This window comes from Lactuca saligna, chromosome 2 (genome assembly GCF_052625555.1).
Source record: "Lactuca saligna cultivar CGN05327 chromosome 2, ASM5262555v1, whole genome shotgun sequence".
NCBI lineage: Eukaryota > Viridiplantae > Streptophyta > Magnoliopsida > Asterales > Asteraceae > Lactuca > Lactuca saligna.
This window is the reverse complement of record NC_136418.1, coordinates 154457996-154530084: the sequence shown is the minus strand read 5'-3', so window position 1 is coordinate 154530084 and position 72089 is coordinate 154457996. Positions and strand designations below refer to the sequence as shown.

Sequence of the window (72089 nt, the reverse complement as noted above, 5' to 3'; positions counted from 1 at the left end):
GGATTAATCTGTTTTCCATCCATTCCATGAGCTCCAAAGATTAGATTTGATTCTTCCTAGTGTCTTGATGGATAAAGTTTCCAACTTTATCCATTAATATATCCTAATAAGCCAAGGTCTCTAAGCCTAGCTTCTTAATGGCAACTTGATACATGAAGTCAACCATTAAGCAGTTAATCTTTAGAGTCTCAAGTCCATAACTTCCAAAAAGGTTTCCTACTCCTAAACTACCATACAAATCAGTGCTTTATGGACATGCATGTCCAATGCATGTCCCTTCCAAACTAGGTCAAAATCAAGGACGAAGAGAGCTCAAACTTGTATAAGAGACCAAATACCCCAATGAACCATAGATCTGGAATATATAACACCAGTAGGACCTCAAAGATCCATGAAGTTGCCAAATTTATGTAATCCCTTCCATCAAACTCTTACAACATGAAGAATAAGGGACAAGGAACCAAGATCTAAGAGCATGCAACCTTAAGTTTGAATCTTAAACACGTATAAAGGTCCAAAAATGTACTTGTTGATGATGATGCGGCTGACTAGATGAAACAATGCACCAAATGAGCTTCCTTCTCCTTCAAGATGCCACGAACATCATAAAATTCTTCAAAAACTCAATAATGGAGGCTAGATCTAATTAGGATTAGAAAGGAAAGTGTTGGAAGTTGAGGGTGAGCTAACCCTAACTCACATTTTCCTTATATAGGGCCTAAAGCTCGAAATATTAGGGTTTTACCCTCAGACGAATGCTACGACATGATGGAAAAGATTTCACGTCGTGAGGCATAAAAATCATCTATGATCTTTCTTGGCCATGCTACGTCGTGAGGGGGGGGCATCCCATGTCGTGGAAAATAATACTTCATAAATAGTTTGAATTAATTATACCTGAAATTTCGGATGTTACAACTCTCCCTCACTTGAATCAGACTTCGTCCTCAAAGTCTGCTGCTACAAATAGCTCTGGGTAATACTCCTTCATCTTCTCATTGGGTTCCTATGTCCACTCTGAACCCTTCTAGTGTTGCGATTGCACCTTCACCAATCCTACCATCTTGTTGTGCAAGCTATTCATCTTCTTCTCAAGAACCACTGTCGGTCTCTCTACATAATTCAAGCACTCGTCAACCTGAATGTCGTCCAAAGAAACCACTACGAAATCATCAGTTAAACACTTCCGCAATTGAGAGACATGGAAAGTGTTATGAATTTGACTAAGCTCACTAGGTAAATGCAACTTATACGCAACTTACCCACCCGAGGTAATGATCCTTAAGGGACCAATATACACGGGGCTCAACTTGCTCCAATTCCGAAACTGGATGACACCTTTCCAAGGTGACACCTTCAGAAGCACAAAACTTCGACCTAAAACTCAAGGTTTGAACATCTTTGGTCAACATAGCTCGTCTGGCGACTCTGTGTCGTCTGCAACCGATCATGTACCTGTTGAATCAACTCAATGGTCCTGAGTACTACCTTAGTAACTCAATGACCTCGCCCCAAAAATTGGGGTTTGTCATTTTCTCCTGTAAAGCATCTCGAAGGAAGGTCGATCAATATTGACATGATAATTTTTGTTGTAGGAGAACTCGTCCAACGGAAGATAAGTATCCCAACTCCCACCAAAATCTAACATACATGCCCTGAGCATATCCTTGGGCGTATAAATAGTCCGATCAGTTTGTTCGTCAATCTGAAGGTGATATGTGGTGCCAAAAAGTAGTTGAGTACCCAACTCCTCATGAAATTTCCTCCAGAACTTAGAGGTGAAGCGAACATCACAATCTGAAACCACTGAAAATGGTACTCCATTCCAAACGACTACCTCTCTTATACATATCTAAGCCAACTTCTCAGCAAAAATGCTCTTAGCGATAGGGATGAAATGAACACTTTTGGTTAATCTGTCAACAATGACCCAGATAGAATCAACCCCACGGGCCATCCTCGACAAATTTGTGGTAAAATCTACAATAATCTCCTTCATTTCCACATGTGAATGGGTAACGACAACATCTTATCGTGGGTTCTCTAATGTTCGACCTTGACTTCTGGCAAGTCAAACACCGCTCCACAAACCATGCTATCTCCATCTTCATGTACATCCACCAGTAGCTCAATCTCATGTCTCTATACATGTTTGTGGCCCCGGATGGATTGAAAACTTCGACTTGTTAGCTTCTTCCAATAACAAATGGCTAACCTCATTAGCAACCGCAACCCATACTCTACCACACTTAGTCAAGAACCCATGACTATCCATGGCAAATAATGAAATTTGACCCTTAATCCTATCCTCCATCCAATTTTCCCTTCTCAACCCCTCTACTTGAGCTTTCTTGATCAAATCCAACAGTGGTGAGACAATAACCATCCTCAAACACATATCAATGATGGATGTATTATTTTCCTTGAGACTTAAGGCATCAGCTACAACATTGGCCTTCCCGGGATGGTACAAAATCTCGTAGTCATAATCTTTCACCGCATCCAACCGCGTACGTTGTCTCATGTTAAAGTTCAGTTGATTCATCAGATAAATCAGACTCTTGTGATCAGTATAAATAGTACACCTGACCCCATATAAATAATGTCTCTAAATCTTGAGGGCAATAACCACGACCCCCAACTGCAAATCATACGTAGGGTAATTTTCCTCGTGAGGCTTTAACTGCCTTGATGCGTACACAGTCACATGGCCCTCTACATAAGCACTGCACCCAATCCTAAAATTAACGTATCGTAATATACCACAAAGTCATTTATCCCCTTGGTAAGGGTCAAAAACCAAGCCTCACACAATTTCTACCTTAAGGTCTAAAAATTTTTCTGCACGCTCCCACCAGAAAGAAAAATTCCTATTCGTCAAACAAGTCAAGGGAACAACAATCTTGGAGAAATCCTGAATGAACTTCCGATAATAACCTGCTAGACCATGGAAACTCTGAATCTCATATGGCATCCTTGGAACCTCCCACCGCATCACTGCTCGATCTTGGCTGGATAGACCAATATACCATTTTGGTTAACGATGTACCCCAAAAACTGTACCTCACGCAGCTAGAGCTTACATTTGGAGAGCTTAGAATAAAGCCTTTCCTTCCTCAAGGTCTCCAAAAAATCCTATAGGTGCTCCTCATGCTATTCCTTGGTCTCAGAATAGACCAGTATATCATCAATAAACACAATCATAGATCGGTCCAACATCGGCTTACACACCCGGTTCATGGGATCCGTGAATGTTATTGGTGTGTGGGTGAGTATGAATGGCATCACCACAAAACTCGTAATGACCATAATGAGTCATAAAGGTTGTTTTCTGCACATCCTCAACTCTGACCCTTATCTGATGATAAACCGATCTCAAATCAATCTTAGAGAACCAAGACGCACCCTAAAGTTGATCAAATCATTCATAAATCCTCAGGAGTGGATAACAGTTCTTCACCATCATCTTGTTCAACTCTTGTTAGTAAATAACCATCATGTGTGAACAATGCTTCTTTTTCACAAACAGGATTGGTGCTCCCCACGATGAGCTGCTCGATTTGATTAACCTATTTTCTACCAGTTCATGCAATTATATAGACAGCTCTTGCATCTCCGGAGGTGCTAGGCAATAGGGATCCTTGGCTATCGGCACCGCACCCAGAATCAAATCAGTATGAAACTTAACCTGCCTCTTGGGAGGCACTCCCAGAAAATCCTCTAGAAACACATAAGGAAATTCATGAACAATGGGCATGTTATCTATAGACTTCTTACCCTCCACTCGTGTATCCACCATATAAGCTACGAATATGGAGAACCCTTGCTGAAGATACCTCCTAGCTCTCACCACTGAACAGAAAGTTGGTCCACGTTGAGCACCCTTGCCACGAATAACCAGTTCTCCCTCACTTGGGGTTCGAACTCTCACCAATTAGCGATCACAATCAATCATAACCCAATTGGGGCCCAACCAGTCCATACCCACAATAACCTTCGACCCTCATAGATGAATCAAAACCAAATCAATCAAATATCTCTCACTAAACATCTCCAAAACACATCCCTGATGAATTCTTGAAACACTCATCGAACGATCATCGTTAATTTCCACCTCCAACGAATAATCTAAAGTCCTTGGAGCATCGCTAAACTTCTTGTTAAGCGCAAGAGACATAAAGGATCAGGTAGCACCCGAATCAAACAGAAAATGAGTAGTCATACCATTAACTAAAAACATGTATATACATGACCAGACAAAATTTAAGCATAAATAAAGAAAGTAATAAAATGTTGGATTATGTGTCTAAGCCCATAACTATTATTGGTATATATTCGACCCAAGAGTAGCATGGTTCATTTGGGTTGCATATCATCAGGACAATTTGTTAGGATGGAATTTTGAGAGAAGGTTATTTATGATTTATTAATATATTATAAGTAATAATATATTAATATGAAATCATATTTTTTAATTAGTATTGATCAAGAATTAATTACGAATTAATTTAGTGGTCGAAAGAGACTAATTAAATATATGGGGACTAATTATGATAATTAGTTATATTTATATGTGTTGGGCTTATGATCCATGTTAGACCAAGTTTATGTATGGATACATAAAGAGTTGTGCCACATGAACCATGGATCATAAAACCCATGGGTATGGATTTGGGTTATATCCATGACCCTAGAAATCCCACATATAAATAGATACTTCATTGCCCAAAATCACCACTTGTATCTTTTTAGAGTTCATGGTGTCTTTTGTGTACATGGAATTCTCTCTCAAGTTCATCCTTTGTCCATGGTGTGTTGTGATTCCATTGGAGGCTAATTAAATATATGGGGACTAATTATGATAATTAGTTATATTTATATGTGTTGGGCTTATGATCCATGTTAGACCAAGTTTATGTATGGATACATAAAGAGTTGTGCCACATGAACCATGGATCATAAAACCCATGGGTATGGATTTGGGTTATATCCATGACCCTAGAAATCCCACATATAAATAGATACTTCATTGCCCAAAATCACCACTTGTATCTTTTTAGAGTTCATGGTGTCTTTTGTGTACATGGAATTCTCTCTCAAGTTCATCCTTTGTCCATGGTGTGTTGTGATTCCATTGGAGGCTTCCACGCTATTGGGGCTAAGCTCTTTAAGGCCAAATACACCAAGACTTCAAGCTCCATCAAAAGGTATGTCATGCTAACTAGTATATTATGTTTTTATGTTAAATGCATGCTAGTTGTAAGCTTAATACCTTGGAAACCATTTGCATGTATAATCAGTGAAAACATAGATCCAAGGTATTTAGGGTTGTATGTGCACCATATGATGTTGTATTATACCAAAACCCATCAGTGGTATCAGAGCCATGGGTTGTTTTCAATTATACTTGATGCAAGTTACTGGTCACGAAATTCAATACTATTTGTTCCAAAACCCATCAGAGCAAAATAACAATCATCAACACGAAAAATCATCAGGGTGAATGCTTGTGTAGTCAAGTTGGACTCTTCCCTTTGGAACTGGAATTACCTAAAAATGTTCAAACCATAAAACCTTAAGCACAAAGCTTAGTGAGTTCCCTAAAATACCACATGTCATGATGGCCAAGATGTTACGTCGTGAGGACTGGTTCTCAACAACTTAATGGATTAATCCATTTTCCATCCATTCCATGAGCTCCAAAGCTCAGATCTAATTCTTTCGAAGGTCTTGGTGGATAAAGTTTCCAACTTTATCCATTAATACATCCCAATAAGCCAAGGTCTTTAAACCTAGATTCTTAATGGAAACTTAAGTTATGAAGTCAACCATTAAGAACTTAATCCTTAAAGTCTCAAGTCTGTAACTTCCAGAAAGGTTTCCTACTCCTAAACCAACATAAAAATCAGCATTTAATGTGCACGCATATCCCTTCCAAACTAGGTCAAAATCAAGGAAAAAGAGAGCTCAAACTTGTGTATGAGACCAAATATCGTAAAGAACCATAGATCTGGAACATATACTACCAGAAGGACCTCAAGGATCCATAAAGTTGCAAAATTTATGGAATCCCTTCCTTCAAACTCTCACAACATGAATAATAAGGGACAAGGAACCACAATCTAAGAGCATTCAACCTAAAGTTTGAATCTTGAACGCTTACAAAGGTCCAAAAATGTGCTTGTTGATGATGATGAGGCTGGCTAGATGAAACAATGCACCAAATGAGCTTCCTTCTCCTTCAAGATGCCAAGAACACCACAAAATTCTTCAAAAACTCAACAATGGAGGCTAGATCTGATTAGGGTTAGAAAGGAAGGTGTTGGAGGCTAAGGGTGAGCAAACCCTAGCTCACACTTTCCTTATATAAGGCCTAAACCCGAAAAATTAGGGTTTTGCCCTCAGAAGACTGCCACGCCGTGACGAACAAGATGTCACGTTGTGAGGCACAAATTCATTTGCGATCTTTCTTAGCCATGTGACGTCGTGAGGACGTCTATCCCACGTTGTGGCCAATAAAACTTCATAAATAATTTGAATTAATTATACATGAAAGTTTGGATGTTACAAAACCATGTTCCCTCTTATATGCCGTATACGTTATACTAACAACGTCTTTCGAAAAGTTGTGTTGTGAAATCACAAACAAGCTTATGAGTTTAAAGACGATATGATACGACACGAAAAACAAAAAACTTTCATTTATATATAATGAAATACAATACGATATAAAGCATAAAAGCTAAATCTAACCAAAACGAAATACACTGCATTTTAAATATAAATCCTAAACCCTAAACTTCCAACTAATAGCTAGGCATTTTATAAGAGTCATTATTTGCACACATTTTACACTAAATCCTAGTAGAATAGTTATTAACCGGTGTGATGTAACTGTGTCATGTCTTCATTGGGGCACATTTTATACTAGGCTATCGCATCACCATAGGTTTCTTACTATGCTCACTAGGTCTAAAATTCAAGAAATTGTAAAAAGCACCATTAACAAATGACAATGAAATTTTTTTAGATTATTTTCCCGTATTCAGCGTCGCTTTTGTAGATTATTCTTCGACTATTACCGACATTTACAAACACAATGAAAGAATAGACAATAAAACATATGACTTTAAACCCCAAAATTAAAAATATGCAAGGCTTGTCCGAAAACGAAACTAGGAAATGCCACAATTCGGAAACATCTGGCTCAAGAATGAATTTTTTGTGTAACCCCATGAAATATAACTAGAAGAGAAACAAAACATTGTATAAATATTAAAAAGTAGATTCGGAAATCCAAAAAACATTTTCAAAACCAATTTTCCAAAATGCTACAATTTGGAGGCATCATACTAACGAATGACTTTTTTTGTAAGGTATAAACCCCATGAAATATATCAAACATTACAAATATATGATGTCATTTTTTGAGTAGAAATGTTACAACATAGCATTTCAGGCTCAACATCCTAAGAACATTCATAGAATGCGAGATTTACATCACAAAAACTCAAAAATTTACCAAAGCCGAAATAAATTATGATATAAAGGCATGAAAAAAAAAAGTGTCTTTTAGTTGAAAAATGACAATAATAAACATCTACGAGGCAATATCGATACAGATTTTTTTAAAGTGTAAGTTACAAATGAAATGAGACACACACACACACACATATATATATATATATATATATATATATATATATATATATATATATATATATAATATGAACATAGTTTGGACATCTAGTCATTTCAACAAATTTCAACAAATGCAAAAAAATGGATCAATTATCAATAGGAACTGATTCGTACACAACATTTTTTCTCCGTACACAACAATTTGTGTTTTAAAATGTTGTACTGTACAACTATATAATGTATAAATTGTTGTGTGTGGCAAAAAAAATATTACGTACAAATCATTTCCCATTATCTATATTACTCAAAAAAAACATGTGATCATTTTTATGATAGTGTATAACAAGATTATGATCCTTAAAATTGTTATTTTTTTTATGAGAAATTAAATTGATTCCTACTTTTTATACCTACAAATGTTCCTACCCAATAAAATTATGACAAGTATCATCTTTCCATATTTTTTAAACTAAATTATTAAGACTATATTAGAAATATATCAAATACAATTAAATTGAATGGTGATTTGTCATAATTTTAGTGGGTAGGAATAATTGTAGGAATAAAAGGTAGGAGGCAATTTAATTTCTCTTTTTTTATAATTAAAACGTACACTTGCTTAAAAAAATGTCACTTTAGTTTCAAACCCGTGTTGCTACTTGTGCCCATAAATCGCGTGGCATCACCTCTCACTCAAATCTTTAATTTTAACTTTCTTCATCAATTGGTTCTTTCCTTTGGTGTCACTGCCACCCTTTGGATCTTCCTTTGCTTCCCCAATATATAATGCATACCATACATTCACTTCTCTTTACGACTTTGCCAAATATATCATAAACCTTTCTGTCCTTTCTTTATCTCCTGTAATTTTTGTTATGTAAAAACCGGTTTTACTTCTCAAAGATTTCATAACTTCCCCTTAGAAGACATCTTCTTGTTAGGGGGCATTGATTTTGTTATTATGAATCATGTTCAACACAAAGTTCTTGGTAGATACCTCTTCTGCTTATTTATGAGGACGAAGTTTATATCTTTCTGGATTTTAGCTTAATATGAGTGGAGTTTTGATAGATTTTAGAGAAAAAAAAACATGGGTTCCTAAATCCTAACTCCTAAGCATACCCAAATAAAAAAAAATGTCTTGGTTTGAATACGAAATCTACAAGAAACATGGTCTCCTGGAATCCCATCAAACCATATCATCTTTTTCACCTCCATTTAGTGTTACTATTCATAAAACATCAAACCCTTCATCTTCTCCAGGTGTTAAGATCAGTCCAGTAATTCTTATCATCATCATAATTATGGCTGTCTTGTTTTTCATATCTGGTTTGCTCCATTTGTTAGTGAGATTCTTGACAAAATACCATTCTTCAACCTCAATCACTTCTCTTCGATCTAACAGATACCCATCTACCCCTGATCATACACTACAAAGACAGCTTCAACAGCTCTTTCATTTGCATGATTCAGGCTTAGAACAATCCTTCATCGACACCTTACCAGTTTTCATGTACAAGGAAATTGTAGGTGCTAATAACTCCTCATTCGATTGTGCCGTTTGTTTGTCTGAGTTTTCCGAGATGGACAAATTAAGATTGCTTCCAACTTGCAGTCATGCTTTTCATATAAGCTGCATCGATACATGGCTCCTATCGAATTCCACTTGTCCTCTTTGCAGAAACACACTTTTTAACCCTGGGTTCTCCATTGACAACCCGATTTTTGAATTTGATGAAATGAGGGAAGCAGATGAAACCGGTTTAGCGTCAGCCGCCGGTTCAAAAACAGTCCAAGAACATATCATCGCCGAAAAAGGGGTTTTTCTGGTGAGGCTTGGTAAGTTCAGGAAATTGATCGACGGAGGTGAGGTGGCCGGCGGCGAGACTAGTAGCAGTAATTTGGATGCGAGAAGATGTTATTCGATGGGTTCATATGAGTATGTTGTCGGTGATTCGAGCCTCCGGCTGGCTTTAAATCACAAAAAAGATCATCGAGATGAAAAAATCACGATTAGCGATGAAAGTGAAGGGAAGAAGATTAACGTTGGGGCAAAAACTGATAGTTATTCAGTTTCGAAGATCTGGTTATGGTCTAAAAAGGGGAAGTTTGTGAGTTCTTCAGAGAATCAAATGCATAACCCATCTTCAGTTGATATGGAATTACCTTGGATGAGCAGAATTCAAGGTACATGAAACGAAATGAGTTCTTGTTAATTAATCATATTTATAATTTATTATTATTACTAGTCTTTTTTATAATTTAAATATACTCTAAATGAGAAAATCCAGTCCTGTTTAGTGTTTAGTGTGTTTCTTGAAATTAGACACGATCTTAAAGATTCAAATCTTTTGTGTTTCTTGAAATTCAATCGGTTGGGCTTCTTTAACCGTTGGAGAACTGGTTATGTTGGGAATTTCTAGTGAGATAATCACAAATATGATCAAAGTTGGTGGCATCATTAACAAATTAATCATCTTTCTTTTTTTTAGTTTAGTTTATTTATTTTTAACAAAATCACCACTTATTTTGTAACTGGTCAACTAGGAAATTTTAGTAAATTGTAAAGTTACTTTTATCAACACAATGAGGCAAAAAAACTTAAACACACACACACAAAATAATAAATAAATAACCCTTACAAAAATGTTGCAAAGAAATTGATTTTTTTATTCTGAAACCATATCATCAAATCTCAAAATATGAACACTTTCATAATATTATTTTGACCTAATGCGAAAATGGTAGGTTATTTTGTTTAAAGAGTAAAAAGGAGACAACTTTGTTAAATAGACCCTATCATTTTTTTTTTATCATCCCATATTCTTATATATGGGTTTCAATCAAGAACATTAAAGTATTTTACTAGTGTCAAACATTGTAACTTTATAGTCAAATGGCTTGCATCTAATTGAAGTGAAATTAATCAAAGATCAAACTTTCTTGTTAAGTTTTCAAGAAAAAGAAGCATCTTAAAAAGGTGTAGTAACTTCAAGTTTAAGAATTTAAGATTATGAAGTCTTTAAAAGCATAATTTAAGAAGGGTGATGGAGGGGCAAACTATGCTTTTTCGCTTTTGCAAATTCTCTTTTACTTTATATCATCATGGCATTGCTTGTTTCTACTGCTGCTTTTTGAGCCATCCTTTTTACTCAACATGTATAGAGTTGTCATTGTGTGTGAAGTGATAATAGTAGAATCTATGGAAGCATGAAGAATCTTTCTTTCTGTGAATGTCTGTTTTATCCTTTTTACATGAATTCTAAAATTGGCTATGGTGTGGGGCATGTGGATTGTTCTTTCTATCCATGTGCCTTATGGTCATTTAACATTTGTATTTTGTTGGTGTCGTGTTTATGATGATATGATAAAAGAAGAACATAAGATATAATTATGAACTGTTTTCATAATTAAAATGAGATAAAAGGCTTGACACAATTTACTGATAGTGTGTAATGGTACAAACGTTCGACTAAGAAAATAGTAGTTTATTTTATTTCCTTTGCTTACCTTCCAAGTAAAGTTGGTCCTTTTAGTTTTTTTATGTTTGTTTGATTGAATATATAGCTTTTTGTCATTAAAATGAATTTAAAGGCACTTTATCTTTTTCTGTTTCCTACTCTTTATTTTATTTCAATAACTGGAAAACTGAAAACAGGATGTTTGGGATCAACTCAAATGCCAACTATGAATAGCTGTTTTTATCATTTAATCCTGTTAAAATTACTTAATGAATTAAGCTATAAAATGATGAATATTGTTAAAATTTATGAATATCCTTAAATATGTTTTTTTAGAATATAAGAACAAAATGTGGTTATTTAATCTCATTTATATATTGATTCGGATTTGAAAAAAAAGACAATTATTTTGTGTACAACATTTTATTCAAATATTATGTATATAACATTTTATCCAAACAAACATTATTTTTTCGTTCAATAATTTCATTTATACAAGTATTAATAAAAAAAATGAATTTATAGAAAGATTTTAATGGTATCATTAAGCTATTTTATTCAAATCTTATGTCCCGCAAACTCATAAGAGAAACAAATTTCTTATAAGATTACATAATAAAAACATAAAGAACTGGTTCTTTGAGTATTTTTAATAATTTATATTTTTGAAAGTATTTATTAAGTTTTCAAATTGGCAAAAACTCGGTGAAGCAACGTCGTTCAAAATTATCGATTTATTAGGTAAAATTTCTTTCGAGATCGAGAAACTGTGCATAGATTTCAAGTTCTCAAGCAAAATATGATTTTGGCTAGATTTAACGGAGTTGGGCCATCTAGCTTAAATTTAGTCAGGCTTGTATTTCCGAATTGACAAAATCTTATTGAAATGAAGTTGTTCAAATATATCAATTTATCAAGTAAAATTCATTTCATGATCAAGAAATGTGTCCGGATTTCGAGTTATCAAGCAAAATGTGATTTTGTCTTGGTTTCATTGGGATGGCCGATTGGGTGATCTGGTCTAGGCTTAGCCAAACTTATTAGGTAAAAAAATGATTGAGAAAATATGCTATGCTTTGAGTTATCTAGCAAGAGATGATTTTGGTTAGATTTTATCGGGTTAGGTGATCTAGTCACTTGGTGCTCTTAGTTGCAATCTGGTTTCATCGAGAAAATGCAAATAACGACTTGGATTTCATCAATGAACTTGGTCGCTAACATGTTGTTTTCATTGGTGAACCGTTTTATGATATTGGAAAAACTAAAACAATATTGAGAAAACTCTATGATAATCCGATTAGAAGCATCTCATGCCCGGTTTAGATGGGTATTGGCTCCAAGCTTGGGTTTTTAACAATTTTAGTTCATGACCTAAAAAATTCTGAAACTTTGGATTTTTGGCAATTTTGGTCCCTACTTGACATATTTTTAGTAAGATGGTCCGTAAGTAGTGTTTCTTAAATAATTATTTGTTCTTTGACTATTTTCACTTGAACCATTTTATCAACAACACAACTTTCTTGGTCTTCGAATATTTCAAGTTTTTGCATATTTCTGATTTCATGTATCCTGAAACGCCTGATAATATTTGTTAGACTATTTAAAGATATTTCATCTTATTCTGATGAATATCACAGATAAAAATATTTTTCAACAACCCGTGGCCTTATGTTAGCCGAGCCAAAAAAGCTTCAGTGTCGTTATTATACATATCTCGCTAAAATGAAATCGTATAGGCACAAATTTAACATAGATAAAGGGCCTTACTCGGTATCGTTATTATACATATCTCGCTAAAATGAAATCAAATAGGCACAAATTTAACATGGATAAAATGTCTTACAATTATAAAACCTGGGTTGTAATCCATAAACTATAGAGACATACATGATCAACAAGGCTGATGACTTATGCTTATAAGGAAAAATCCACCGATCATACTTTGGTTTCTCATAAGATGTCAATAGAGTCCTAAAACCAACATACTCATATCTACGGTTAATAGAGTCCTAAAACCAACATACTCATACTTATAAGGAAAAATCCACCGATCATACTTCAGTGTCGTTATTACAACAACTACCGACTTGCCCTCCAATACATCACTGATAATGGATCTAGAATATACTCAAGCCAATGACAATACAAACGGGTGTCGTTCATGGGTCAATCCCTTGTTCATTTGATCGTTTGGCTTGCATGTGTCGTTCATGAGTTAGGGCCTTGTTTCCTCAACCTTTTTGTTTTTATCGGGGGTGCTCATGGTTCGGTATGTGGGACGGGGCCTTGTCCTCTTAATCATTTGGCTTGACAGCGTGGGAAACAAAGTTGTTTAATAACATAACAAGTTTGTGGCGCCCTGTAGGTTTCAAAAATGATCCTTTGGTTGGCAACGACAACATGGACTACATGGTTAGTGTAGGTTTAAATAGTGATCATTTGCCCGCGATGGGGTCGTGTTCCCCTTTGATTGTTTGGATTGCAACGATGGGACTGACCTAAGACCGCTTATTTTGAGGTTTGGTGAAAGTCACAAGCGACGAATTATGAAAATGGACTTTGACCATGATGCATGATGCCCTCGATTACATATGCAAGATACAAAACTCATTCTTGAAATCATAATCTCGAGTGTGTGATAGACATAAATGATTAGGCTACATTATCCACAACAACATTATAAGATGAGAGACACCATGTCACCGGAAAAAGTCTTGTAAACACCTCTTCTTATCCTACACAAGGCATATTTTAAGCGTCTCAAAATCCTAGCACAAATGTACATCGAACACGGATCAACTTGCCATGTTGCCTCACAGAGATTGGAGGACAAAGAACACCATGTCAAAAGGCTTGTAGCCCAAAGCATCATGTGTTGATCGAAAGATGTCAACCATAGGTTGAGGGTTCAAATCTCATTTAAGGTAAATGAATAGTTTATGAGAAATGTAGGGAGTGTATGTTTACTAAAAATAAAATAAATTGTCGAGTTTAATGATTTTCAATACTTATTATATAAAAAGGGAATTCAATTGCATATGGCAGCATGTGGAGCAACGTAATCTTTAAAATATACATAATAAACTCGAATAAATTTCATTAATAAATGCCTACAACTTAACAATATCTATTTCTAGCACGATATTATACATGATTTAAGTGCAATGGCATCATTGAAGCAATAAATGTTGTAGAATTACCTGTGACTTAATACGCTTTATGACTTTGACAAAATTCGATCAATGGGGAACTCATGTCATGAAGTCAAACGACGACGCATTGACGCCCTGCGCATATTAAAATCGTCGCAGGCTTGGTACATCATTTCACCGGTATCTGAAGCCATGCGCCATCGATCGTCACGTGAACGTCGGCCTATGCTCGCCTAAATCCATCGAAGGTTTCCCGGAAACTACAGAGTACCTCGTTGAGAAATTATGATTCAACCAATCATCATCTTCCAGATGCCCCAGACCTTCATCAAAATTGAGCAAATAACTAGCCCGATCGTACTGGAATTTGGCGTGCGGACGTCGTTGCTTGTTAAACCGACGGATAAACATCTTCAATTTCGGAACGGCGACAAGCACCGACCACTCTTTAATCTTCTTAAATTGTGATAATCCCTTGGACCACCACCGATTGTCGTCAACTTTTCCGTCGTCTGCGGTCCCTAGCCACCAGTTCGGCTCTACGGAAAATGTAAATCGATCGCAATGAATACACGACATCCAGAAACAATATCTTTTCTCGGGGAATGAGACCTCATCAATTAATTCTTCATCGATACCGGAATAAATTGTGATTGACGCCATTAACGTACGAATGAGGAATTTGTTTTTGAATTTTTTTGCCTGAAATTGAAAAACAGGAATGGCGAAAACCCTAAGCCTAATTTTCCTCCCTATACAGCTTCTTGATCGCAGTTTCTGATTTGGTTAGATGTTGAATGAGAATTTCAAAGAAAAACATATTGATTTTGAAAAAATTTAAGTTTGGGGAAGATTTCTCCCCGTTAACGGAAATGTTCTAACTTCTAACGGCTCCTCTAGAACCCATGAATGAATGGAGAATATATAAAACTATTTAGCATCATCCAATATTTAAATTCTGTTTAATCTTTTAAATTCTTCAAAAAAATGTTGGAGAATAATCTCGTTATTATTTTATACTACAAGTAATTCCCGACCTATTTTTGAGAGTCCTGATTCCTGAATCTTGATGGTTGATTAAATACATTAAGAAAAAAATAATCTCATTTTTTTTATAAGTTGGGGAAATAATAGACTTAAAAAAAGTAATAATGTTTGAAGTTTATATCCGGATTCCGGAACAAATGAAACTATTAGATAGAGGTTTTCGTTTGGATCATCGGTTCGATCCGATCCAATCAAGTAATTCAAATTTATTTCCGTTTTCAAAACATGAATTCGAATAGTTCAAACTAAAGTTAAATCCGATCAAATTACAATTCGGTTGGATTGATTTTTATGATTCTGTTTTCAAAATTTGAAACATTTTAAAAAATGTATAATTATAATATTATCCAATTTTACAGAAGAAGTAAAAATAAATTATTTAGTTGTGATTTAAAATTTATAAACTGCTAAAAATGTATAATATAGTTTAATATTAAATAGATAAAAAAAACTTTTAAGAAAAAAAAAATCGTATTAATGTTTTTATTAGGTGAAACGTTTTGAATCTATTTGAAAAAATAAATTATAAAATTAATAAGTAGTTATAGATATATTATAAATAAATAAATAATAAATTGTTATTCGATTTTTCTGAACTATTCGATTTCTATTTTATAAACCAAAATCAATCCAAAATCCAAAATAACAATTCATTTTTGTTGAAAACCAATCCAAAAATCCAAATATCCGAACCGAATAATTTAATCCAAATTGTTCAATTGGATAATTCATTTTATCCAAATAATGAACAACCGTACTAATAGATTCTATTTATGATTAGCAAAATACTGTAAATAATCATTAGGCTAAAGAGTATGGTTACCACCAACCCACTAGAAAAGTGTAGTTATCTCAGTTCCACTACATGTTCACTACCAAGTTATTACCCTTTGAAAACGGTTACCACTTCACATTATTTATCATTTTATTTTTATTTTTTTTATTTTTTTGACATTATATTAAATAAAAAACTTAATTATTAAACATAAATATATATTTTAGTAATAAAAAATACAATAAATTAAATAAAAAAACATAATCTTAAAATTCAATAAATATTTAAAAGTATATTAGAAATTAATATATATATATATATATATATATATATATATATATATATATATATATATATATAAATTAAAATACATAAGTCAAGGGTCTAATTTGTAATTTTCAAAAATTAATTACGTATAAAAAATTTGACTTAAGATGGGAGTTGTAATCAGTCAAGACTTTAGGGGACCAAAATTTCCAAGTCTTCATATTATTGTCTTCTTCTTCACCTGCAAGTCCTTTTCTCCATTTTCTTCTCTATTTAACAAATCACCATTCTCGTCTTCTCTCGTAGCCGGAACCACGCCACAAGGCAGCTAGGCACACCAGAGGCGGTGTTCACGCGTAGCCAGCCATGCCACGACAACCTTCACACGTGTATTACTCGACCATATCGGATGACCTTAGCTTATCACGTTGGCAAAGGAAAATCTTTTATAGTTAGCAAAGAAAAATTGGCGGTTGAACTTCCTTATAAAGTGTTGTCTTCTCTCATTCAAATTGAGGGTTCAAGTCTTGTCCTGGACATATGTGAAACTAATGAGTATTAGATTTTTTGTTTCAAAAAAAATAAATAAAATTAACTATAAGGAAATATTCAAATTAGGATTTTGCATCCACAATTTCAATCAATATCAAATTTATGTTATTGGATCATAATCCAATTAAATAAAAAATATATTAAGATTCTATCTTTATAGTTAGCAAAGAATGTAGGTTGAAAGAGACTAGAGGAGTTGAAATAGACCTAATACCGGTTGAAAGCGACCGAATGGGTTGAAATATACTTAAATATGTTTGACTGAATGTATGTATGGTATGAGGTATTTTGGGGAAGCTCACTAAGTTTTGTGCTTACATTTTTCGGTTTATGTTTTAGGTACTTCCAACTCGAAAGGGAAGGGTCCAGCTTGATCGCACCACATCTGCCCATGTTTTCCGCATCTATGTGATTTTAGGATTTGTACTATGATATTATGATATTATGATATACTCTCAACTTTTTTTTATATAATCACTGTATGATTGAAATGATTTTAAAAGCGAAAATTTTATTTGAATTTTGGACGTTACAAGTTGGTATCAGAGCTTTGGTTTATGGGATTCAGAGATACTCTCGGGTATGTCTGAACTCAAATCGAGGATTTGGTAAGTTTTTCATAAAAAGAAATATTTTTACAAGAAATTTCCAATAAAAAAAAGGGGTGTGATGCATGCAATTAGCCAAGCTCAAGTAAGTTTTCCCAAAATGCCCATATATGTCTTATGTTATGCTGTGAATCGCATGCTAGACTAGGAATAAGGATATGCTCAGGATTGCATGATAGTGTGGTAGGAGAGATGCCTTTTATGTGTCTATTGTATGAGCTTATAGATTTGCACGCTAGTATGAGATAAGTTATATAATAGGATGACATGTTTAGGTTATGTGCTAACTTGAATTTGTTGATGCTCGAATGTTGCGTGCTTTGTGCTTTTAGGGGACTTTATTAGTACTAGTTGACTAATGAATGAATTCGTTTAATTACATATTATTAGGATTAGAGAATTTTAGAAGGCTAGGTTTAACTCTATTGTGCAGCTCTTGTTTGAGTCCAACCGTTGTAGTGTGGGACCTTTCGTTCAAGGAATTATCTAGTACCGATAATATGTAGTTGTATTCATGTGCTAGTTGCATGGTATTAGTGAGAGCTCCTTTTTGCAGTTGATAGTAGAGAGTGGTGAGGAAGGGAACCCCATGGAGTTCCTGGATTATGTCTTGGAACTTAGGACACTTGGTAATAGGGAAGGAGTATTAGATGAGAAGAGAGTGACTTAGAGGAATCAGAGTAGTCCTTGAGGATGGTTTAAATATGTGTGGAAGGTAGTATTGATCCCGTACTACTGGAAACACAAGATTTATATCCGATACAAGGAAGACCACAACGAATCTAGGAAGCTTAAGAGTATGAACCTCTTCATATGTTTATTGATTGTTTATGTGGTTATGTTTAAGTATGGTGGTGACACGTCATGGAACATGAGGTTCAAGATCTGGATCCGGTTCGGGCACGGGCACCGAACCAATTGATGAGGGTTTATGGGAGTTCCTTGCTTCTGAGATTACTAGATGTATCTTTCATGCGACCCTGGTGATGTTTGGGCCAATCAAGGAGGGTATCATCGAGTTGATGGAGGATCACCTTTGGATTTTCAGGTCTAACCTGGCCGTTAGCCAGTCTAGGGCCCACACTCTTTCCTTCAAGGACTTCAGAGGATGTGGGGCACCAAATTTCTTTGGGGTAAAGGACCCTATTTCCGCCAGTCGTTGGCTTGTAGATATTGAGTGTGCCCAGATGACGAGCTTCTACCCCAAGGGGTCGAAGGTTCGATTCGTTGCAGGATGTCTAAGGAAGCGAGCTCAGGATTGGTGGGAGGAGGTTGGGTATATCTAGGAGCCTCAGCCATTGAGGCCATGTCTTGGCTAGATATTGTAACAAGATTCAGAGCAGGTTTTACACCAGTTGTTGAGGTGCAACATCTAATAATGGAGTTCCTGGATACGTAACAGACAATAGAGACTGTAACGGAGATCACTACCAAGTTCCAAGAGAGAGCCATACTGGTACCTCAGTATACCACAGATGAGGAAATAGGAAAAATTTGTTACCATGATATGTTGAGATCATACATCCAGTAGTTTGTTAGTTTTTCTGCTTGCCCGACATTAGATGACATGATAGCTAGGGCCCAAGAGTGGGAGATTGATTTAGAGCACCTCGGTAAGAGGAAGGCAGAGCGAGGACTTCCGACTGGGGTTTCAAAAAATAAACCCAATGGTTATGATTCTAGATTGAGGGGCCAGCAGGGCCGGAGCCGTTGTGGCAAGTGTGGAAAGGCTCATGATGGAGTCTGCAGGACGGGTAGTTTGGGGTGCTATAAGTTCGGCAAGACATGTCACTTTGGCAGGGATTGTACTGCTACTACTACCATCCAGGGATCATATCTGATTTGCTTCCATGGCAATCAGAAGGGCCATAAGAAGGCCAATTGCCTGAGTTTAGCAGCAGCAGGACCAGTGGTAGCACCCACTCCAATGACTTTACGGATTATTGATGGCCGCCAGGGCAAGGCGGATGCGTCTATTATGAGGATCAAGGATTTTCAGCTGACAGCTGAGGAGGCTCGTGCAACACCAGATGTGGTGACGGGTGTGTCTTTTCTCCTTAACTCTTTATTTATGTATATTTCTCTGCTTATATTTGTTTGTTTTGTTTTAGGATCGTTCCATGTGAATGGTATCCCTGCTTTGGTATTGTTTGATTCGGGGGCTACCCAATCTTTTATATAACTTGCGCTTAGCAAGAGGTTTTCCGATGCTCTGGGAGAGTTGGATCATCCACTTGAGGTTGAGATTGTTGAAGATTGTCTGGTACGAGTATCGAAGGTTCACCAGGGATGTACCTTGGTGTTATTTAGTGAACAATATCCGATTGACTTGGTCCCGATTCCCCTGCGCGAGAGAAAAACGTTATGGGGATGGACTGGTTGAGCCCTAATGGGGTGATGATTGATTGTGGACTTCAGTTGGTATGTGTTTGGACCCCAAGTAGGGGGAGAGTAGGTAATCCATGATGAGGGTGCTCAGTGTGGGCCGACTCTCTGTTCGACATCCAAGGCTAGGCCATATCTTCAGCATGGATGCTCTGGGTTCGGAGTGAATGATGCTCGTGGTTCTTCGGTTATCTGGTCATGATTGATGAGGTAGAGATTGGATGCTATGGGTTTTAGGCCAGTGGGCCATGATTGAGTTCGAAGAGGTGTCCCTTGAGAGGGAGGTCGAGAGCCTTTCAGAGTATTTTTGGTAAGGAGTCAGAGGGAGGGGAGAATTTCGGTATGAGTTGATCAATCAGTCGATAGAGGAGATGTCACCTTCTATGACTTGGGTGGTGCTATTTATGTTCATGTGCGAAACACGAGAGGCATGATGTTTAAGTTTTGGGTTTGGGGGTAAACCCTACAGATTGTCATTGAGGATGATTTTCCATCAGAGTATCAGGTAGCATGTGTGCCGCAAGGCAGTAATTTACCATTAGCAGATAGTCAGTTGGGACTAAGATAGTCAAGGACCACGTTACACCTATTTGAGTATAGTAGGGCGTATTGTAGAGGTATCATTAGGGAGTCCAGTCGAGTTTATCAGTGTAATGGTTGTTCTATTTATGTTGGGTATTGAATATGGGAGTGGGTCCCTATTCTTGGGATGATCCATGTGATGGAACGGCGGTTGATGAGTCGAGGTGGGGGAGTATGATGATTTTGTGGTCCAGTCTATGAGTTAGTGATGTTATTGGACAGTTGAGTTGTTTGGTATTGGATTGGTACAAGACTTGGAACGACTAGAGGAAGTCGTGACGAGAAGTTCTTGAGGATTTCATCTGAGGTTCAGAGTATATGAGATCGATTGATTTCCTTAAAGGGGATTATCGGGCGTTGCGTAGCACTTTCCAGGGGCAGGTGCGTTATTGCTGGTGAAAATAGTTTGTGAGATTGTTAATGTGTCAGATAGTGATGGTTTGAACCCTAAGTGGGGGAGAACTAGGTGGTTTATTGAGAGAACCAGAGATTTGTGCAAGAGCGGTTAGGGGTTGGATGCAGAAATCTGTGGCTTGAATTCATGAGATCATGGTTATTGATGATCAAGGAAAGGTGCAGGGCGAGATAATGCATGTGGTATATGTCTGAGAGAAGGATGGGTGTCTCCACGGCGGGAGGCCAATGGTCAGAAATCTGGTGGTGGTCAGAGTCGTTTCAAGTGGAAGACTCGTAATGATGGTATGGGCAGCTGAGAACTTCTGCGTTGAAATATGGGTAGAAGATTGTCGAGTAGCCAACTCTCGGTCTAGGATGTGTATTCTTGCTTGGATTTTGAGCAGTAGTGGAAAGGGTTTCGGAGGATCATCGGTGTGTTCTGAAGAGTTAGCGACTTCCTTGTATTCCAATTGAGTGTTTGGATGCACTGAAGTTGCGCATTGAGTGCAATAGGAAATTATTATGGGATTCAGAGGAAATGTATTGATGTATGTGTATGGTGCTGGGAGTAAGGGAATCAATGGTAGAGGTAGGACATTGTGATGCTCTGTTATGGTGTTCCGTGGTTTCCGCGTATAGCGTCCCGATTTCGGAGTTATTTAGAGTCTTGGGTTTAAGACGACTAGTGATGTATCATGTATCTACGGTTCTAGTGGGAGCCCTTCGTGTATTGTCATCAAGAGAGATTATTTAAGGAAGTGGATCTCCGCAGAGATAGGTTATGTGTTATGGCGGTTTCTGCTAGAGTCTATAATGCATATCGGGGCAAGTGTGTGTGTAACTATCTATGATAGTCTTCGGTGCATGAGTTAGTAAACATAGTATGACATTGTAATGAGAATGAGAGTATAGGGTGAAGCTACGGGGAGCCGTAGTATTCACTAGTCAGGGGGTGTTGTGATGCTACGAGGAGCCGTAGTACTCACAAGTCAGAGAAAGAGAGAGAGAGAGAGAGAGAGTCGTGATACTACGGGGAACCGTAGTATTCGCCAGTCAACGGGTGTTGTGATGCTATGGGGAGTCGTAGTATTCGCCAGTCAGAGGGTGTTGTGATGCTACGGGGAGCCGTAGTACTCACAGGTCAGAGGGAGGGAGTCGTGGTACTACGGGGAGCCGTAGTACTCACAGGTCAGAGGGAGGGAGTCGTGGTACTACGAGGAGCCGTAGTAGTTACTAGTTAGTTGGCATTGTGATACTACGTGGAGCCGTATTATCACTAGTTAGAGGTTGTTTTAATGTTGCGGGAAGCCATAGTACCCACTAGACGGCAAGAGAGTATGATGATGGAGTGTTCTCCGATAAGTGCATGATGCAGAAGAGTTTTAGGCTTGAGTAGCCCTAGTGTTGAGTTTATGGAGCCTAGTGGTTAAACCTGGGCGAGACTGGGGTCTCCGTCTCCATCGGGAGGGTCAGCGAGGCGCGCGGGAGAATATGCGCAACATTGGATTGTATTTTTTTTTAGGGAAAGGGAATTTCGTGACTTGCGTGTCACTGGACCGTGATAGTGGTCACGGGGAGGAAGTTAGTGAGATATTTTGGATCATGTTATGTGTGACCTTTGGGGGTTCAGCTGTGGGGCCAAAAGTTGACCTGGTGCTCGGTATCGAAGATGAATATGAGAAATGAGCTAGAGTTTGCCATGGTGATGTCTGGGGACACTTCGGAGCGAGGGAATGATTCAGACGCTCGAGGATATGCTTTGGGCATGTGTATTAGATTTCGGGAGGGGAATTGTGGCCCGTATTTTCCCTTGGCAGAGTTTTCCTACAACAACAGCCATCATTAGTGCATCAGTATGCCACCCTTTGAGCTTTTGTATGGAAGGAGGTATCGGACCCCATTTGCTGGGGAGAGGTAGGGCAACTTGTAATGGGAAGTACAAAGATCGTGCTTCAGACGTTAGAGTAGATACAACAGGTCAGACAGAGGTTGTTGACCGCTCAGAGTCACTAGAAGAGTTATGCGGACAGGCGCCGGTCCGAGCTCGAATTTTTGGTCGGTGACTTTGTACTCCTGAAGGTCTCTCCTTGGAAAGGAGTGATCCGATTCAGGAAGAGGGGCAAGTTGGGGCCCCGATATATCGGTCCTTTTCGGGTGATCGCAAGGGTAGGCAGGGTAGCCTACCGGTTTGAGCTACCTGTAGAGCTAGGTCAGATCCATGACACTTTCCATGTGTCACAGCTGCGAAAGTGTATAGCCGATGAGTCGGCAGTAGTGCTATTAGAGGATATTTAGGTGGATGAACTACGTTGAGAGACCGGTGGCTATTTGGGATCGAAAGATCAAGGTTATGAGGAACAAATAGGTGCCTTTGGTGCAGGTCTAATGACAACACCGGAAGGGGTCAGAGCTTACTTGGGAGCCGGAGCGCGAGATGCGTGAGCAACATCCGGGGTTGTTTCCAGAGTGAGACTTCGAGGGCGAAGTCTGATTCTAGTGGGGGAGAATTGTAACATCCTGATTTCCCAGGTATATTATTTTATTTAATTATTTTTGGAGTTTGAGGAGGAACTCGGCGAGTTTGAGCCAAGACTCGCCGAGTAGGGTCGCGGATGTTCATCCGGGTTGACGTCCGGACTCGGCGAGTCCGTTAGTGGACTCGACGAGTCCACGCTATTTAATAAAACCCTAATCCCCCGGGTTTGGAGCCTATTTAAGGGCACTTATAGCCTCCCATTGTGGCTACCAGTCCCTTGAGAGAGCCCTAAGTGAGCCAAATCGTTGTGAGGGAGAAGAAGTCACTTTTTGATCCTTGAACCCTTGGTTTAGCAAGAAGAAGGTGACAAGAGCAAAGAGGAGGTGCGATTCAAGCAGTTCCAGAGTTCAGAGACATCATTTTGAGGTAATGGTTCGAACCTCCTTCAGTTTTGGTGTTGATCATTAGATTTAGGGTTTTCTAACCCCCTTTGGAGAGTGATTATGTGGAGCAAATGGTCCCTCTTCGAGTTTGTGTCTTGGATTTGGACTCAAAGAGGTCCATAGACCTTGACCCTTGGAGCTTTATGGACCAGTTTGGGGTTATTGGCCTTAGGTTGCCATTTTTGGGACTAAATCTCCTTTTGCTGCCTTGTTGTGGTTATACAAGCATCAAGTTTCGAACTTTACGTGACATTTATGCTTGGGGAGGCCATATATATGGTTTGGGGAAACAGATCTGACCGTCAGTAGATTTTGTGCATGGCATGAACTCGCCGAGTTGTTCTTGAGACTCGACGAGTAGGGTTAGGGTTTCACGTAAATTGCTCAGTGAATAGACTTGCCGAGTTAGGGGATGACTTAGTGAGTCAGGAGGGGGTTAGAGGACTGGAGTTCAAGGCGGTACTCGCCGAGTTGTTCTTGAGACTCGGCGAGTTGAGTCGGGGTGGCCCCGCGATTCCTGTCTAGTATGACTCGTCGAGCATAGGGAGGGACTCTACGTACCAAGCGGGAGAAAGAGTTAGTGGACATGTGTGTACTCTCCGAGTCACTGGAGTGCACTCGGCGAGTTAGGTCAAAGTTTGACCGTTGACTTTTGTTGACTTTTAGGGTTTGGTCAACAATGTGGCCTTTGGGCCAAGAAAGGGGTAAAATGGTCTTTTACCCTTAAGAGGGTGCCAAGAGAGGATTGAGTCTAGTCTCGAGAGTTATGTTCAAAAGAGCATTTTCCTTATGTGATAGATGGTGGCGAGTTCGAGATGAAAGCATGAGGATATCTGCTTCTTGCTTGCCAGGTGAGTCTTCTCACTATACTTTACCTTGAGTAGGTAAATAGAGTTATGTGATACAATGTTATATATATATATATATATATATATATATATATATATATATATTGTTTGTTGCACTGCATTCTTCTATGTGATTTATGATGTGCATGCTTGCAGAGTTAGAAGCGGAAGGTTCCCAGAGTTAGAACCGGAGGGTTCACAGAGTTAGAACCAGAAGGTTCACAAAGTAGGGTCCACGAACCCACAGAGTTATAGCCTCGAGCGGCTAATATGTGTTATGTGTGGTATTTTGAGGAACTTACTAAGCTTCGTGCTTACAGTGTTTTGTGTTATGTGTTTCAGGTTTCTCTCAGGATCATGGGACGACACTGATTTGATTGTACACACCAGAGAAAGAGTCATGTTTTGAGGATCCTGGTTTATTATGCAAGTGAAAACGGAGTTATGCTTTGTAATTTGATTATGAATGAGATTTTAAAAAAAGTGTTTTTTTAGAATTAAACCATTATATTTAGATGAAAATTTGTTTTGAAATTTACGGTGTTACACTTATAAAAAAAATTATTTCTCATATTTTAATAAAATTTATAAATACTTGATGTTTTGTTATTATTTTTAATTATCATTATTATTTGTCTTTGTTACCCGTGGTTTCCATGGATTGTAACCTAGTTGAATGCAATATTTCATACTAACTTTTTTTTTTTTTTTTTTTTTTTAATACTAGATGTGGGACTCATATATTACATGAGTTCATTTAAAAGAAAATTTAAATACAAAATTCAAAATATTTGAGAAGTTTGAATTTATAAGAAAAATAAGAAAAATATTGAATTATAGAAATTAAAGTGTTTTTTTTTTTCTTTTCAATTTAAATAAATGATAATCATCCTTAATAAATCAAGTTTTTTTTTTTTTTTTTTTGCTACATGTCGTCTCCTCCTTTATTTGGACACATGTCATTTTCTAAAATTTTTGAATTTTTTATTTTTCACTTGTTATTTTATTGTATTTTTCATTTTATGAAATTAAAGTTTTACATTTAATATGTAAGATAATATATATGTAAGGTATTTATTAGAAAAGATTTATATATGTAATGTATTCAATGTATTAAAGCCTCATTAATTTTAATAATTAAATTTTTTTTTTCTCATTTTTCTTATAAATTTAAACTCCTCAAATTGTTAAAATTTTATATTTATTTTTTTTTAAATAAACTCATATAATACATGAGTCTCACACCTACTTTAGATAAATAAATAAAGGAAATTAATCAAACTTTAATTTAGTAATTTAGAAATTAAAAGGAAACTCCATTAATGAAATTGATATGTATTTCTTATTAGATTTAAATAATATGTGAAATTTAATAAAATAGAAAAAACCATAAAAATGACATGTTGAATAATAATTAATTTAAAATAACCATAAAATTACATGTGTCAAAATGAATAAAAATATGATAAGTGACAAAAAAAACTTTATTTATTAGGGTAGATTTGACAAAGTGTTTTAGATAATATTAATTTCTTGACTCTAAAATATATTATCATCATTATATACTTATAAAGCTATCATTTTTCCTTTCACCATATTCATTTGAAACTCCCATATATTTTTCCTTTCACCACATTCATTTGAAACTCCCATGACTTTTCAATTTATTTCTAATAATAATTATAATTTGGTTAATTAAGTTAAATAAATATCATTATATACTTATAAAGCTATCATTTTTCCTTTCACCATATTCATTTGAACCTCCAATATATTTTTCCTTTCACCACATTCATTTGAAACTCCCATGACTTTTCAATTTCTTTCTAATAATAATTATAATTTGGTTAATTAAGTTAAATAAATATGAAATCTAAAGTATAACCATACATAAACTAAATTTTAATATTAAATAATATCTTTACTTCTACTCGTAAAGTTATGTTTTTTTAACTTTTAACATATAATACTTAATTTATTAGTTTTAATATATTGTTGGATGTAAACCATTATCATTTTAAAGATACAATTTTGGAACAATTTGTATAAAATATATAAATTATTAATTTAAATATATAACACTACAGTGTAAACTTAAATACAAATTTTAGTTTAACTTAAACAACCCAAATAATATTTTGTAAATAGTTAAAAGTGATAAATTGTGGTGTAAGTATCATACATACTTATAAAGCTAACATTTTTTCTTGAATCTCATACATTTGAAACCTCCATTGTTTTTTCCTTTCACCGCATTCATTTGAAACTCCCATGACTTTTCAATTTCTTTATAATAAAAATTATAATTTGGTAATTAGGTTAAATAAATATCAAATCTAAAATGTATTTATTTATAAACTAAATTTTAATATTAAAATAATATCTTTAATTCTACTTATAAAATTATGTTTTTTAACTTTTAACATATTATACTTAATTTATTAGTTTTAATATATTGTTGGATGTAAACCATTATCATTTTAAATGTATAATTTTTGAACAATTTATATAAAATACTTCAATTATTAATTAAAATATAGCATTATAGGCTCAACTTAAATATAAATTTTATTTAACTTAAACAACTCAAAAATTATTTTATAAATAGTTAAAATTGATAAATTGTAGTGTCTTTATAATAATGATTGTAAGTTGGTTAATAAGCTAAAATAAATATCAAACCTAAAGTGTAATCATAAATAGACTAAATTTTAATTTTAAAATAATATATTTACTTCTATTTATAAAGTTATATCTTTAAATTTTAACACATTATACTTAATTTATTAGATTTAAAATGTTATTGCATGTAAACCATTATCAGTTTAAAGCTACAATTTTTGAACAGTTTGGACAAAATACTTAAATTGTTAATTTAAATATAACATTACAGTGTCAACTTAAATATAAATTTCAGTTTCACTAAAAAAACCAAATAATATTTTGTAAATAGTTAAAAGTGATAAATGCAAAAACTAAATTGTAATATCAGTTTAACTAAAATATTCCCTAAACATATTTATATAATCATTAAAAAATTTCAAATAAGTAGCTTAAAATAACTTATAATAACAATAATTAAAAATAACTCTATATAAATGATTATATTGTTACCTTTAAAATTAAAAAAATAATGTTTGATGTTTTAAATAATTATAATGATAGAAATTAAAATATTAAGCAAATAAAATTTAAAAAATTAGTTAAAGATAACGACTATAAATAATATTAAACCATATGTAGTATTTAATTTTATTGATGTGTAACTCGCGAGTAGAAGTTATTCAAACGATTGAGATTATGACATTATAGTAGATCTATATATTATCATATAATTCAAAATAATCAATATATTATATCAAATTAATATACAAATTATTATATAAAATTTAAAAACAACGTTAGTGTTATATTTAAAAAAATATATATTTGTAAAGACTTCAGCTATATATGTGTTTCTGCGCATTATAATATCAACTCAAATATAAATTTCAGTTCCATTTAAAAAAACAAAAGAATATTTGTAAATACTTAAAAGTGATAAATTATAGTGATAAAAGCAAAAATTAAATTGTAATCTCAATTTAACTAAAATATTTCTTAAATATATTTTTATAATCGTTAAAAGTTTCCAAATAAGTAGCTTAAAATAACTTACAATAACAATAGTTTAAAACAACTCTATATAAATAATTATATTGTTAGCTTTAAAATAAAAAAACAATGTTTGATATTTTAAATAATTATAATGATGGAAATTAAAACATTAAGCAGATAACTTTTAAATTAATTAACAATAAAAACAACTATAAATAATATCAAATCATATATTATATTTAATTTTATTTATGTGTAACTCGCGGGTAGAAGTCATTCAAACGATTGAGAGTATAAAGTTATAATAAATACATATATTATCATATAATTCAAAATAAACATTATATTATATCAATTTAGTATATAAATTATTATATCAAATTTAATAACAACTTTATTGTTATATTTAAAAATTAATATACTTGTAAAAACTTTGGGCATTCGCCTAATATAGTATAATATACCATAATAGTAAAAACAAGAGGCGGTGGTATAAGGTATGGTTTGAAAACTGAAATATAGTGACGATGTCGTTTCAGAGTTGATGACTTTATTTCGCTTCTTTAACAGCTCTCCTACCCTCCTCGCAAGAAATTGGCGGCAACCATTGACGGAATCGTTAATCTTCGAACGAGAATATGGGTGTTCACGGTCTTTGGGATCTGTTATCTCCCGTTGGTCGTCGTGTCTCAGTTGAAACCCTCGCCGGCAAAAGACTCGCGATTGGTCTCTCTTTCTATCTGCCCCGCCTATTCATATCATAAAACATGTGTCTACGGACTGAGATAGTTGATTTTCCAGTTCTCATTTTATGTTTAATTTTTCATGCGTTACTTTTACAGATGCGAGCATATGGATGATACAGTTCATGAAGGCGATGCGAGATGAACGCGGAGAGATGGTGAGGAATGCGCATATATTAGGGTTTTTCCGACGAATTTGCAAGCTATTGTTTCTTCGTACCAAACCAGTCTTTGTTTTTGATGGTGCCACGCCTGCTTTAAAACGGAGAACCGTAATTGCACGTCGCCGTCAGCGTGAGAATGCTCAAACTAAAATCCGAAAAACTGCTGAAAAGTTGCTTCTTAATCATGTGAGTTATTGGTCGATATTTTTCTTTTTCAGCATTTTCCATTATGTCAAACGGGAGATTCACAAGGACTTATATCTAACTACAAAATGCACATCTTTTTTTGGAATGAAGGGGCTAAATTTAAGTTCACACGATTTATTTAGCTAAATTTTGGTGCTTTCATCTAAAATGATTGTATTCTGATTGGCTATAGCTCAAGGCAATGCGGCTGCAAGAACTGGCAAATGATTTGGAGAACCAGAGAAAACAAAACGGGGATAAGGGCAAAGGGGTGATCACAGACAAAGCTGACCTTGCTGGGACTACTTCAAAAACGAATCCACCAGATACAAAAGGTTTTGATCAAGAAGCTTTAGATGCTATGTAAGAACATCTATGTTCTTATTATATGCATTTATATAATAGGATGGACCTATATGACGCATATTTTTGTGGTGGTTACTGGTTAGGTTGGCAGCATCCATTGAGGCGGGGGAAAACGGAGGTATCATAGGTGATGCATCAACATCTAGTGCTGGGGTTCTTGCAGAAGATGAAGATGAAGATGACGATGAAGAAATGTTACTTGTAAGTTATCAATCTCATTGTTTTTTTGTTGGTGATTCTGTACTATATACCATTTCATCTATATGATTGTTCTTTCAGCCAACACTTAATAGAAAAGTTGATCCTGCTGTTTTAGCTTCTTTACCACCATCTATGCAACTTGATCTTCTTGGTCAAATGAGAGAGAGGTTGATGGCAGAAAACAGACAGAAGTATCAAAAAGTCAAGAAAGCCCCTGCAAGATTTTCCGAATTGCAAATAGAGTCTTATCTTAAAACAGTTGCCTTCCGTAGGGAGATACATGAAGTCCAGAAAGCAGCTGGTGGGACAGGAATTGGTGGCGTTCAGACTTCACGAATAGCATCCGAAGCAAATAGAGAATTTATATTTTCATCTTCTTTTACTGGGGATAGGCAATCTCTTGCATCTGTTGGAGTGGAGGCAAACAACAATGTGAAAAGCCAGATGTCAACACAGCATTCGTCTACAGGTTCTGTGAATGGTGTTGAGTCAACTAATAAGTCAAACAGCACAATCGAGTCTTTCATTAATGAACCCAGAAAGGGATTTAGTGAAGATGTTGAGACATATAGAGATGATAGGGGAAGAATACGGGTTAGCAAGGTGAGAGCTATGGGAATTCGTATGACTCGTGATCTACAAAGGAACTTGGATCTAATAAAAGAGATTGAACATGATAAAGCTAAACCAGTTGGAATGTTTAATGACAGAATTACCCCTTGTAAAGAAACAGAATTCCCAAGTGAACTTCTTGAAAAATCAAACCTTTCCAGTCCTTCATATCAGGATCCATTTGTTTTCCCCAACAAAACAAACTTGGAAACTGTCCCAGTTAATGGAACTTCATTAGAGGTGTCTTTTGAGTATGATAAAGAGCAGCAATTTGTAGACAGTGATGATGATGTATTTGCTAGTATTGTGGCTGATAATAGATCTTCACCAAAGCAACCTGTTATAAACCTTTCAGATGGTGAATGGGAAGAGGGAATGCCTGGAAATTTAAAAGGAGAGAAACCTGCTGATTGTTGTGGTGATGAAAGTGAAGTGGAATGGGAGGAAGGACCTTCTGGTAATTTTGTGTTGGGCTCTGTAAGTGAAGTTGAACACAAGGAAACTGAAGTAGAATGGGAGGAAGGACCTTCTGGTAATTTTGAGTTGGGCTCTGTATGTGAAGTTGAACACAAGGAAACTGTTTCAAAAGGTGAGTTACTGGAGGAAGCAGATTTTCAGGAAGCAATTAAACGTAGTATGGATGATATGAGGTGTGCGAAAGATATTGATACATCATCATCATCATCACCTGAAGAGTTTCAAGATGACAAAACAATAGATGCCCATGATTCTCCCACTGCACAGTTGGAGACAACTACCTTAAATGATCCAAATATGATCAAAGTTCAGATGACAACAAAATGTCTCCCTGAAGTTTCCAATAAAGATGCGAGTGATGATTGTAATTTTCAAGGAGAAACTGGACATGTGGATATAGTGAATCCAACCAAAGAAAGTGGAGTTGAATTGAGTAATGAGCAGCATGAGGATAATTCTAGAGACGATGATGATGTCACTATAGTTGATGGTCAACAACATGAGGTCAAATCTCTTGTCATTGACCAAATTCTGGAGACAACAAAACCTGAATCAACTTCTGTTAAGGAATCAAAATCTGACTTTGATATTGTGCAGAAGGATCCCGAGGGAAGGGATAGTAATGCTTCTTATGAGCAAAGGAACGATGATGTCAGCAATTTTGTTTTGAGTGACATGATTGAAATCACAAAGGCTAATTTGGAGGAGGAAATGACAAATTTAACCAAGGAGCGTACGGATCTGGGTGATGAACAAAGAAGGCTTGAGCGCAATGCAGAGTCTGTGAGTGGCGAAATGTTTACAGAATGCCAGGTAAGCACAATATTTATAAAAAAAAAAAAAAAAACTCTTTTAAGATGCTTTTAGACCATTAATTCCATGTACATTGATTGTAGGAACTTCTTCAAATGTTTGGTTTGCCATATATCATAGCTCCAATGGAGGCTGAAGCTCAATGTGCATACATGGAACTCGAAAACCTTGTTGATGGTGTGGTTACTGATGACTCTGATGTGTTATTGTTTGGGGCACGAAGTGTTTACAAAAACATATTTGATGATAGAAAATATGTGGAGACATACTTTATGAAGGTATTATAAAGACGTTGTATGCATTTTTTTATTTATTAATATTTTTTTTTAAACTTATCTGATGCCTATAATTGGTTCTTTCAGGACATTGAAACAGAGCTTGGGTTACCACGAGAAAAGTTAATCCGCATGGCAATGCTCCTTGGGAGTGATTACACAGAAGGTATCAGGTAAGATACTGTTTTAGGTATTAATGTATTATGGTTGTTTTTTTTTATGGATTCCATTTGTGCAATTCTGTAGTGGAATTGGAATTGTCAATGCTGTTGAAGTCCTGAATGCGTTTCCTGAGGAAGATGGTCTTCATAAGTTTCGTGAGTGGATAGAATCACCAGATCCAAGTATCCTTGGGAAGGTTGGTGGTAAAAGGGCGAAACGGTCAAATGGTAATGCTGGAGAAGCAGATCAAAATGTTTCAAAGCCTGATGATGACATGGACATGATGAAGCAGATCTTCATGGAAAAGCATGTAAAAACTTGCTTCAGACTATTATTTTCATGACGCTTTTGCCCTTATCGTTGAATTTTTTTTGTTTGAACTTTCAAATGCAGAGAAACGTGAGCAAAAACTGGCATATTCCTTCTACTTTTCCAAGTGATGCAGTGATATCTGCATATGCATCTCCACAAGTAGACAAATCAACAGAGCCATTTTCATGGGGAAAGCCGGATCTTTTTGTTCTTCGCAAGTGAGTTGATTGATTCTGAAACGTTTTTGTTGCTAATGTGAATGACAGTTTTTAATGATTTTTGTTTTTTTGTTTTTTTTTACATTTGCAGATTATGTTTTGAAAAGTTTGGATGGGGTACCCAGAAGGCAGATGAGTTGCTACAACCTGTTCTAAAGGAGTACAACAAACACGAGGTCCTTTATCTTTTTCATTGTTTTTTTTAATTAGATCTTTTAGTGTGTTTGATGTATGAGGAAACCAATGATGAATTGATAATGCAGACTCAATTGCGATTGGAAGCATTTTACACTTTCAATGAGAGATTTGCAAAAATTCGTAGCAAGAGGATAAGTAAAGCTGTGAAGGGAATAGCAGGGAGCAAAGCATCAAAGTTGATAGATGAAAATGAGGAAGATAAACCCAGTAGAAAGAAGAGAAAGAAAGTGAAGCTTGAAGAGGGTAAAGATGATATAGAAACAGATCAGCTTCCAATTCAAGAGGAACACAGAAAGAACATCAAAGGGTCAGGTGTAAGAGGCAGAGGGAGAGGAAGAGGTCAATCAGTAAGGAAAAATGAGAACAATTTGGAACAATCTGGAACAAGTTCTGATGATGGAAACAATAGTGACTACATGCAAGAAACACATGATGAACATTCAACAGGACAGCATGAAATACGAAGGGTAAGCTATACTGTTCTTGATCACTTGTGTTTTTTTTTTTTGTCTTGTGAAGTGTCATTTTTGATTAATTTGTGTGGTTTTTATCAGTCAAAACGTGTTAGGAAGTCGGTGATACCCATGAACAATGAAGACTCTGAAATGGATGAGCCTAGAACACAAGAAGATGTTGGAAATGTAGTAGAGCCTTCAAAGGAGGAAGAGACCTTGGTCACATTATCAGTTGATGAGGCTGAACTGGTTAAAGATTGGTGTCAAAATGATGAAAACACCCCTGAGGCGGAATTATCTAACGAGTACCTTAAAATGGGGGGTGGGTTTTGCTTGGATGAGGACGAGGGAGATAAGGAGCCTGGAGAATCTGCTTGCAGCCCAACTCAAGTATTGAATGAACCATCCCATGAAGTAGGGGCAGAAGCATCCATTAGCCAAAATGTGTCACAGGTGAACATTGAAGAAGATGAAGATGAGATGAGACCTGTAAGTTTCTTGTCTGGTATACCTAACTTGAGGAGAAAGAGAAAGAAAGTATGAGCCATGAGTTTATTGTAATTTTAGTCAAAACATTGACATTGGAAGTACAAACACTAAATTACATAACGAAAAAAAAAAAAATCAAGTGATTCCGACTTTACATGTGTGAGTTATGAACATTTTAAAAACGGGACAGATTCCAAAAAATAAAAACAAAATGTTGAAACAGAAAAATGTGTTTGTACACTATAGCTGATTCAATATTTAACAAAAATGTGTCTGTACAGTCTAAAATGAAATACAAACACCAAATTAAATGCTAGAAAAAAAACTAAGTAATTTCAACGTCATATAAACGAGTTATGCATATTTAAGGAAACATGATAGATTAAAAAAAAAACAAAATGTTGAAATAGAAAATATGTAGTATTGATATTCTTTCTTTCCGGGCATGTGTCTGATTTAATATTTAACAAAAACATATGTGTGTACGGTAAAAAATGAATTATAAACTCCAAGTTACATATTGAAAAAAATCAAAATAAATTATAAACTCCAAATTACATGTTGGAAAAAATCAAATAAGTCTGATTTCATATGAATGAGTTATGTGCATTTTAAAAAACGGAAAAAATGTGAAACCAGTTCCGGTTTTGCCTGGACCGGTTTTCATAAAAATAGAGAACCGGTAACCGGACCTTATTACCAAATTTGGTTCCGGTTCTGGTTCTGGTTCGATTCTAGTTAGGTTCCGGTTTCATTTCAGTTTCGGTCCAATTCCGGTTCAGACAATTCTAATGTTTATCCCTATAATGACAATATGTATAAAAGGTTTTTGATGACCGAGTTTTTGATTTTGCTATCACGAGTAAATTAAATAAATGAATAACTATTATAACATGGATATATTATAACATGAATAGTCCCTATGGTTTGGGGTAATTTGCACGTTTGGTCCCAAACTTCTATTTTTAATTCGGACCGTTCCTATTGTATTTTTTTATTGCATGTTTGGTCCCTACCATACTTAAAAAGACTATATTATCCGTGTATATTTCTCTTTTAATTAATTTGATGTTTAGTAATTATTTTTTTATTAAAGAAATCAGCTTATAAACTATTGGGCCTACTCATACTCTTTAATATTTATCACATTTTCCCCTTAGGGGAGTTTGGTAGGGCATTAGAATGAAATGACTCATTAAGAGGGCATGAAAAAAAATATGTTTTTGGTTTGTTTAAGGAAAATAATCATTCATTCAACATGGAATCTCATTAACGTCAGGTTTTCATTCATGAGGTACTCCCTACTCCACATTTTTTTTTTTTTTTAATTCCATTCCCTCGTATCAAAATATCTTCCAATTTTGCCCTCAATCTTCATCAAGATAGGAAGAAATAATTTTGTATATCACTTAAAATCAACGGATGTAATCTCCAATTTGTCAAAAAACTTCTATCATTTTAATCCGTATCACACCAAATCAACCCCAGTTCATCAACAACAATGCATTTGTTTTCTTCTCTATATAGGAAGACGCCGATTATCTTTACTTATATCCTAAGTGTGTGTGTGTTTTTTTTTTTTTTTTTTTTTTTTTTTTTTTTTTTTAATAATGTGCTTGTTGAAGCTACTCTTAAGAAATAAGCTGTGAAGGGTAACATCTATTTTCCTTTTAGTTTTGTTAATCAAAATTTATGTACTTGTGGGTTTGATTGGTATTCAATTTTATGTATCGATGAAGTAGATTTATGCATCAATAAATCAAAAATTTGTATCGTGTGTTTTGTTTTTCCTGCTACGTCTTTTTTTTTTTTTCTTCTTCTTTTGTGCTCTAAAAACAAGTCAAGTTGGTTAGTTTTGAAAAATTGGAATTTTAAAAGCTACTACGGATAATGTCATAAAAAATGAGAAATCGTGCATGGAAAATCAACACATATTTATACCATTTGCATTTGATTCGTTTGGTTTCCTAATGCCGGATGCAGTAGAGCTTCTTAAGAGAGTATAACGGATTATGCATATCAATGTTATATCCATATATCTACAGATGTAATATTCAAAAGAATTGACTTTACCATACAAAAAGGTTTAACAACAGAACTTCTTGTTCGTTTTCCATCTTACTCGTACCATGATAACTAACTTTTATTTTAATGGATTAATTTTAAACAACCTAATGGTGTATTAGATAATTATTGATCACATATGTTTTAACTTTCACATTATTATTTATCCTCATACTCTAACTATCGAATAAAATCACTTTGCAATTGTTGATCGTACTTGACTTCAAAAAATTTGATCGTAACCCTTTAGTATGTGTGTCAAAATTTAATTAATAAATTTTTTTCCATAGAATTCATTTATCATTCATTGTTCATCTCTTGTTGCTATTTGGATAGTATCATGTAAACTTAACAAGACAATTGTTTTTTAGATTTACATATTTTTCCAACAAAATGAACTTTTTAGTTTATTGTACCATTTCTTGTGTAAATTTTGATGTTCTTGATCATAATTTTTTGTTTGGAGGTCCTTAAAGACATCAACCGATTGATAAATAACACCCTTATTCTAGTAGCCTTTCATCTGTATAATCAATGTTAAACCAAATTTGCCTACCTTTAATCCTCACCCGAGTTTTAGTCTACTGGTTTTACAGTCATAGTTGTGTTCAACTAAAATGATTCTTGCTACCAGTGATAAGATCCCTTTTTAGTATCCTTTTGCTTTGGTCAAATAATTTGTATATTGTGTCTGTTTTGGCCCAATATATTGATTAATAACCAATTGAGTTTCATCATTAATAGTACATATCATGAACCACCTTATGATTATTTCGATTCAGAGTGGCCTAAAACGATAATTTAACTTGTAAACTACTGTTCGATAATTTCATTTTGTAGCTTTATTTCCTTTAACTTTTCCATATGTTGTATCTTGTCAACTTCTTTGTACCTCTAATATTTGTTTTTAATGATAAAGAATCTACTCCTATTGCAGTTATAACTCACCTTAAAATGAATAGACAAAAAAACAACAAATAAACTTGTTGCATTTAGTGCATTGTGGATTGAGATAATAAGTTTAGTAAATTGGTATTTTCATATAGTGAGTACTACTAATTGTAAAAAAGATATATTTGAGAGATTTCAATTAAATATTGTGGGTTGAAAACCCTATATGTTAATCAGTTTCCCAAACCTGACCACTTAGTTTCTTTGTATTAGAGGTATCGATATGAATATACATGAATATTGATGTTTGAATTTGCCGAGGGATTTAAGGATTTTTAGACCATTAAATAAATTGATGTAAGGCTTGTAAAGACTAGTTATGCTTATATTTCTATATAAGTTATTACATGCCATGTTTTTAAATATTAATGAAAATGTTTCTCTGAAAACGCTTTGGTAATGATATTATCTCACATCAAAATAATGTTTTGGGACAAATTCCACACAATAAATGAATACGTCGTCTTAAAAAGCATAAATGAAAAAGTTTTTAATTGGTCGTAAAATTGGGGATGTCACACTATTCATCATAGATTTTTTTTCTAAACCGTAATTTCCCTCAAACACTCTCATGGATTTATTCTAAACTATAATTCCTCTAGAAGACTCTCGACCTTCTCAAATTCTGATTGGGATGGTATCCATAGCCTAGACCGGTCTACTAAAACATACCTCATGTACCTTAGCACAAACATCATTTCATGGAGGTCTATAAAACAAAAGTCGGTTTCTCATTCCTCCACTGAAGCTGAGCACAAGGCATTAGAAAATGCCTCAACTGAACTCATTTGGCTAAAGAAATTATTAAAAGAACTTGACATCATTATCTAGTGAACACCGACAACAAAGATGCTACTTACTTATGTGCGAATCCTCATGAAGTACATAACACTTGACTATTACTTTGTGCGGGAGGCAGCAAATCTCTTATGGTCTTATTAGAGTACTTCACATCAGTTTGCAAGATCAACTTGCCGACATGTTAACAACGTCACTTTCCTGGGTGCTGTTAGATCCAAGATTGGAGTTTCCGATGGATCCTCCATCTTGCCTTGTGGGGGCGTATTAGAGATATTGAGCCCACAACACAACCCATTTAGGATGAAGTCATATCCAATTACTCCTATATGATGAAACAATATACATTCAAATGTGCTGTCAAAATACCAATAATAGTACGTTAAATTTCTCCTGTAAATGCGTTCCTTCCAGCACGTAAATGTGTAAATGTAATCAAAAAAATTCTAAAACAATTTACATTTATAAACTCAACTGAAAAACTTTCTATTTCGATGATTGGATGTCAAAACTCAAAACGGTTCTGGTTCACTCCGTCGAGGAGTTTTTCTTGATTCCTTCGAATTTGATTTCACTCAACAATATATAACGGGTTTTTGAGATAGTTTTTCACGTTTCTATGATTGTTCTATAGATGTCGGATGTAGGAATAATATTATATTCACTAAAATAAAGGTTACTCCGGTTACATTCATGGTCAACAAAATTCATGTGGTTTATCAATATTGATATGAACGTTCATTTGATCTTTAAACAAAAATATTATTTCGTTACAACATATGTGAATGTTATGCGTAATTAACGCCAGTCTCTCTCTCTCTCTCTCTCTCTCTCTCTCTCTCTTATATATATATATATATATATATATATATATATATATATAGGGTTAGCTTCATGTGAGACGGCTTAATTTTGTGAGACCGTAAGACGCATTTATTTATTTATTTATTTATTTTTTTTAGTTAATTCAACTTCCGAAAATAATATTTAAAAAAAGATTTTTTGATTTTTCCATTTATTTTGCATTTTAAAATTATTTTTAGAATATGTACAGTGTAATATTCTATTTAGAATATTTCACATACATTTCAAAAAAAAATAAGATTTTTTTTTTGTTAATTCAAGTTCCGAAAATAATATTAATTTTTTTTTTAGATTTTTCCATTTATTTTGCATTTTAAAATTATTTTTTAGAATATGTCAGTGTAATATTCTATTTAGAATATTTCACGTATTTAAAAAAAACGGGATTTTATTTTTATTATTTTTATTTTTTTAGTTAATTCAAGTTCCGAAAATAATATTTAAAAAAAAGAATTTTTGGATTTTTCCATTTATTTTGCATTTTAAAATTATTTTTAGATTTGGTCTCACAAAATTAGAATGATCTCAAATGAACCTGAACTTATATATATATATATATATATATATATATATATATATATATATATATATATATATATATATATATATATATATATAGGGTTAGGTTCATTTGAGACCACCTATATTTGATGAGACCGTGAGACGCATTTTTTTATTTTTTTTATTTTATTTTTATTTTTTTATTTTTTTTAGTTAATTCATGTTCCGAAAATAATATTTAAAAAAGAATTTTTTGATTTTTCCATTTATTTTGCATTTTAAAATTATTTTTAGAATATGTACAGTGTAATATTCTATTTAGAATATTTCACGTATTTTTCAAAAAAAAATAGAATTTTTTTTATTTATTTTTTTATTTTTTTTAGTTAATTGAAGTTCCGAAAATAATATTTAAAAAAAGATTTTTTAGATTTTTCCATTTATTTTGCATTTTAAAATTATTTTTTAGAATATGTCAGTGTAATATTCTATTTAGAATAATTCACGTATTTTTCAAAAAAAAAAACGGATTTTTTTTTATTTTTTTTAGTTAATTCAAGTTCCGAAAATAATATTTAAAAAAAGAATTTTTGGATTTTTCCATTTATTTTGCATTTTAAAATTATTTTTAGATTTGGTCTCACGGTCTCACAAAATTAGAATGGTCTCAAATGAACCTGAATATATATATATATATATATATATATATATATATATATATATATATATATATATATATATATATATATATATATATAAGAACTCTATGCAAATGAGAACCACAAAAGATTAAGAACTCTATGAACCGACATTTAATAACTAATATGTATTGTGAATGTTACTAAATATGTTAAAATCTTAATTTTTGTCTGTTTGTTAAGAAAATGGCAAAATCATATTTTTTAGTATAATATTTTCATTCATACCATCATTTTATATTTTTAACCCAAAATTTATGTAAAATGCAAATTTATACAGTCCATTTACAGTATAATAGACAAAACTCACAACTTAATACTATCTATTTTACACTAATTCACAAATTTAATGAAGTCAAACCCAAACTCTACCATCACCACCATTAGCACACGCTGCCACCGACCACTCATGCCAACATTGCAACTATCTTTTCTTGAAAATCATATTTGCATATATAGTCATGCAATGAGAGGGTAAATACTACATTCATAATTTAATAAACCTATTAATTCACTCATATTGAATTTAATACAAAACAATTAAAAAACTAATGCATTCTTAGGTACTTATACAACACGAAAAATAAACATATTCTAACATTAATACAGAAGTTCATTCATAAATCATTTATATTTTAACACAAAAATTATAAAAAAAAATCACTTAAAGTTGCAATTAGTTCACAAGTTAATATAACTAATTACCGTTTAATATATAAAATTCACAACTTAATATATTAAATTAACAATTTGATACACTAAAATGTCATATTCTTAACTTAAAACTTACATTTTTTACTTTCAGATATCAGTTCACAGGTTAATATAATCAATTACCGTTTAATACGTACAATTCATAACTTAATATAATTAATTTACAGTTTAAACAGAAAATTCATAGGTTAATGCAATCAATTTAAAGTCTTATACACAAAAATCACAGTTTAATACACAAAATTAGAAGCTTAATATAGTCAATTCACAGTTTAAACAAAAAATTCACAACTTAATGTAGTTAATTCACAGTTGAAAACACAAAAATTATAGCTTAATACATAAAATTTACAAATTATTACAATAAATTCACAACTTAATAAACAAAAAGTATAAAATTCACAGTCATATTATCAACTTAAAACTCTTAATACAATCAATCATAAGTTTAATACATAAAATTCACAGATTAATACACAAAAACTATATATTCATATCCATATTATCAAATTAAAGTTTACATTTATACGTTCATATATGGAAACATATCTATGTATTAATTTGTGAATTTAATATAGCTTAAAATATAAAAAATTGCAATTTAATGCAATATATCCATAGCTTATTTACAAGTATAATACAGTTAATTCACTGTTTAATACCCAAAATTCACAGCTTAATATAACAAATTCACAGTTTAATACACAAAATTCACAGCTTAATATAACATTACCGGAAAATCACTTCTTGTAAATCTAACCTTTTGTTTTTAACGATAACGCTTGAAAACACATGAAATGATTGTCGGAACATATCTCTGTCAGAACTCGTGACCAAAAAGCACACATAGTCATGTTGAACTCACCGGGACGCGTAAACAGTAGTCGGAAAAGATCTGGCAATGATGAAAGAAGTCACCGAAGGAGAAGAAGGGGAAGAAATCTTGCGGAAATCTTAGATCTAATTTCATTGGCGAGATGAGGACGTGATCCAGATCTGATACATTCGAGATCTACTGTATTTTAGTGAAAATCTGGTGGTTTTGGCGGCTGTCTAGAGCAGACCTGAAGAAAAAGTGGTGGCTCGTCGGAGCAGATATGTCATTAAAGGAGGACACGATGACGACTGTGGCGGTTCACCACAACAACGACAAAGAGGAGGGTTCCAGATCTGAAACTTCGATGACGTATTTAAGTGTTATCGCCGATGGTCGGAGGCTGCGACGTGGAGGTGTCGTCGTTGACGGTAACATTGGTGAGGCGGCCGTCGACAATGGTGGATGTGGTGGTGTTCATCGGAGATGGTTGAAGGAGGTGAGAGGCCGGGATATTTATTTTGTCTCGGGAGAATAATGAAGAAATGGTATCAGATCTAATATATGTAATATGAGTAGTTCTTAGGTTCTTAACCTTTAGTGGTTCTCATTTGAACCTTTACCTATATATATATATATATATATATATATATATATATATATATATATATATATATATATATATATATATATATATATATATATATATATATATAGGTTCAGGTTCATTTGACACCATTTTAATTTTGTGAGACCGTGAGACCAAATCTAAAAATAATTTTAAAATGCAAAATAAATGGAAAAATCCAAAAATTCTTTTTTTAAATATTATTTTCGGAACTTGAATTAACTAAAAAAAAAAAAACTAAAAAAAAATCTCATTTTTTTTAAAAAAAAATACATGAAATATTCTAAATAGAATATTACACTGACATATTCTAAAAAATAATTTTAAAATGCAAAATAAATGGAAAAATCTAAAAATTCTTTTTTTAAATATTATTTTCGGAACTTGAATTAACTAAAAAAAAGATCCTATTTTTTTTTGAAAAATACGTGAAATATTCTAAATAGAATATTACACTGTACATATTCTAAAAATAATTTTAAAATGCAAAATAAATGGAAAAATCAAAAAATTCTTTTTTTAAATATTATTTTCGGAACTTGAATTAACTAAAAAAAATAAAAAAATGTGTCTCACGCTCTCACAAAATTAGGCCGTCTCACATGAACCTATATATATATATATATATATATATATATATATATATATATATATATATATATATATATATATATATATATATATATATATATATATATATATATATATATATATATATATATATATATATATATATATATATATAGGGAAAAGTGAATATACCCTTAAGGGTATATAAGCTTAGGTACCCAAACTCATAATAATACGTCGTTTTGTTTGATATATTCATTATAATATTGTTCAACTTCAATCCTTAGCTTGATTTATATTCAATATTTTTAAATTTTCACTATCATCTTCCTCTTAGATCACATCTTTTTGTCGAACATTTAGTAGGCTATATATATTATTCTTGAAAATGATAATTATGTAAGAGAAAGATAAATATGAAATTTATAAATTTTTTTTGAAGTAATTCAAGTTAGAAGTTGAATTATAAGAACATTGGACAATTACAATGTCTATATATGATAGAAAACGATGTAGTATGGTGGGTTTGGGTACGTAAGCTTATATACCCTTAAGGGTATATTCACTTTTTCTCATATATATATATATATATATATATATATATATATATATATATATATATATATATATATATATATATATATATATATATATATATATAACTCCAAAGATAAAAAAGAAACCGTGGAGAATGGGTTCGGTTAATCAACTGAATTTCAAACCTATCGATCAAAAGACGTGTTTAACATAGATTTCATTTCCTTATATATTTCTTTTTTTTTTTTTTTTTTTTGATTCGGCACCTTATCCAATCTGACTCGTTCCTTTTGAACAATTGGCACCGATTAAACACATTTTCAATTAAATCATGACATAATTGATATAGTGGTAAGTTAACCATTTAGTAGTTTCCATTTGAAAAGTCCTTAATTAGCTTGTTGTTTTGGACGCCTCTTAATTTCCTCTGACAATTCACTGTATGTTTATTTTTCTTCATTTGTAATTTCTATTGAATGCTTATGAGGAGACCCAGTACAGACGTGACTCACGTTCCAACCTCCTGACAATTAGTGTATAAATTGGCAATCTTGGTGTTGTAAATCTCACACAAAACATTTCAGTCGATCTGTCCCTCAAGATGAAACCCACCATGATTCTAATGATCTTATCTTCTGCGAAATCTCTCCTTCTTTCACCCATCAAACACTTTATTCATGGCGACTTCCACGATATCTATCAAAGGATGACACTCATCGATAGGCTTCTTTTCCTGGTGCTTATATTTCGATCCATGCATGCATGTAGCTTTCACTCTTAACTAAGTCAAAAAAATGGTGCACTAATTAATTCTAGGGTTTCATTATTTTGCAGATTATACATGGTGTTGATAAGATAGGGATTCAGTGGCACCGTTTGCCTGTTTTCCTGGGGCTGATATACCTTGCCATACGGAGGCATCTTCATGACGAGTACAATTTGCTGAACGTTGGGAAAACTCCGGTGGGGGTAAGGTTCAATGCTGGCGACATTCCGTTCAGGACAGCTGACGGGAAGTTTAATGATCCTTTCAATGAAGACGCCGGCAGTGAGGGGACTTTCTTTGGCCGGAACATGCCCCCAGTTGATCAGAAAGATAAGGTATATATAAAAATGCATTGACTTTATTTTATTTTTTATTTTTTATTTCATGTTGCATTATAGACTTATAGCGTATCCGTATGTTAGTAATAGAGTTCTGAACTCAAATAGCACATGTCCCGTTAGATATTGTCAAGATTTATTGCCGAGATAGGTTCACTAATTAATTAGGATTTAACGAATTAATGTACAGTTTCATCCTTTTTCCTGATTTTATGAAAGAAACAAAAACTTTTAAACTTTTAGATATGATTTTATTGGTCATTTGAAACAAAAGGTTATACGAAAATAGGGTTTAGTATTTTTTATTATTTATTTATTTATTTAAATTAAAGCTGTGTTTGGTGCGCCACAGCTAGCTGATAAGCTAATTTATTTTTCAAGTTTTTTTATGTTGTCTGTTTGGTAAGCCAAAAAGTAACTTATAAGCTAGCTTTTTGAAAAACTACTTAAATTAGTTTTTTAGGAGCTTTTTAAAAAATTTCCAAATACACCACTTAATTAATTATAGAAACACATACTCTTACATGTCCTTTTATGTAATTTTATATATTTCAGCTAACTTTTCAGTTACTTTTACCAAACGTTATTTTTTATCAACTAGCTTTTCAGCTATCAGCTAGCTTTTTATTTAACAACTAGCTTTTCAGCTAACAACTAGTTTTTCAACTAGTACGCTAAACATAGCCTAAATATGAACAAGTTATATATGCTTTTGAACTTGAACTTTTTTTGGTCGATGGTTTAACTTATTTACCCATCATCATTTAACTTAGTTATGATATATATATATATATATATATATATATATATATATATATATATATATATATATATATATATATATATATATATATATATATATATATATATATATATATTTCTCTAGCAAACTCAACTAATTAATTTTAATTTAGTTGGGTTTAATATTTGGTTCAAGATTTCAACTCTAAATAACATGGATGTGATTATACAAGTGCCAGAGAGTAGGTGGGTGGTTGGATCGGAACCTTTCATATTGAAATGATATGAATAACAAGTAATCCTTATTAATGCCCGATTAATTATGTTTTTCTATATTTGTTTATAATTGATCCCTTCAATATAGCTTGTTTCAATTTGCAAGATTTGGTTACAATAGTCCAAAAGGTTTTTAATTTGATTGATCCTGTTAAAAAACTCCTTACACTTTGTCTTGTAAAAACTTGGTTGAAACCTCATTTTTTATATATAAAGTATACAAGTATTACCACTTCAGTTTTGATTTTCGTGGTCTTCTAAAAAACAGTAGTTTTTATGGATGTGTTATGATAAATGTACTTGACTAAATATTAAGTCAAAATTTTGATCGTTATAGCTAGGTGTTACCACTATATAATAATTAATAATTCGTAATTTTGAACCATGCATATACTTCTCCTTACGTCCAAATTAAATCAACCTTTTTGGGGCAAAGATAAACTAAGAACAATTAGGTCTATTATAATTAATTAACATAAAGAAGCGTTATGTTTTCTTGATCAAACTTAGATTTCGTCATTTGGATTTGATTTCATAATGTATTATGTACGTAATATATTAATAATAAATGTATTGTAACACGAGTACCAACTAGTACTGTTGCTACTGTATATAATATTAATCTCTCCAGAAAAGAAAACCAACATTTTGATTCGTTTTTCAAATTAGGCATGATATATATTTTCTGAATTTAAAATTGTTGTGGACATTTAACTAAGATATTATAAATTAAGTTTTGGTAGTCGTGTTAAAATCTAGGGTGATAATTGTCAAAAATAGATTAAGAAATGTCTTTCAAAGATTTGATTAGGTGCTTTCCTCCATTAAATATATTGTAAACAAGTTGTACATAGTTTATTAGTATTTATGTAGTATTTTGTTTTAAATCTTCTCCGTTTCAAACCAAAGGAAATATAATTATAGTAATTTTACTTATTGAAATTATATAAATTCAAATATTAAATCGAGACCCGGATCAAAAATTCCATCTGCATAATTGTAGACATAATCACATTTATAAATCATCGATGTGTTTTTTAAAAAAAAAATCATAATTTTACATGTAAATAGCTTCTAACTATTTTTAAGGAACACCTATACAAAAATAAAAGTTACAGTTCCAATTCTAATTTTCAGCTAGTTTGTCTGCGTGGTTATTAATTACTCACTTAATTTTCCAAGCATATTATTAAAATAAAAACTGTATTTGTATAACGGATTTCTTTTCCCATAGCCAAAATAACAAAATTATAATATCAAAATCTTCACGCAGTAAGTTTTTTAATGATAATTGTTGGTTACTCATATCCTTATCTTAGAAATTAAGATATAACTGGTAATTATTTCTTTGTTGATCAACATTTATATATAGTATAATTATCTAGCTAGTTCCAGAAAAATCAAACACATTACGGTTTTCAGAAATCGAATAACGGAACAAGTTTACATGTGATTTTTAACTTTTTGTGAATCCTTACTAAGAATCACAAAGAGTCTAATGTTCTTATGCATATAAAATGAACAAATACAATCGATTAACTGTTCATTGTTCTATATATCAGTTGACTTTTTTATCATTCATTGTTATATAACAGATATTAAACTAATTAAGAATGATATTCAAGAACTATAAACAATATTACTGCAAGGAAAAGATATTAATTAATTAATATACCAAGTTTTGTGTGCAGCTGCTAAAACCGGATCCAATGGTGGTGGCAACAAAACTTCTCGCACGTAGACAAATCATAGACACCGGTAAACAATTTAACATGATCGCTGCTTCGTGGATTCAGTTCATGATTCACGATTGGATTGATCATCTTGAGGCAACACGACAGGTTTAGTTTATATATGTATGCGTATATATCATTTTAAACAAGACATGATGCAAGAAAAACTAACCCAAAAATCATGGAATTGCATCGATCAGATTGAGCTAAAGGCACCTCCAGAAGTAGCCAACCAATGTCCTCTCAAATCCTTCAAGTTTTATAAGACCAAAGAAGTTGACACGGGATTTTATGACATCAAGAAAGGTCAACTTAACATCAGAACTTCTTGGTGGTATGAACAATCAATCTATTTTTAGAACTATTTGCGACTAAAAACAGTTGCTGAATGAATAATATGAAGTTAAGAAACCAATTCTTTTAGGGACGGGAGTGCAATATACGGAAGCAACTCAAGTAAATTGAATCAGTTGAGAACATTCAAAGAAGGAAAGCTCAAGATCGGAAAAGATGGCCTCCTTCAACATGACAATGACGGAGTTCCATTATCAGGCGATGTCCGTAATGGTTGGATCGGTTTATCAACCTTGCAAGCTCTCTTCATCCTCGAGCACAATGCCATTTGTGATGCGTTGAAGGTGCATGCGTACATATATATACACACAAAACCCATTCACGTAATTAACTTTAAATTCACTAGTAATTCTCATTTACAAATTAATTATGTATATAATATATTAGAAAGAATATCAAGATTTGGAGGATGAAGATTTATATCGTCATGCAAGGCTAGTAACTTCTGCTGTCATTGCCAAGATCCACACCATTGACTGGACTGTCGAGCTTCTTAAGACTGACATGCTTCATGTAGCAATGAGAGCAAACTGGTAATTAATTGATCGAAATAGTTGGAATTAATTAGTTAACTAATATATTTGATTATTTTTTTGAATTGATTTATTCAGGTATGGGCTACTGGGGAAAAGATTCAAGGATACATTTGGACACGTTGGAGGAGCCATATTGGGAGGTCTTGTAGGATTAAAGAAACCCAATAACCATGGAATACCCTACTCACTAACTGAAGAGTTCGTGAGTGTTTACAGAATGCATTCTCTCTTACCTGATCAACTCTTCATTAGGGATGTTAATTCAACACCAGGCCCCAACAAATCTCCAAAATTAACCAAAAAGTGAGCCAAATTAATTTATCTTCAGTAGTTACAGCTTCAAATAACTTACTTGTTAATTTGTCATTTGGTAGCAAATAATATTGATGGAAACTTTGATCAACATTTATTTACAGGATTGACATGATAAATTTGCTTGGAAGGAGAGGGGAGAAGGAATTATCAGAAATTGGATTTACGACACAGATGGTATCAATGGGACATCAAGCATGTGGAGCTCTTGAGCTATGGAATTATCCGACGTGGCTGAGGGACGTGGTGCCACAAAACGTTGATGGCACAGATCGCCCAGATCATGTCGACTTACCATCCCTTGAGAGTAAATATATATCTTCTTAATTTCCTCACTAAAATTCAGAATAATTATTCTGTGTATCTACTTATTGATCAAAACACATTGATCATGCATGGTGATGTAGTTTACAGGGACAGGGAGAGGAATGTAGCAAGATATAATGAGTTTCGTAGATCACTCTTTTTGATCCCCATTTCCAAATGGGAAGATCTGACGGATGATAAAGAAGCTATCAATACATTGCGCGAAGTGTACAATGATGACGTGGAGCAGCTCGATATGTTGGTAGGAATGGCAGCTGAGAAAAAGATTAAAGGGTTCGCCATTAGCGAGACAGCTTTTGTAATATTTATCATCATGGCATCAAGGTACAACGACTTAACACCATAAGAAAAAACTGACGCTGATGATCAAAATAAGCAAACTGAACGGATATATATTCTGATGAATTGCATGGTTTTGCAGGAGACTGGAGGCAGATAGATTTTTCACGAGTGACTTCAATGAAGATGTTTACACAAAAAAGGGGTTGGAATGGGTGAATACAACAGAGAGTTTAAAAGATGTGTTGGACAGACACTACCCTGAGATGACCGATCGATGGATGAACTCTGCAAGTGCTTTTACGGTGTGGGATGCTACACCAGATCCTCATAATCCCATCCCTATATATTTTCGTGTGCCTAAATGATAGATGATTTTTCTTTTATATATAAATTAGATTATCACCCCGTGTTAAAATAAATATCATTTTTAGATTGCGGTATTGTCTTAAGTGAAATTTTAATAAAAAATATTAATTAAATTTATTTTTAGAGTTTTTAAACAAACTTATTAAATAAAAACATTTAATATTTATATTAGATCAATTTGGTTTTTTAATGTAGTAATTTTAACATAAATGATCCATCCGTTTTTTGTTTTATCACAACATGATGCGATTCGTTAATTAAAACATGTTGTGTAGTAGCTTTATGAATTGATTTTGTTCGGTGTATCAACCCTAATGGAAGCTCATATGACTCTTTTCATATTAGCTCTGTAAACCGAAAAACAACAATAAATTGTTATATGTACTAGCAACGTTAAATTCTGCAAAAAAATTCGATAAACATTACAATTAAAGTGCATTGCCATAACTATACTCATCAAATTCATACATTGTAATTTTGTCAATTTCTAAAGTTTTTTTTTTCTTATAAGAATTAAAATATGATTTTTCAGGCTAAACCCAATCAAATCTACATATTCCGATCAAAGAAATTATTACAAAAAAAAAGCATGTGATAACGAAAATATAATATTAGTTTCATAATTTGCTAAAAGGTTAACACTAATAAATAATAACAAACTTTCACAAATCTTGCATTTTGGTAAGTACATCCAACTAACAAATGAAATTCAGTTTGGAGGATTGATTCAAGAAGTGCATTCATGACTTATTGTAGCTAAATTTGGGGAAATGCTAAGACCTAATAAGATATGAGCGAACGATCTGTAAGGCTATAGTTGGTTTTTAGAGAGCAATACAAATTCAAAATCATTAGCACATATCTTTCCTATCTGGTTCAATTATCAAATTTAGATCAAACTTGTCAAAATCAAATTACAAAAAAAAAAAAAAAAAAAAAAAACCAGATATGTAACCTAGCAATCAAACAACATATTTTTCATAGAAAGAAATATCACAAATCTACAATTTACACTTTATATAATATTCTTAAATTATATCTTACCTTTTCATCTTTAATGATCACTAATACCTCTTTCTGCCTTGTTATTGTGGCACGCATCTATATCGAAAATAAGAGAAATAACTATAGAGAACGAATGTTGATAGAGTGATCCTTCACTGAAAACGCAACAAAATTCTTCATAGTGCTTCTAGGATTCTTCTATAGACCACTAAAAGGTCTTTATAGTGACAACCAATGTAACATCTATGAGAACGCACTATTTAAAGTAACAGTTTTGATTAATATAAGTGAAAATCCATTTAGAATGCTTACTAGTAGTGGTTGTTTCCACTTAGATGTTAACATTAACATTCTTGTAGATAAATGGAACTTCAAATGAAGCCTACATAGCCAAATCAAAAACATTACAACATAAAAGAAGCCTAAATTGACATATAGCCAAATTTCCAACAAATTTCAAAATGTTAAGGTTTCGCTGAACAATTTTTCCAATTTATCAAAATTTCATTTTATTACAACCCTATATGAGTAATCATGAACCTAAAGTAAGTGAAAAAAGTATTTGTTCATTTAAAGTCAGTAAAAAAATAAATTATTGTGAAATTGCTTATAATTTACATGTTTGCTTATTGTCCTAGGAGGTACTTGACCACTTGGATATGTACTATTATTTGATTAATTAGTACATAAATTACATTATAGAATATGAAATTTAACAATTGTTCAAATTCATTTACACTTGGTTTAACAATAGAAAATGAACAAATTTATAATCATAAAAGTATGGTTAATTCAACAAATTTGTTATCAAAATTAATGGAAAAGTGAGTTTCTTGATGAAACAAATCAAATACATAAAAACTATATAAATAAAAAAAACAAAGAATGAAGCAAATAACATTTGAAGATCATGTCAGAAAGGTATGACGAATAATATCTTTTTGGTACTTTTCAATATAACCATGGTTAATGTTTTTTCATCTTCAAGATGACAAGCACAAGTGAGTAGAGAAAACAAATTTATAATCATAAAAATATGCTTAATTCAAAAAAATTGTTATAAAAGGAAAATACTTTTTATCCAAATAATCAATTATTAAGTATGTAGGATATTACCAAAAGGGATTTAGAGTTTTGCATCATCCTCAAGCTTCAATACAGACATCAACTAATGTTCATCACTTTCAAGTAAAATTATCTGCAATTTAAACTTGATTATAGTAAATATACTCAATAACATTATAAAAAGGGTAAGGTTGAGAATAAATACATATAATTATTGAGTTGGATAGTTGGAATAATTTAACATGTATAAGACCGATTATTACTTTCAAAACTTGAAGTATTTACTATATTAATAAAATTTAAAACAAGGTGAACTTTTTGCCCTTAATGAATTTTGGTACCATCGACGTATATTGAGAAAGAAATAGAATAATTAAGAATATATATCATGTTGACTTGCAAACATATAGGATGTGCAATGCATAAATTACGACTTTAAATTTGCGGAGGATTTGAATTTTATTGTAGGGATAGAGGAAATTGGTGAAGGCTTAAGCAGAAACATTGATGGACAGTCTGTTTGACCAAACATTGGTCAAGATGATGTAAACAATTTGATCTAAGGGTGGAAAATGTATAAGTGAAACACAATCAAATGTCTTTATTGTTTTAGATGATGAAATAAAGTTTCTCTTTTAAACATAAAATTCAATCTTCTATTTTGCAAATGCAAATGTCTTAGTTATCATCTCTCTCTAGCATCATTGTAATATGTATTATTATATAAATCTGTAAAATTATAGGTGTCATTAATATCTAACAAATAATAATATTTCAATGGTAAATGTTTACTAATAATTTATCAATAAATTCACAAGGAATTATAAATAATTGTTTTAGAACGGTTACAAGATTTATAAAAGTTTACAATTTCATAAAAAGTGGTAGTTTTCTAATATTTATATTGAAGTTGTAATGAATAACAGTGTAACAGTTTTAAAAAATTCACATTCAAACAGAATAGCGTAAAAAAATGATTAAAATTATAAATGCATATGAGTTTAAACCCAAAACACAAACAGATGAAATTTAACATTTCATAAATCCCAATATATATTCAAATGATCAAAGTTCTAACCCAAAAACGAATAGTACGTAAACATACTATTAAATCAATAGTACTCAAATCACTCAACAATTCAAATAAAATCATGAAAATCATTTGTTATTTTTCTTTCATTGGAATTAACAGTTTTGACTTGCCTTCTCCAAAAGTGTAACACCCAAAAAAAAAATTAAAATTTTAATATGTTATGTTTTTAAAAACATTCGGGTGCTAATCCACATTTAACAAAAGCCGGTCCCAAAAAAAAAACATTTACAAATTTAAAATAGCGGGTGTTACCATTAATCATCAATACAACCATAGCAAACAAATAAGAATTAAATCAATACAATTAATAAGAAACTTAACTAGTTTCACTCCATTGTCTATCACTTGACTTCTAACTTCCATCTATCATTATCTCTCCTTAAGTATAACCTGAGATACATGACATTAAAAAGAGATACGTAAGACAATAATGTCTCATTAGCTACGTGGGTTTGAGACCCAAAACATTATCATTTTTTCATCAAAAACGTTTCATCTTTGCAAAACATAGTTTTAGACCACAAAACATTTTCAAGCATTTTCAAGGGAAAACTCATTTCATACATGTCGTAAATATCATTTCATTTCATTTCAAAATCTATATTTCCATATTTCATTTTCTTTTATCATTAAGGGCTAATTTTAGTATTAAACCGTTGCCATTTTTATACTTAGGGTCTACGTCCAATAAAAGAACCACTTTCAAGTCTAGAACAAGGTGGAAGGAACAAATTAATCCACCAAAACATCATTCCCATTAGGACATCTATCTCGCGAAGGGGAGACGTCACCCCGATAGATTTCTCTAGTGCCTTTTACGAGGTATCATGGCCCGAGCAGTTTTTATTTCATTACTTTCAAGTTCTTTTCATTACTTTCCATTCATTTTCATTACTTCACATTTCTTTTCATTACTTTCCATGCTTTACACATTTCATACATAAGTATCATAAAATCATTTCAAAAGTAACTCATCTATATTTTAAAAGCATTTCAAACATATATTCAAAACATTCGATCTTCCAAAATGTTATTTTATTTCAAAAAGATTATTGCCTTTAAGGCACCCTTTCAAAATACCCTTTACAAAAACGTTTAAAGCTTTCGTTTCAAAACATTTCATATATCAAAGCATTGAATTTTATTATCATAAAATCATTTTTTCATGTACCCCAAAGTGGGAAAAATGCCAACACGTACTCACCTCAATCACATATAGGTTAGCTAGTGCTCTTCTAGTTCCTTTCCATATATCAACCCTCTTCGAACACTACCTACACTATATATAGACATAAGTCATTAAAATGACCAAAATACCCCTCAAAGGTTCAAATCCTAAATTTTATTGCTTCATACTATTCCTCATGAAAAACTATGAACGTAGACGAAAACCGTACGTAAATCCGAGTCTATTTGCAAAAGTTATGAAGGAAACAAGAAAATCTCCAAATCAGGGATTTACGCGGACCGTGTAAATTAAAGCTTGCATTTACATGGGCCGTGTTGTCATGTCCGAGTCTATTTGCAATAGTTCTTGAAGACCCTTTTCCCATTCACTTTGTACCATTTATTTAGGTTCTCACACATGTTTAGGAGGTGTTTTATCATCTTAAAACACTCCACTTAATCCATTAAGTGTTCATTGAAACCTTTAGATCATGATGATCCCAAAGTATTTAAAAGAAAGGTAAACTAGTCCATTTTTCACTTGAACATTCCAAAGCTCACAAGGCTTATTCACAACTTATTGAACACTCAAATAGATGTTGTCAATCACATAAAAACCCCATTAATCTCATTGAAAATGTCCAATCTAACTATGGAATTCTCAATTCCATTCCATGTTCCAAAATTGCCCTTGGGTCATAACAATCACTAGGGATGCATTTTTGCTAATATTCCTTCATGTTTATGTTTCACTATTATCTTTTATATGTCAATTCATGTTCATGAATATCATTCACTTCTTATATGAGGTTCATTATGTAATTATCAATAGATTTCCCAAAATTCCTTTATGGCCAGTTAGTCCATAAATTCAACTATATATCACTCAATACTTAATGTAATTGAATTCGAATCATATTGTTAGTATCAACTCATGATTATGAGTATCATATACTCATCAAATGCTCAAATTCAAAGGATTTCATTGTTTCATCACATTTTCCCCAAAACCATATAAATTCCATGTTTATGTAACATTCTACCATCATAGATATGTTTGAGCATTCCGATTGGATTTATTGCTTCTAAACATCATCTAGGTCATTGAACATCTCTCAATCCTAACATAACAACGTGAAATCTCCAAGTTGGATTTCTAGAGTTCATAAATGTTTTCACCCCAATCCTCAAATCCATCAATGGGATGATTGGATTGAGGTTCGGATCATCAAAACAACTCAAGGGAGGTTCAAAAAACAAGCCCTAATCAAAGAATCATACTAATTTCGACATTGGGAGTTATAACCACTCCACAAATTCGAATTCTAAGCTAAAGGATGAGAAGATTTTTACCTTTCAAGCCTTGATTCCTTCTCTCCTTTGTTTGATTGCTTCATTCTTAACTTGGATCATACCCTAGATGGAAAGGAGAAGAAAATCATCATTTGAAGCTCTCTAGCATGCCTAATATGTATCTGGAAGAGAAAGAAGGGAGTGTTCATCTTAATTCTCACTTATTCACATTTGGCCCCTCAAGTTTACTTGTTTTGGCTAAAACCCACCAAACTTTATTATTTATGATTTTAACTTAAGTTTTGGCATACTAAGCACTTCCCATTCATTATATAACATTTGTAGTCCTTTGCAATAACTAAGTCAACCCTTTTGGTCAACTCACTTTGCTAGTTTTACACTTTTTCCCTTTAACTTCTAAAATGTTATTATTTTCCCATCTAAACTTCCAAACTTCATATCAACTAACGATATTATTATCCATTGATGATTTAACTATAAAATTCATTTTTTCTTTATTTACTTTATTGTTTTAAGAACCTTGTCTTAAATTTTAGGATGTCACAAGAAATACGATCTATCATTGATGTTGATGGCTGTTTGGTTGAGGATATTGATGTCGGATTATCAACATCGTAAACATCTTCCAGGTTGCATTTAATTCTCCATGTCTAGACACTTTTTTAAAAAACATCCACTTAGTTAGTGGACTTGTTGCACTGCTTTTATCAAGATTTGAATCGGATGTAACGTTATCACCAATAAACGAAATAACATCCTAAATGTAGAAAATAAATTCATATGTCAATATAAAAGTTAATAATATTTTAAACTATTTAAAATATTATATTTAGTTATATTATATTTAAAACTTTCAAATTTAATGTGTCTTGAGATAACAATTTTGCCGACAAAACGTTAAACGAATCAGATTCTGGCGTCTACATTTTTTAAGGTATAAACCTTTAAGGTATAAGTTGTGAATCACAGTAATGAACAAACCTTTATAATAAGATATTTTTCCACACTGAATAACAACTATTTACGAGTTTATTTATTATTTTCCAGATAGCCAACCAAGTGTTGTGCATTCCCATCCCAGAATTTTACATTTATTTGTTTGCTTCTACAAAACCAAAAAAATAAATAAATATACAATATAAAATGACATTATAAAGTAAAATTTGACACAAAATTTTAAAAAGTAAACATTCTCTACATCTTTCAAGCTCAAATTGACTCTCTTTGATAATTTATTTTTCTTGTTTATAAGGGTTTCTACTGGGAAGCATCGCACAACATCTTCAATAACATTTATTATATACGACAAAAAAGATAGATGATTAGTATAAATGTTTCGGTATGACGAGTGATGGTAAATAGGTTATATAAATCGTTAAATTGTAATGTATAAACTAACCAACATGTGTGTTCTCAACAAATGCACCATCAAAACGGAGTTGAAATTTGAAAAAGAGAATCCATAAAGTGATCCAGTCAATTTATTGCAATGTGTAACTTTGGTAGGGATATAAATATTGATTTTGTTTTCATTATTAATAATTTTTTTTTTGTTTTGAGTAAGACCAAGTTGTGGATTTTGGATGTAGTAAAAACTATCCAATGAAGCAAACTTTAAATCTTTCAACCCATCTGTTAATAATCTTTACCTCAATTTTCCATCCTTAAATGCACAAAAAACTAGTTTATATATTGTTATATGTGGTTAGAATGAAACTGTAAGCAAATTCATAAATAAAAAAAATTTGTTATTACTTGTTCATCAATGAGAATCATATCAATTTTGTAAGTCTTTGTTGAAGATCCATATGCAAGATGTTTCATGAGACGGATTATTCTTACTCTCATGGTAAATTGATATTTTGAAACATCAAGTTGGTCTATGAAGGTAATGTTGATTTGAGTCATGTTTCTGTTTGTGAAAAATTAATGATTTTTAAACATATGTGATTCAACCAAGTAATATGGACTGGGTAAAATAGGCAAAACACAAAGAATTTAAAATCATAGCGTCAAAGTTGAAACATAGTTTTTTGAGACGAAATTTGTAACTTTTGACATAACTCAAGGACACCGAAAGTAATTTAATCTAAAACATATCATGTAGAAAGTCTTTTGTATGTAATCAAAATCAAAATTATAAAAATAAAATAAAATTCTTTTCATCCAAATATGAGTGATGTTATATACTTTTAAAAAAACCTGATAATCATAATGCAAACCTGACAATAAAGTAAGTATAAAACATATCAAGAAGTATATACTATTCCTCATTTATTGTGACACCCTTCAAATCTAGTATTTTTATTTAAATATATGTTTACAAAAACAATTTAAAACAACAATGTACTTTCAAAGCATATTGTTATAATTTGTAAAATAACTTTTTTTAAATGATCAACAATATATAGCAATATAAATTATTTTTAAAACCATTTTCTATCTAATAAAAAGTTGGTATTTACGTATAAGTTATCAAATAGTTTATAGATTCGTAGTTTTGACTTATATACCTCAAAAAACTGACTATGTAGTTTTAACTTTTTTATTAGTTTACAAAAGTAGTTTAAAACAACAATATACTTTCAAAGTACATTGTTGTAATTCATAAAATATTTTTTTTAAATGGATAATAGTATATAGCAATATAAATTATTTTTTATGTTCATATAGATAGCATACTTTAACATTCCAAATGATCATATTTCCCATGTATACTATCATATTCACAATTTTAAATGAGTAAAATATTAAAGAAACATTTATTAGCAGTAGAAGGGGTTGGGGTATTGCAGGTAAAGAGAATGTATATATAGATTTTATTCTACCCTCATTCATCATGCAAATAGTATTCAATATAGAGGAGTATTTTTTTTATGTGGTGTATAGAAATATACTAGTTCATTCATTGATATATAACATTGTATTTGATTCATGATTACATTTGATAACCCTTGCATATTAAGAACATCGATTACATAAGTTTCAGGAATGTTGCAAACAGAGGATAATGTCTATTATACAAAAACTCGCAAACAAACATAGGTCAACACATTAAAAATATCGATTTAAATGATATAATTTTGTTTCTGTAACTAAATGAATGAAACTAATATGCTTAAAGTAGATTGGTTAATATTTTCATGATCTTTCAATAGGAATACAGTAATAACATGTAATAAGAACAGAGCAAATGCAAGAAATTGGAGAAAAAGAAGGAGAACTGAGTAAATAAAGAACCTGGAAAAAAATATTGGAGAAGAAGACCGCTGAAGAAGAACACTGTAAATCATAGGACTCAATCCAAAATCGTATGAATAACAACTTCAATGTAATCGAATATATATATATATATATATATATATATATATATATATATATATATATATATGGTGTTTTTGAATAAGGAAATCATTACCTTTCAAAAAAATTGGGATCCTAAGATATTATCTTGCAGATTTTCGGTTATTCATCTGGAAAAAAAAAAGATATCAGTTATATTAATTTAAAATTCCAAATTAATCGACTGGCTTATTTAATGAGTTTTAAAATTCAAACAATTATTTTAAACTGATTCATTTTACGTGGGATATATTAGCAGATAAATTAAGAATAATATTGATTTTAATTTTGACTCTCAAATATTTTATTGTTTTAATGGGATTAGATTAGATTTTGTAAGTTAATATCCGAATTATTGATATGCTTATCTAATGAGTATTTTTCAAAATAAATAAATAAATAAATAAATAAAAATTAAAAAAATTAGCTTGAATTTTGAAGTTAGAAGCTATAAATAAGGGAGTTAAATTAGGAGCAATATTAATTAAAAAAACTGATATCTTATATATAAATAGAATGATATACTTCAATTGATAACTTCATTACTAAATTTAAAGATTATATAATTAAATATAATTGCGTTTGAATTCTATTTGGAGAAGATGATGTCAACAACTTGATCCAAATGTGGAAAAATATGACTGAAATACAATCAATGACCCTAATTGCTTCATTGGTGAATTAAGAGTTCTCTTTGAATTAAAACTTATTTTTTATTTGATTGTGCAAAAGTTAAAATAACTTGTTTTAATTATATTTACATAACTTTTTAGTAAAGACAAATATTAAAAAATGTTCCATATGGTTTATAAGAATATCATGTTTGGTCTCTAACTTTTTTTTTTGTCTGCAAGTATGATCCTTGTGGTAGAAAAACTTTTTTATGGATTGTCATTTTGGCTCACTCCGTCAAATTGGAACTGATAAGTCCCTCACATGCAAAGCATGTGAGGGCAATTTTGTTAATTCACTTAAACCCTTCCTATTTAATGCTTGCAACAAAAACATTTTTCAATCCATCTCCTTCCTCCACTTCTCGAATGCTACTTCCCTTGTGATGAATTCAATATAATGGTGGTTTGCCTATTGTTGGAACCTGAACGTGAACCTCTAGCAATCCTAAGTCCCAATGCCAATTCCGAAGTGCATATGTTCCGGAATGATGAATCGTCCAGAATCAATGTGGAGAGTGGTCCGAAATATGTCCGAACCTGGAGAGAAGAAGATGAGTAGCCTGAAATGAAGGCATTTCAGAATGAACCTCATGTCCGGAATATATACTGATCCAGAGTCACTGTATTTTGTCTTTGTGCAATTAATGAAGTTTGTCTTCGTATTGATATGAATTTTCATAGGACTTAGTCTTTTTGTAATATTAGACAATCAGAATGTCAGGAACATCTCTATTGTCCGGTCCTATGTTAGTTATGTAACCGTCACTCCTATTTATAGGAGATTTCAATGCAAAGTCAACTATGGATTTTTCACTTAATTTTGGCATTTACTAAGTTACTACAATTCTATCAAATACATTCAAAAGAACCATCAACACTTTTGGGTTTTGACTTCAAATTCAATGCAACATTTGTAGATTGTTGCTTTGGAACCCAAATTTGCTTCACGGATTTCAGATTCACAACATCCTTCGGCGATTTTTGTGAACAAACCCGCTTATTCTTCCTTTTAATCTTCTTCTTCTTTTTCTTTCTCATCTTTTTGCATCTTGAAGACTTGATTTTATGAACAAACCCACTTTCCATAACTTGAACATTTTGAGTTTGAATCAAATCTTTTGGAGTTTGATTCTTGTGAATTTCTTGGATCACTGGCTTCCGATAAGGAATCATTTCTTCAAACGAATCACAAGAACACAAAATATCATTGGTTTAAACTCCAATCGAGCAAAAAACTTTTTCATCATGAGAATCAACTTGAACTCCTTTTTCTTGAACATCAAGAACATCACATTGAACTCCATTGTCAAGAACTTTAACAAACTTAAGAGCATGAAGATCATTTGGGTCTTCAATAAGAGAAACATATTTCTTATTAAACAAATATTTTTCTTCTCCATTCTTGTCACAACTACGTGTTGATATGGACCATGTAATTTCAACCAACCATTTGATCTCACAAAGTGGTTGAAATATCAAGCTTCCATGATCATCATCCAATCCTCCATAAGAAACCATAGTTCCCCAATTAATCAAATTGTTTAACACCAACCCATAATATTAATCTTTATTGACTTTGTATTTGATATCTTCAACGATCACAATCCAAGATTTGTACTCCAAAAGCACCATGATCACAAAACTTGAAGATTTGTAGAGAGAGAAAGTGATTTGAATGGGTTTTCTAGAGAGAGAAAGCAAAAATCACTTGAATTCTAGTGAAGAAAATCGAATTTTGAATAGAATCAAAGATGAATTCGATTTCTAGAATCCAAAAACGCTCTAACACACGAAGATCAACGATAAAAAAATGAATCACTAAATCAAGATAGCCATCAAGGATCAATTCTTGATCCAATCAAGAACACCCGCTTTGATACCAATTGTAGTGGTGTTGATTATGATGGCTTGTGCGGAATTAGAAAGATCTAGTAAATCATCATGTAAAATCAAGAATACAAGGAATAAATAAATCTTTTTAAGCTCATATTAGATCTAGAAAGAATATACAAATGGGTTTATACAAAGTTTCTTTCTCTAGTCTAACACTCCAAAATGGTTCCTTACATAAAATGAGTGCCACTCACTTCCTTATAAAGGAAAGGCAACTCATTACACATACAAGTGGGTAAAGCCTCATCCAAGCGTGACTTTGCACCCTAACATTTACAAAGCCTATGAGTCGGCCATAGAAGCCAGTGAGCAGAAGGAAATCGAATTAAATCGTCTTAGGTTACGTTTCGAGGATAAGAAGTTAAAAATAGAGTCTTCATAACAAGAACTTGTAATGTCAAAAGATGAATGTATCATTTTAAAAGGCAAATGTGAAATCACTTATTATGAAAGAAATGTCTTGATTTGTGATAGCAAACATCTCAATGCTAAGATAGATGCTTTGCATAATTCCATTGACATGCTTGAAGCAAATATACGGATGACCCATAACTTTCGTCATCCATGGTCCAAAGCACATGGCCTCGGAAGCGAGTTTTCGAAGCTAATTGTTCGTCCTTTGGAGGAATTGCAAAATTTGACATTTATGGGAGAGGTTCCAAACATCAAACATTCGGACACCCCTGTTTCTCCCTTGTCACCCATTCAGGAGAATGTAGACCACATTGCATCCTTAATTCCTGAGTTTCAACCAATTGTTGTTAAGTGTCCCGATTCCATGCCTTTCCACCTCTGAAAAACCTGGACCTGAATCGAACCATAGAATTTCATCACAATGTCTAAAATTGTGTGGATTATGTTCCAATACATAATCCTCCTAACAAATGTGTTATTGAAGAAATCATTCCGGTGACAACTGAAACTGCTTCATCTGAATTTGTATAGCCATCCTTAGATGATAAAGTTGAAACCTCCAGCTGTGTTTCCTCTGATTCTTATGAATCAAAATCCTTAGTTACCTCTAAAACCAAGTTAGTCCCCATTGATCCTGAATTTAGTAACCCATATGCAGGACAAACCTCAAAATCTTCGTCTCAATCCAAGAAAAAACCAATGCTCAATAGGAAGGATATTGTAGATCCCAAAGTGGAAGCTCGAAATGCTCACAAAAAGGAAGTTAAGTCTAGACAAAATACCAGGTTCCTTGAGAACTCCAAAAAGAGTGTATCTTAGAATTCTCACTCCTCAACTCCTAGTCAAAACTCCTTCACTCTTACTAAGATCCTCAAGAGACCTTCAAATTCTTCCAGTCCTATAGAACCAAAGAATTTAGTTATTTCCACTAAGCCTAAAACTCATGTGGAAACCACTTCTGTCCAAAAGACCTCTCCTCGGATTGCTTCATTTGTTTTCATTGCTAAATATGATGACACAACTTTTAAACCAAAGTCTTCAAAAACCAATGTGTCATCAAGCAAACCAAAAAGTATAAAGAAAACAATCTCTTCAAAATCTTCAAAGCAAAATTTTGTGTGGAAAATCAAATCTCACATTGATGAAACTGTAATTTCGAAGGTGTAAGACGTACTCACCTCTCTGGAAACTCATGTTCCGAAGCACACTGCTCCTAAAATTCATGTAATTGAATATGACTATTGGATTGATGAAAGAACAATGTCATTATGTTCGTTTCCCAAGGAATCTCAGAACAAACCCTCGAAACCCTCGGTTGCTCATAAGTCACTTCAGAAGCACAAGACTTGTGCCCTTGTTCCAAAATCTAACTCGAAGCCTAAAAACTCCACTATTCACATCATTTACTCACTCACTCGTGAATGCTATGGCTCCCCACAGGCTTATATCACTTACTTACTCACTCGTGAATGCTACGACTCCCCACAGTCTTACATCACCCTCTCAATCGCTATGGGCTCTCCCCATGGTTTTTCCATGATATTACAAAGTGATTACTCTCACCTGGTCACGCTCTTACCACCCCATAATCTCATTATTAAGTTGTCACTATATTGCGTTCATTGAACTCATGCTCCGCAATCCATCATGGACAGGTACACCCACCCATTCCTGACGGCAATTATCGCAACAACGTACCTTCTCTCGATACAATTCACTTTCTTAAACCATCCCCGAATGATGACAATTATTTGATGGTTTCCCTCTGGAGCAATAGCTACTCGATATTCCCCTTGCCATCTCATAAACTCGAGTCTCAAAATTATCCAACGATTTAGAGCATCATACTCGGATACCCCGATACACCATCACAGAAGCTCACACTCTCTTGCCTCAACCACTGATCTTCCACTCACGACATCATACTTGGATACCGCGTTACATCATCATAGAATCTCATAATGTCTTGCTATGACCATTGATCTTCCTCTCGCATAACTCGTAGCCTTGAAATACTCCACTCACAAATTGAAACACGGAGGAGCCGTCAATGACGCAAAAGAATATTTTTTTTAGCAGTCGGATGGTATGATGATATCCCGAGAGCATTAGCCAATCCTCCAGAGGGTATGGATGCTGATAACTGGAAGAAAGCAGTTGAGTACTTCCAAATGGACGAATACATAATTGCTTCAGACAGGAACAAAAAAGTTCGTAAAATGCAAATGAAGGTGAATCTTGGGGGTCGAGTTCGTATAACAATACTTTCTATAAGAAGGTAACGTACGATACATGTAATTATTTATTTAAAATATAATCTAATTTTTAATATTAAAGAGAACCCTAAGAGAGTGGAAACGTTTCGCAAGGCTCATATCGATAGAGATGGTGTATTTGTTACTATCGAGACGGAACAACAATATATAAGTATTTAATTATAATTTTATCATCTAATTAAGTGTTTATTTATACTTAATTGTTACTCATTTTTGGGAATTATAGAATCGGTTAGTCGAAGAGCTCTTAAAACAAACCCAAGGCCAAAGTGAGTTAACACCCATTCAAGAAAGAGCTGCTTTTGAGAAAGTATTAGGAGAGCGACATTACCATATCAGAGGCATCGACCGTAAACCTTCTGCTCTCCCGCCGATTTCAAGGCCATCGCAACATCACCACAACCATCACAACCATCACAGGTAAAACAATCTACTTTGGTTTTTTGTGGTGATTATCTGCTAAAAGCTTTGGTAATTAGGTTTTTGTCCCAAATGCAAAAAATAGCAATGTACTTTGGTTTTTTTTGTCTTAGTTTAAAAATAGCAATCTACCTTGGCATCATAAAATGCATGTTGATTTGGTAATTTTGGTTTTGTAGTGATTATTTGCTAAAAACTTTGGTAATTGGGTTTTTGTTGCAAGTGCAAGAAATAACAATGTACTTTGACTTTTTATCTTAATTTAAAAATAGCAATGTACTTTGATAGTTTTTGTTTATGTTTGATAATTTAACTTATAAGTTTATATATGTTGTTATTTATTATGTAGTTAAAAAATCTTCGAGCAATACTCAACGACCCGACATATAGGAATGAGCTTTACATTCGTTTTTTCAACCACAAAATAATCGAAGAAACGATGGAAACGAAGATGATTGTATGTAGGGAGAAGCTTTATTTGTATATTACACTTGTTATCACACTTTGCTAATTATTAGAATTGTAAAACTTTTTGGTTGTTTTATTTAATTACTGGCGACACCATTACTTTTGATATATAATTGGATGTTGTTATATAATTACTGGTGACACTATTATCAGCGACACCATTACCGACAACCAAAATCGTTGATTAACTAAAAAAATTAAAAAATGAAAATTGTTATTACTGGCAACTTCATCATTACTGGCAACTTCATCATTAACGACGACTATACTCTTTAGCGGTGACACAAGCATTAGCGACGACTATTCTCTTTAGCGACGACAAATTGATCAATAGCGACGGAACAGTAGCGGCGGCTTATTACCGGCGACGTGTCGCCGCTATTACCATTACAAGCGACAATGAGACCCTTTAGCGGCGACTTTTGTCGCCGCAAATTGCCTTTTTCCTTGTAGTGTTATAGCGGCGACGATAGGACTTTTGTGGCAACAAGTAGGTTTTAGCGGCGACATCCCTGGAGGGAAAAGTCAGTGCGTTTTTTCGGAGCATTAGTGACGTCGGACGTCGCCACAATTGTCATCACCGCTAATAGTATGCATTCTGGTCATTTTCATCCGTTGGATTAGATGTAAATCAAACGGACAAGGTTCACAGATGGCATTTATTGCTGATCGACATAGCGAAGGTATAAGTAGCAAAAAGTAACGCGGAAATTACTTTGTCGCCGTTAAAAGTGAATATCGCCGCTAATACCTTCATTTCTTGTAGTGAGTTTCTAACTATTACAATAATATATATATATATATATATATATATATATATATATATATATATATATATATATATATATATATATATATATATATATATATATATATATATATTGGAACTATAGTTTATTTGATTAATTAACTTGTTATTTTGTTGGTCAGCTTGATCGACCATGAAATAGAAAACGTATTGCAAAATTTTACCAAGTCAGTCGTGGTTTTATACCCATTTGTACAAGCTGGACTTCAAAAATGAGCAAGTTGTGGTTATCAGTAGGAACACCAGTTTCAGTTTCCTGTATGGAATATGGACTAAATCTCTTAATTCTTCGTGATTTTCTTGTTCCATTTTGTTGAATATTTCAAGTCAACCCATTCTCACCCACTCCCCGGCTATCTAATACTAAGTATATGTAGTACATATTCATTCGTGTTTGTATACCAACCTAACAGCTCAAACACTCTAATCAACCAATATGATTTCACTTATGTCTTCTGCGAAATCTCTTCTCATTTCGCCTATGGAACACTTCATCCATCCCGACTTTCACCAAATCTTTCAAACAATGACACTCGTCAACAAGTTTCTCTTTCTGGTAGGTATCTGAAATTCTGCATGCATGTTGTTATCTAGAATTCTAGATCCTTAATCACTTCAAGAGAATAGTGCTGTATTAATTCTGAAGGGTTTAATTTATTTTCTGTGCAGTTAATTCATAGTGTTGATAAGTCAGGGATAGGGTGGCACCGTTTGCCGGTGTTCTTGGGGCTAATCTACTTGGCTATACGCCGGCGTCTTCATGAGGAGTACAACTTGATCAACGTGGGGAAAACTCCTGTGGGGTCTCGATTCAATCCCAGTGACTTTGCTTTCAGGTCTTCCAACGGAAAGTTCAATGATCCATTAAAGGAAGATGCCGGAAGTCAAGGGTCTTTCTTTGGCCGGAACATGACTTCCGCTGATCAGAAAGATAAGGTATGTTGAAAAATTACACATGAATAAGTCTTGTTCGATCAAAATAATTTCATGAAGTTTTACTTCTATGCATGTGCATCATTTAATAGATCGATATAATTTGATATATTAATTTTATAGATCATATATATATTGGGGTGTTTTAAGAAGAAAAATTAAAAACATAATCTTTTTTATAGTATATATATATATATATATATATATATATATATATATATATATATATATATATATATATATATATATATATATATATATATATATATATATATATATATATATATATATATATCAAGTTGAAAATGATAAAGACATGTGTAGATTGTTTAAAAATTTAATACAAGTGTTAAATAAATATACAATACGTACAAGATTATTATAAGAAGCATGGTCCACGAAGATTCAATTCTAGCGTATCCCTGAATCATTTGTACTCTATCAGTGGATAGTAATCATTCGAACTACTACTTCAACTTTACGCATTAAAGAATTAAATATAAATCAACACGCCATGTAGGGACGTGGGGTCAATATATCTACAACTTTTAATATTTATTAATAAAACCTTTTTACGCAGTTACGTACTGCGAATGCGATATATAAGTAATGGAAAAGTTGGAACAATCCTGTCACATATACAATGATGTATTTGATCACTATGGGAGTTTTTTATTTGGTTAAATTACTTTTTTTTCAAGTTATTAATTAATTCAGTAATTTAAGTGATGATTACACGAGCAATCATTTTTTTAACGACTGGAATTAAATTAAAATCCACTCCCAAAAGGAGAGGCATAAAAAAAAGTACAAAATATATATAGCCGAGTTAAGTTTTGGTATTCTTCCTAAAATGATTACAAAATACTAAAGGAGAATCACACCATTATAGTAGATTTGAAAAAGATGGATTTCCTAGATTGACTTTGTTTAGATAACTTTAGGTTACGAAGTTTTTCAAAAGCAATAACAGAAGTTTTATGAATGAGATAAAATGTGAGATGAAGACATTTAATTAAGCTCTAGTTAATATTGTGCAGCTATTGAAGCCAGATCCTATGGTGGTGGCAACAAAGCTTCTAGCACGCAGAGAACTTAAAGACACTGGAAAACAGTTCAACATGATTGCTGCTTCTTGGATTCAGTTCATGATTCATGATTGGATCGATCACCTCGAGTCAACACAACAGGTTTGACCAACATACATTTATGCAATAATATATATTGCATGTAAACCCATAATTAAACTCTAATGCACAATACATGAGGCATGAGTATTAGAACCTGATCATGCTTTTGCATCGTCTGCAGATTGAACTCAAGGCACCCGTGGAATCTGCGAATGAATGTCCTCTTACATCCTTCAAATTTTACAAGACTAAAGAAGTTGATACTGGTTTGTCCGACATTAAGAAAGGTCATCGTAACATCAGAACTCCATGGTGGTATGATTTTTAGCGACGCTTTATTCTATTCGTTCTCTTTCACGTACATATATATATACCTTGAACCAAATAGTTGTATAATGTTCATATAATTTAAAACTCAAAATATAGCTAGTTCATGAATTAAAAATTGTGAATTATCAATCGAATACATACAGGGACGGGAGTGTAGTATATGGAAGCAATTCGAAGAAGATGCGCCAAGTGAGAACATTCAAAGATGGAAAGTTGAAGATCGAAAAAGACGGCCTCCTGCAACATGACAGCGACGGATTGCCCATCGCCGGCGACGTTCGTAACAGTTGGATTGGGGTATCAACCTTGCAAGCACTATTCATCCTCGAGCACAACGCCGTTTGTGATGCATTAAAGGTACACTAACTCACACATCCACTATATTAATTCCTGTTATTAATTAACTGCAATTCACTAGTACTATATATATTTCTTACTTACATTAATATATATTTATGGTAATCAGAAAGAATATCCTTATTTGGAAGATGAAGATCTGTATCGTCACGCAAGACTAGTAACTTCGGCAGTTATTGCAAAGATACACACCATTGATTGGACGATTGAGCTTCTCAAAACCGACACACTTGTCGCCGGAATGAGAGCTAACTGGTAATAAACCTGTGTTTTTTTTAGCTATAATGGTTTTCGGTGTTACTTTTGTTAAAATGTAACGTGAAATTCTCTTGAAAATATTCAATTTCAGGTATGGGCTATTAGGAAAAAGATTCAAGGACACATTTGGGCATGTTGGAGGAGCCATTTTGGGAGGTCTTGTAGGGTTAAAGGAACCCGTTAATCATGGTGTACCTTACTCACTAACAGAAGAATTTACGAGTGTTTACAGAATGCATTCTCTCTTACCTGATCAACTCTTCATCAGGGATGTCAATTCAAAGCCAGGGCCTAATAAGTCTCCAAAATTGAGCAAAACGTAAGACACTTTAATTTAAACGCAAGTCTATCTCTATGATTTTTAAAACTCATGCATATCTCATTATGTAATGATAAAAATTATTTGCTAGATCAATTTTCTCCTTCAAAAAGTTATTTTTAATGGATTTTCGGAATAATTAGAATAATTTTTACAGGATTGATATGATAAATTTGATTGGAAAGAGTGGGGAAAAGGAATTGTTAGATATTGGATTTACAACACAAATGGTATCAATGGGGCATCAAGCATGCGGGGCACTTGAGTTATGGAATTATCCGGTGTGGTTGAGGAACATTGTACCTCAAAACGTTGATGGCACAGATCGCCCAGATCATATCGACTTAGCATCACTCGATAGTAAGTATCATCTTTCTTTCACATAATATTATGGTTTTTAATTTTAATATTATTCATACCAAGTCTAGCATATTGAAAATTTATATAAAACCAATTACAGTTGGAATAACGGTTTTGGTCCTAACACATGCATGATAATACAGTTTATAGGGATAGGGAAAGGAATGTAGCAAGATACAATGACTTCCGTAGATCACTACTCTTGATCCCGATCTCAAAATGGGATGATCTAACGGACGATATAGAAGCTATTGACACATTGCATGACGTGTATGGTGATGATGTGGAGCAACTCGACCTTTTGGTAGGAATGGCGGCGGAGAAAAAGATCAAAGGGTTTGCCATCAGTGAGACTGCGTTTATAATTTTCTTAATCATGGCATCAAGGTATATTTAACTCAAACACATGGAAAATATAAAAACTAAAAACAAACAAACCATATATATGAACATACTAATTGATTCTTTAATTTACTTGTGCACCAATTGTAGGAGACTCGAGGCAGATAGATTTTTCACAAGTGACTTTAACGAAGATGTGTACACGAAAAAAGGTTTTGAATGGGTGAACACAACCGAGAGTTTGAAAGATGTGTTGGATCGCCACTATCTGGGAATGACCGATCGTTGGATGAACTCAACGAGTGCTTTTTCTGTTTGGGATGCTGCACCAGAATCACATAATCCTATACCATTATATTTTCGTGTCCCTAATTAAGTAATTATTCATGTTTTGTATGTATATGTATTAGGGTTTACTTATTGCATGGATCTTCTGAAAAGAAATTTTTTAAATGGTAAATCAAACCACATGTCCGTACATGTGGTAAATGATGATTTTTTATATTAAATGTTTAGCTCAACATAAATAGGAATAAATTCATATAATTCTAAACGGAAAATTTTATTAAAAACCATGGTGAATGAAAGCTAGTACTGTTAATTGTTGTTAATTGTTATATACACAAACAAGTCAGAAATTTATCCTAGATCCTGAGCAAAAACACTTGAATATCTCATGGAATTAATTGTGATCACTGTTTGAGAAAGTTAATTACAAATTTTGTAACATTCTAAAATTTGTAAGGTAAAAAATTTATTTTTGATTCAATCATAAATACAATTTCCTATTATCAATCATTCAAAAGTATATAAAGATATTAAAGTACAATCTCAAAATCAATAAAGTGAGGAAACATGGGTGAATGCGGTGTAGTCACGTCAAATCCTTCTATTTATATCGAAAGTACCCGAAATTATAAATAATAAACCGTAAGCACGGAGCTTAATGAGTTCTCAAAATATCACATATCATGCGCGCGCGCGCCCACACACACACACACACACACACACACACACACACACACACACACACACACACACACATATATATATATATATATATATATATATATATATATATATATATATATATATGATAGCAAGTGGTTATGTCGGGTCCGTATCAATCACATATGACAGCATGTAGCTGTGTTAGGTCCATATCAACCCATATGACCGCAAGTAGCTATGTCGGGTCCGTATCAACCCCCACATACATAAAACATACAGTCATATCATCAAAAGTCACAAAGGCAATCGAGTACATACAGACATATCAGCAAGTGTCACAAAGACAACTATAATCCTGCAATATAATCCAGCGGGCCAACATTGGTGCCTTCGACCCACGAGTATAGTAAAGAGACTCACCTGAATCATAAAGCTAACTTTAGCTAGCTACTCTACTGCAAAAAGACGGGTGGTCGGCACCTCCTATCAATCCACACAAGGTAAACCCTAAGTCTACCTTCTAAAAATAGAATTTTGGCTCAAAAGTCAAACCAAGTCGAAAGTCAACAGTCAACATACCAACAGTTGACCCTCAGGTCGTGACCAGTACTTGGTCACGTTGTGAGAATACACTCAGACAGATTCTAGCTCGAACTCACACCACTCAGCAACTCGGGCAAAACGACTCAAAAGCAGTCCTCATGACGTGAGCCTTCCTTGGTCACGCCGCGAGCTTCAAATGATCAAGTTTCTGCCGGAAAAAAACATTCTCACATCATAACACTCCCTGTGTCACGTCGTGAGCATAGTTTGATACCATATCCTAAAGTTTTGAGTCCTTATTCCAGTAAGTCTTCGACCCCAACTTTTTTAGAAGCTAAAAGGGACTTCAAAGGTCAATAAAAATGATAACTTAATGGAAATGCATGCCCTATGTATGTCCTAAAATCACCTTAGATCAAAATGACAAGAAATGACATGAAACTCATGCAAGATTCATAAATCACACCTAAACTTCAGATCCATTAGATATGAGCTTAAGGGACACTTAGAGGCCATAAAGTTGCCAACTTTATGGATCTCATCCATGCAAACTTCCACAATCATGAAGGAAAAGGGACAAGAACCTAGATCTAGTAACTTAAACTCATAAAAGCTGAATCTTGGACACTTATAAAGGTATAGAATGTGCACAATATGATGATGATGATGATGAAGCCTCCTTGCTAGACCAACACTCTAGAACATCATCATCTTCTTCTTCTAGCCACTAAGACACCAATATGGATCCAAAACCAACAAGAGGGGTGAGGGTTAGGTTTTTTTAGTTGGAGAGAGGTGGAGGCTGAGAAATGAACCCTAAACCCATGTTAAGGAGGCTTAAATATGTGGGGAAACCCTAAATGTTTTGGGGCTTGGGCTGCAGCAACCCTCATATCGTGAGCTCTTATTGCTCATGCCGTGAGCTCAGAATATATACAATTTCTTCATTTAATCGCTCCTCACATCGTGACCCTTCTATGACTCACATTGTGAGCCTTAGTTTTACCCAAAAACCATGCCTTTGACTCCTTGAAACCCTGATTCGATTCTTTCAGGAAAATGGGTGTTACAACTCTCCCCCACTTAAATTAGATTTTGTCCTCAAAATCACTCCTTACTACCTTCCAGAAGTGCTAGACAGCTTGGACACTTCTTCCAAAATCTCGATATGGATTGAGAAAACAACTCAAGCATACAACATTCCAAAACTATAACCAAACCCATCCTTAGCATGGCACTCAAATCCTAACGATGAACGAATCCTTACTTCACTAGTGTTCACCCCTAAAGAATAACCATTACTACTGTCTGAAATCCGAAATCCTAAAACCCTGTCTGCCTCCTTAACAGACAGCCCACTATGAATCATTGTCAATACAACTCCACTTTTTATTCCAAACTGATCATAACTCTTCCAACCCCTTTATTATCATATTGTTTCCACTAGGAAACAGAATCACTAGCCTTTCATTGTTGCCGAAAACTTCTCACTTGATAAAAGGCTTAGATAATTCTGATGGCTTATGAGCATTACAACATTCCTATGTGCACATGCA

The 72089-nt window shown here is 33.1% G+C and overlaps 4 protein-coding genes across 5 annotated transcripts; all 4 read left to right on the top strand.

The window, feature by feature from the left end:
• Positions 1-8343: 8343 nt before the first annotated feature.
• Positions 8344-10132, top strand: LOC145032224 (RING-H2 finger protein ATL46-like). The gene has a single exon (XM_078980971.1). The coding sequence runs from the start codon at positions 8778-8780 to the stop codon at positions 9834-9836; it is 1059 nt and encodes a 352-aa protein (XP_078837097.1). The 5' UTR covers positions 8344-8777; the 3' UTR covers positions 9837-10132.
• Positions 10133-28747: 18615 nt separating this feature from the next.
• On the top strand, positions 28748-34055 carry UVH3 (5'-3' exonuclease family protein). 2 transcript variants are annotated; one of them, XM_078980970.1, is made up of 13 exons: positions 28748-28956; positions 29073-29323; positions 29517-29686; positions 29773-29890; positions 29969-31483; positions 31577-31792; positions 31876-32070; positions 32155-32240; positions 32314-32539; positions 32623-32759; positions 32851-32935; positions 33023-33424; positions 33512-34055. In XM_078980970.1, the coding sequence occupies exons 1-13, from the start codon at positions 28869-28871 to the stop codon at positions 33953-33955; spliced, it is 3933 nt and encodes a 1310-aa protein (XP_078837096.1). In that variant the 5' UTR covers positions 28748-28868; the 3' UTR covers positions 33956-34055. The 2 variants fall into 2 exon arrangements, with proteins under 2 accessions (XP_078837096.1, XP_078837095.1); XM_078980969.1 differs by having other exon boundaries at positions 29969-31792.
• Positions 34056-43524: 9469 nt separating this feature from the next.
• On the top strand, positions 43525-49135 carry LOC145029235 (alpha-dioxygenase PIOX-like). The gene is made up of 10 exons (XM_078977833.1): positions 43525-43776; positions 43875-44141; positions 46853-47002; positions 47095-47228; positions 47319-47532; positions 47636-47781; positions 47860-48087; positions 48201-48403; positions 48504-48747; positions 48845-49135. Exons 1-10 carry the CDS (start codon positions 43642-43644, stop codon positions 49068-49070), a joined length of 1947 nt encoding a protein of 648 aa, XP_078833959.1. The 5' UTR covers positions 43525-43641; the 3' UTR covers positions 49071-49135.
• Positions 49136-65236: 16101 nt separating this feature from the next.
• LOC145032222 (alpha-dioxygenase PIOX-like) lies at positions 65237-69587 on the top strand. The gene is made up of 10 exons (XM_078980967.1): positions 65237-65566; positions 65680-65946; positions 66984-67133; positions 67255-67388; positions 67547-67760; positions 67870-68015; positions 68110-68337; positions 68495-68697; positions 68841-69084; positions 69190-69587. The coding sequence occupies exons 1-10, from the start codon at positions 65447-65449 to the stop codon at positions 69413-69415; spliced, it is 1932 nt and encodes a 643-aa protein (XP_078837093.1). The 5' UTR covers positions 65237-65446; the 3' UTR covers positions 69416-69587.
• Positions 69588-72089: the final 2502 nt, after the last annotated feature.

What these genes read in the sequence shown, in the direction of transcription:
- LOC145032224 (XM_078980971.1), top strand. Translation starts at nt 8,778, where the DNA reads ATGTCTTGGTTTGAATACGAAATCTACAAGAAACATGGTCTCCTGGAA.
- UVH3 (XM_078980969.1), top strand. Translation starts at nt 28,869, where the DNA reads ATGGGTGTTCACGGTCTTTGGGATCTGTTATCTCCCGTTGGTCGTCGT. An exon ending in CGGCAAAAGACTCGCGATTG is followed by an intron (nt 28,957 to 29,072) that starts GTCTCTCTTTCT and finishes TTACTTTTACAG; the next exon opens with ATGCGAGCATATGGATGATA. An exon ending in CAAGAAGCTTTAGATGCTAT is followed by an intron (nt 29,687 to 29,772) that starts GTAAGAACATCT and finishes GTTACTGGTTAG; the next exon opens with GTTGGCAGCATCCATTGAGG.
- LOC145029235 (XM_078977833.1), top strand. Translation starts at nt 43,642, where the DNA reads ATGAAACCCACCATGATTCTAATGATCTTATCTTCTGCGAAATCTCTC. An exon ending in ATCTTGAGGCAACACGACAG is followed by an intron (nt 47,003 to 47,094) that starts GTTTAGTTTATA and finishes TGCATCGATCAG; the next exon opens with ATTGAGCTAAAGGCACCTCC. An exon ending in TCTCCAAAATTAACCAAAAA is followed by an intron (nt 48,088 to 48,200) that starts GTGAGCCAAATT and finishes ATTTATTTACAG; the next exon opens with GATTGACATGATAAATTTGC.
- LOC145032222 (XM_078980967.1), top strand. Translation starts at nt 65,447, where the DNA reads ATGATTTCACTTATGTCTTCTGCGAAATCTCTTCTCATTTCGCCTATG. An exon ending in TCAACAAGTTTCTCTTTCTG is followed by an intron (nt 65,567 to 65,679) that starts GTAGGTATCTGA and finishes TTTTCTGTGCAG; the next exon opens with TTAATTCATAGTGTTGATAA. An exon ending in CCGTTTGTGATGCATTAAAG is followed by an intron (nt 67,761 to 67,869) that starts GTACACTAACTC and finishes TATGGTAATCAG; the next exon opens with AAAGAATATCCTTATTTGGA.